This window comes from Lolium rigidum, unplaced genomic scaffold, assembly GCF_022539505.1.
Source record: "Lolium rigidum isolate FL_2022 unplaced genomic scaffold, APGP_CSIRO_Lrig_0.1 contig_11229_1, whole genome shotgun sequence".
NCBI lineage: Eukaryota > Viridiplantae > Streptophyta > Magnoliopsida > Poales > Poaceae > Lolium > Lolium rigidum.
This window is the reverse complement of record NW_025899804.1, coordinates 114945-187033: the sequence shown is the minus strand read 5'-3', so window position 1 is coordinate 187033 and position 72089 is coordinate 114945. Positions and strand designations below refer to the sequence as shown.

At 44.7% G+C, this 72089-nt stretch overlaps 2 protein-coding genes across 2 annotated transcripts; both read right to left on the bottom strand.

Annotated features, from left to right (window-relative positions):
* Positions 1 to 9059: 9059 nt before the first annotated feature.
* Positions 9060 to 11922, bottom strand: LOC124680270 (protein SOSEKI 3-like; the record flags this gene model as incomplete). The annotated part of the gene is made up of 5 exons (XM_047215348.1): positions 11834 to 11922; positions 11658 to 11727; positions 11451 to 11566; positions 10418 to 11354; positions 9060 to 9156 (listed from the first exon to the last, which is right to left on the bottom strand). Coding segments are annotated over exons 2-5 (1182 nt in total), but the record flags the coding sequence as incomplete, so codon positions are not given.
* Positions 11923 to 49936: 38014 nt separating this feature from the next.
* Positions 49937 to 56149, bottom strand: LOC124680269 (hydroxyproline O-galactosyltransferase GALT5-like). Its single transcript, XM_047215347.1, has 7 exons — positions 55465 to 56149; positions 52370 to 52602; positions 51882 to 52163; positions 51669 to 51797; positions 51382 to 51555; positions 50680 to 50787; positions 49937 to 50384 (listed from the first exon to the last, which is right to left on the bottom strand). Exons 1-7 carry the CDS (start codon positions 56147 to 56149, stop codon positions 50172 to 50174), a joined length of 1824 nt encoding a protein of 607 aa, XP_047071303.1. The 3' UTR covers positions 49937 to 50171.
* Between the last annotated feature and the right edge of the window lie 15940 nt (positions 56150 to 72089).

The following is a 72089-nucleotide window of genomic DNA, read 5'->3' as shown; positions in this document are numbered from 1 at the left end:
CAGTAAATAAATCTGGCAGGTTATTTGCAAAGTGTTGCAAATTTGTGAATCGTAGACGTATAGTCCAGATTCTTGAATACGTGGATATAGTGAGGAACGTGGAGTTCCAAATGATTTCCTGACATTCTATTTGGTACTTGAAATCTCACCCTAATGCCTGGAAATATTCATCCTTCAATATTTGCAATCAACGTATAAGGCTATGAACAGATCCCTTATGAGGAGTTGAAGGTACTTAGTGATCGACGGAGGTCTGTACCCCACATAGATCCCTAATTTGTGGGGCTATGACGTACGTTGCGGTGGTGAGATCGGCACACGTGAAGCGATTACGAACTTACGCAGATGGGAAATGGTTGGAGGATTTCCATGTATCAATTGCAGAGGGGAAGTTGTGCAATATGCAGTTAGTTAGTCAAGGGTGTCTAAAGCCGCATGACTCCAACGTGAAGTTGGTAAAATTTCAACTCATTAATAAAGGTCGTGCAATGAGCCCGATCCTCTTGCTCAGATATTTAACCAAACCTTTTGTGTTTGGACATATGTGACAAAGTGCTGAACTCCAATCTTCGAAAACCATGCAATAATTATTAGAGGCACATGAACAAAATTTTGCATAATTGTCCATTCGAATTGATTATAATTCGATTTTAGTCCACACTATGGTTGGAAGAGGCCATAAATATCACCTCGAATGCATTTGATCGAGGGACTATATGAGAACCTCAAAATGAGCTACATAATATCTAATTATTAAGGAAACTTAGCTTCATGCAAATCATGACCTATGGAATTCATTTATAGGCAACATGTGCTACGGGTTGGATGCACGTGTAGTACAATCCAAACAATAGAGAGGGTACCTTTTAAAATACTTGTTCCTCATCCATTGGATTGAATCCCGTAGAAATCTATATATCGAATTAGAGAGTTTCCATTGTGGAAATCTTTATCAAATATATAGAAGACATTCAATATTATTCATACCAGAGTGCTGATAAAATATATTGTGAAATACAATATATATGTTCTATTACAACAACAAAAATGGACATGAATTAATCGTTCACTAAGGAGATAATGGGACTAGTTAAAGTCTCCAAACATGTCGATTGAGGCATACTCAACGATCATGTTCTCCGTGCCCATAGGGTCCCGTGACCGCTAGAGAGTCATGGTGTTGCAATGTCGAAGAGGAACATCTCGCGAACAACCATCTCTATTAGTGCAGTCTGGATGAAGGTTGAAGTGAGCTTCAAACCTTTTCCCTTAAGGTTATTTGCATTCCAGCGATTGTTGATACAGAAAAACCAGATGTTGTGGGGTGTGGCATTCCTCCGTGATATACGTATAGCATCCACACTCGTCGCAAAGCTTAGTTTTTCAAACGTGTGCTCTGACATGCCTTTCACAACCCTTATGATCTGGATGTATGATGTCTTATATTGTAGAAGACAACATACCTTTTCTCTTCCGTTAGCGGCGTGACTCCAGTCAGAGGTGGATCCTTCGGGTCTGGATTGCACGCACTATTTCACAAGATGCATGGCTGGTCTTTATGTCCATGGCCCATGTAGGGTAGTTGTGGCCATTGAGGGTGAATGCCTCAAATTCTTTTTCGACCATCGTTTACTAACATGGGTGAACCAGAGATTATTAATTTATAATTGGTAAATCAAAAACCATCATGGTTATGTTGTAATGAACTTTGCAAAATTAATAAAGATTCATGACGTTGGCTTGAAATCATTAGTGTGCATGAACCTCAAATTGTTAAGTATGACACTTTGCTAATAACCTCCACGAAAATTTTGGAGTCCGTCTCGTAGCACTAGCGGTATAATCTGATAAAATCAGCAGATACTCGCAGTTCTAGCGTCTTATGTCATGACTTAATAAAAGTGTACGGGAGATTACTTGATAAAGCAATCATGGTAGTAAAGATAATCTGCAATGCAATAGATCCGCACACTACCTATGATCCCCAAACATCAATTTGAAGAAGTCACCTAGAATTTTGCGTTTGTCAATTCGTGCTCCTATTAAGCCGAAGGCTTATTTGCAAGAAATTGAAAATCTCAATTGCAAATAAATGGACGTAATTAATTTCATCATGTAAACACATGGAAATATACTGCATCACACATGTATTCTCGAATACATAGTACTCAGAAAACAGTACTGTAGAAAACAATACCAAAAATACATCATCATGTTCATGCTGGATACTAAATCGGTACTATTGTTGGACGACCAATTCACAGTACCCAAAAGAAAATTCAGACTTCATATGCAAACTTAGCATAGGAGATCTGTTTTTAGCATGCTTTGTGAATTCCCGCAAATCTAGGGGTATTCAAGCAAAACGATGAGGACATAAGGGAAAGAAGTCTACATAACCCCCCTAACTATAAGGTTTAGGTCACTAACCCCCCCTAAGTATAAACTGGGTCATTTAACCCCCTCAAGTATCCAAAACCAGGCAAATTACCCCCTCAACGGGTGATAAGTTGTTTTAGTAGCGGTGATGGGTTGTTTTGGTAGTGCCTTAGGCCACGCTGGACAGTTGACTTCTATTCTCCTTCCTCCCACGTCCTCATTTCCGTTGCCTCCTCATCCGTATCAATCAAATCCCATTTTTTTCCACAAAGAACAATCAAATCCATGGGCTCCTTCCTCCGCATCCTCTTGCTCGCCGTCGCGGTCAACGCCGGCATGCTGGCGACGCCGTTGCACGACTGGAACCAGGACGACCTCTACCTGCCTCGACGCCAAGCGCACACTCACCGTTCCCGACCGGCGCGCTCGCGGACTGGAACCCCGGTGATGCCATGCCCTACCGCTGGACGGGCGTCTCCTGCGACGCCGGCGCCATGACAGTGGTCTCCCTCGCGAGCGCCAACCTCGTTGGCCCGTTCCCCTCCGTGCTCTGACGTATCCTGCGCCTCGCGTCCCTCAACCTCAACACGAAATACATCGGCCTTGGAATTGCCCGAGAGAATGAGGATGACAATCAAGGCGATTCAGTTACATGACAGTGTGACATGCGGGCTAGAGGTCAAGAGTAAAATTACAACAAGAACATGAGGTGTGGCAGGACAGAGGGTGCAGAGATTTTAGTCCACAGACTAGCATCAAAGATGGGATTCACGGCAGAAATAACAAGAAGTAGAAATTCTGAAATGCTAACGGAGACAGCAGTAAGTGACATGATTCACCTTCTCCCAGAACCGGAGACAGGCTGGAGGTCGAGAGGATGCCAGCTCGGGAAGCCAAAAAGGATATGATGGAAGAAACCAAAATGGGGAAAATTGTTATAAGGTAAATGCCAAATTTTAACTACCTGAGATGATTTACACAGAGGAAGCAACAATGGCTATTATTAAAACAGGAGTACAATTCCTTCCACCAGGATACGTCAAAGTTTCACTCCTCCCGTAAAACTACTTGAGATGATTTAGACAGGGGAAGCAACATGGTAAAGAGGAGATGTAGTAAAAAAAAGGCTGCGATGATGGGATGGAAGGCTGCGTCACTCCTCGAGTTGCGGCTGTTCGCGAACAGGCTTTGACGAGTGCAGCTGCCCAAGAACAGGATTGAGTGCTTGACGGCGACGTGCCCGACACTGTCTGGGGCCTGCCGCACACTGCGCTACTCGAGCTCACCCGCAACCAGCTCAGCGGAAAGACGACCTGATTAGGGAGGTGTGGAAGGAGGAGTGGGGGCCGGATTTGGTTGGGACGGAGGAGGAGGCGGCCAGAATCGTTGGAGAAGGGGACGGGAACAAGATGAGGGAGGAAGGGGAAGTCAACTAGCCTATGTGGCTGAAACCATTGTCCACCGTGGCCTAAACCACTACTAAAACAACTTATCACCCGCTGAGGGGGTAATTTGCCTGGTTTTGGATACTTGAGGGGGTTAAATGACCCAGTTCATACTTAGGGGGGGTTAGTGACCCAAACCTGATAGATAGGGGGTTATTTGGACTTCTTTCCAAGGTTTGTTGACCTTCTCCCGTGAGGCCGTGAGGTTGCAGACCAGAGGAAAATCCCCATACTGCTGCAACGAGTGTTGCCGGGAGAGAGCTCCAAGCCGCGCCAGCCAAGCGGCCGCCACCGGGAGGGCGTCGCTGCTCTGCGGGAAGCCACGCCGCGTCGAGAGCCGCTAGTCGTGAAGACCAAACCCGCCGCGGCCGCGTGCTTCTTGCTGGGAGCGCCTTAGGCGACCTGATCGCCGGAGTCACGCCGGGAGGCCGCGGGCACGGCCGCGTCGGGTGGCTGCGGGAACGGGCGATGCCGTCGTGCTGCAGGGGGTCACGCCGGAGGGCGCTGCCGCAATCCACGCTGGAGGTGGCCGGCCGCCGCCGCCGAGGGCCGATCGTGAAGACCGAGCGAACTGCCGCCGCCATGGACGCACGCGTAGGTGGTCGAAAGGACACGCGTGGAGGCCGAGGAGATTGTCCATCGTCCGGTGTCATCAAGAGTTGGTAAGAACATCTCAAATCGAAGAGCACTTCGGTGGTTACCTTTGTTGGTTGAGGTCCTCAATTCTCTGTCTCTTAGCAAGTAGTAGCAGATGTATGTCTATGTACTTTTGTTCTTGATGTCCTCCTCGTGGTGGCGTCCCTTTGTGCCGAAGGGCAACCTTCATATGTGTGATCGCCGAGGACGCTGTGCCTAGCCATCACCGGCAGGTATTCTATTCCGATTGTTCCTGTACATGCGTTTAATCAAATGAAACAATTCTTAGATTATTGATTGAACATGAGAAGACAAAATCCAAATAGGCAAAGTGCCGATCGATTCTTCTTCAACGGCTGCATGTATGTCGATGGCTTGATCCATCGCACAACAATCTTCCGACGAGGTATGCGCCTCTACGCATGGAAGATTGAACGGGTGCGGAAACTAGTGTACATGCTAATTGATCCGTTTCGATCAATTTTCTTCTCATGTCTGTGTGGACGCATGTAGTCTTTCTTTACGACCTCTGCCAAACTCAGTAGTTTGAGCGTGCTGATAACGTGTTAAAAGTAGTATCGAGAAGGAAATGAGAGAGACAACAAATGATTCAACTATTCTGTTTCATTGATGATTCGAACTTATATACAAGGGGAAGGGACGTGAATATGGGTCACATCCGTTCGAAGAGGTGTGAGAAAGGGTTGTGTCTGTTGATAAACCAACCAACATAGAAAATTACATGAGGGAGGATTACCCTTTTGATTAACCTATTAATTAAATCCTAACAGTTTGGATGCCCACATGCTTGTTTGGGAAGTGCCGGCCAGAACCTCAAACAGCCCACGAAGCCACACTCATTGCATGCAAACCGGAGATTGCGGCGCACGTGCTCGTGCAACCATGAAGAATTCGTACTTTGCATGATTATTTTGATATATTATATATTGTTTTAACTTCGTACGTAACCAGAAAAATCGTTTTACCAATATATGACGCAATTTTGCAAAGAAAAAACCAAAAATTATTTTTGTTAAATTCTTTTGCAACAAGATGACATAACACATGTACATCTCGAAGGATTTTTTATGTTTTTTTTATCATTTTCTGACATTCAGTTGAAAGTTAAAAATTTCAACCTCTACACCGAGGGTGGCCGTCGGCGTGGTTAAAAAAAAGAGCAGAAGGCTATGCCGAGGGTGGCCGTCAGCAGTAGCCTTGTCGCCGTGATAGCGCTGTCACGGCCTAAGTTTGGTGGGCTGCATGCACAGGCCTACGTCGATGGCTCGCGATGTGCCGAGGGCAGCCATCGGCGTAGCGTTTCCTATGTCAAGGACATCGCTACGCCGATGGTCCTTTGGCAGGCTGGCCTGGAGGCTCATACACCGACGGCCCCGACTTTTGGCCGTCAACGTATGAGAAGGCCGTTGGCACAGCGCGGCATTTCTGTAGTGATAATCAGTGAGTGTCTTAGGCTTTTGATGATTGCCGATTTTGTTTTGCTGCATGGTAAACTGACTCAAATAAAATTGCATTGGTCGTTCTTTGTGGTAGTGCAATTTTGTAGTTGCACACCGAGTGTTCGTAGTTTTGTCCAAGTCAATATATGATGTCCATAGCACTTCTTTCTAGCCTCCTCAAAAACATAATAAGCAACGTAGTATCTGATTCTTTAATAGCGCATGTTCACATGCCATTGACTAAAATAATTATTATTTAGCTGCACACTCAGGAATGAAAAAAATGACGCCTGCTGACTGACAAGGTTACGGAAACCATTCTTTGTTAAAAGACTGCTTATGCGTGTTCTTTCTTTATGTTAGATTACCAGGTATCTAGAACTGAAAATATGAAACCGAAGAATTGTCCAGCAAAAAAAGTCATCTAAATTGGAAGGCTGAGTTCTGTTGGGATATTACAAATGTCTTCAATGTTGATTCCGCATCTTTATCATCATCAAAAGGGAAACAAAAGACATAATAGATGTTTATAACAATCTCTAAGTATTATTCTCAGTTTAACACTATCTCTAAGTATTATTCTCAGTTTGGTCACCGTATAAACAATGATATATTTTTGGTTGTTTGTTCTGATGATGTATAGTAGTTATCGCAGGAGAACTAAATTTTCTACAATGGAAGAAAGTAGTGTTATAAAAATGAGTTCTTCTCCATGCAAGCGTTATCGTGTGATCGCGAAAGATATTTGCAAATGACTCAAGATCAGCGAAAAGTGCATTTACAGAAGAGCCGTGAGTATAAAACATTAATGCAGGATGAGGGAGAGGCCTATTTGCAAAGGAGCCGCGCATATAAAAGATTAAGATAAGTCGAATCTTCTTGTGTAAGTAGTGATACATCAGGTCAATTGAATATCTATCATCCAAGTGCTGGATCTGAGCTCATTACCATCAACTGTTATATACGTGCAAGGCACCTTTTACTAGTACTATAGATAGGTATGTTCCCATTGACATCCTTAGTTACACTTAACAGAATTAATCACATAAATTTGTTAGCTGTTATGTTATTATGTCGTCTATTATACCATTACAATGCCTTTGCCTGAGATATATTTGCACGAAAGTTAAAATGTCAGTTTGTGTCAAATGTTGTGTGGGTTGGTTAAAGTTCGCATCTTCAAAGAATCATTCATTAAATCGTGGTCCAAAGGTTATAGAACTTAAAAATATAGATCGCATGTCTCCACAGATTAATTTATGGAACATAGATGAATCCTAGTACAGATGTATCTAGTCTATTTTAATGGCCATAAAAAGATCGCCAGAAGACTCTAAAATGTAATCCCCCTTTTCTAAATATAGGATGTTTTGGGAGTTTAAAATTAAACTCCCAAATCGTCTTATATTTATGAACAAAGGTGGCGCCATCTAACAAATACAAAGATGTAAGTTTTTAATGTATTATATTATGTATCATAGGTGTAAATAGGTTGACAATTATGGAGTAGATATTGTATATATCCTAGGTTTGTGCAACTAGAAAGATCTAGAGGGGCCTGCAAGGATTTATCCTCCAATCCTTAACATTAATTGTATATTGGTTATTTTATGGTGAAATATTTTTCAACGTTTCGTTACGAATCAAGTGGCAACACATACATGTTATGTACTCCCTCCGTTTCGGCATAAGTGTACCTTTAAAAAAAAAATCTAAGGTTGTACGTTCTTTAATTTGACTAACTTCATACTAATATCACTAGCACATACACATAAGAACAGAGGGAGTACAAAATAGTAGGCTAGTAGCAACATTTATATGCATACACATAAGAGTGGAGGAACCACATTTAGCTTTCTTTAGATTGACTAACACATAAGCATAAGTTTTTACGCCTTAAGCATAGGAAGGGAGGAAGTACAAAATAGTAGTAACATTTATTACATCAAATTAATATCACTAGCTTCATCTTTCAACCTACCTACTCGCTCCGTCCCGGTTCACATGGCCTAATCTGAAAAAACATTTGTCCCATAATACCTTTCCACTAAGGCCTGCATGCATTTAATTAGAAGTAGTAACCCTCTCTAGTTACTCTCTACCTTCTCTTTCTTCTTTTTAAACAACCATTGCATGCATGCGGGGTGGAAACCGAACCAGTTTTTATGTGGGGCTGGGGTGCATGCGTATCCCTATTAATTATGGAGTACAGCTGATTGGAGAGAGATAAGAGCTGAGAAGAGGTTTAGTGTCCAATCAAATGCGTTCTTGGTCGCGGTGCAAATTCATGTGAGCCCTGTGAACCGGGACGGAGGGAGTACAACGTGTATGAAATATTCTCTAATTTCTCTATTCAGTGTCTTTGTGTTTTTCTCTCCCGAACCGTTACAACTCCTTTTGTTCGGGCTTTTGGGGTCTTCCAAAGACCGTCTTTGTTCTTTCGAGGAGCAGAAGCGCTTATGAGCATGGATTTTCGAAAGCATAAACAAACCATAAGTGATACCTTCTAATGGGCACTTACAACTGGCGATGAAAACAAAATTTCAAAGACATGGAAGAAAGGAAAATAAAGAAATTACACCGAGCAGATTGCAGGCCTAACTTACAACTCTTAGGTCGGAAATACAATGCATTTCTACTTTCTTCAGTAACTTGTCTAAAGAAAACCCTACACCACGCGACCATGATATATTAGCTCCAAGCCTGCAACTGCAAGTCAGGCTTCAGAATTTAACATTCGTCACTGTCATCACATGGCATGGTACACTGGATTACAACGCGGGCTCCCGACGACAACCTGCAAGTATGATTCAGAGCGAAAGCCTCAATACCAAGACCCGATAATAGCATTGATTGCGTTGGATCCTCATAATTTGTAGCAAGGGAAAAATTAAAGCATCGAGTGCATACCCAGTCTACTGACAAAAGGTTGGAGCACTTAACTTTCTTCAATCTTGACGAGCTTCTCCTTATTCTCCTTCCTGAAGGAGTCTATCCTCGCTGTTGCCGGTGCAACCGAGGCGTCGGTGAACCTCTTGCTTCCGCCGTCCCCAGAGGCCAAGCTGGAGTCTGGCCCGGCCGAGGAGCTCCTCCGGCAGTCTGAGATCGGGGAATTCTGCACCTCGTTCTTCGGGTGCAGGAACGACGACAGTATTGGCGTCAGCGGTAGGCACCTTGAGCGCGATACAGTATCTTCTTCATCAGGTCTTGCGCAGTCACAGAGGGTGTCACTGCCCCTGCAGGTTTGTCCATGGTTAAGAATATAGTGAAGCAGGAAACTGAAAACTCATACTGCTGAACAGCATGCAACAGGTAAAGCATAACTATTGAGTCAATGGCCGAATTTCCTGTTCAATTCAGACGTACGATATATACACTTTTGGATTTTAACAGGGTGAAACAAAAAACATGGCCCAGTCAGGATCGGGATCTACACATGAACTGCATTTGCAGTAGCAGCCACAGATTGGTCCCTCTATTACAGTGACAACTCTCTAGGATGGCAACAAACTGTTCATGTGTTCAGCAGTATGAAGCAACAGGATATCTGCTAAGTTTTCAGTTGAGCACTGAAGAATCTTGCCAGCTAACCATGTAGTGTAGTCCTATACATCTGACAAGTAGCTCGTGTTGTGGCCATGAAGAAGTGAAGCTACCAGCACAAGATTAAAACTGTAGAATTGGAGTAATGACAAAAAAGAGTAGCAGCAGGGCTGCGGCTGCTCTTTTGGGGCCAAAATCCTCGGGCTTTCAGTAACTCCTGGTTGCAAAAATCTACATATGTTCTTTATCTTTTAACAAACTTTGTGGAAGTATAAATGTATGGCACTGTCAAAACAAAACTACTAACGTGAAATGGGACAAGTAACATTTCCACTCTCTCTTATATGCCTGTTTACTAATTTTGCAATGTCCTGACCTCAGTTTTCTTCAGTAGATTCCCTGTACTTTGTTATTTTGTTTGCTACGCGTATGCCAGGCGCCAGCTGCTTGATGGCAACATAGGACATAACGTGCAGTGTCGTTGGAACAAAGCTAACTGCAAATGGCCTCCTCTAGAGTCTGGACATCACTAAATGATGGAAAGCAATGGTCCATGCAATCATAAAATCTATATGGTACGTGGTTCCTTTCAATCTCTAAATTGCCTGAGCCTAGACCCAACCCCTTTCTATGGATACTAGATTATGTGCAACGGTAATGCTCTTCAATGAACTAGTGCAAAATTTTAGCTTGATTCCTGAGCTAACATTTCACTACTACTAAATACGAATGATTTTATAAAATGCACCATCCAATTAATAAATCCTAAGCTGACATGCTAAAGAGCACAATGACAAAATGCGTCCTAGGCTTCGAGACAAGAAAACGTTGCAGAATTAGCTGGAAATTTACACTGATAAGTGAACAGCGCCATAGCTCGTAACACAAAATACTCCCTATTATTTAGCCGCAAAAGGTAAAATTCCGATTTGTCAGTCAAACACTGAACTATACCTTTCTGCGTTGTAGGAAGAAGACCGCTTAAGGACTGAGTGCTTCTCAGCGGGAACGTCTCTCTGCGTCTTAGTCTCAATAATGCTCCCGCTAAAATACTCCTTATCTTCAAACCGCGTCCCTATGAATCTGGGATTCTCTGATAGGTAATCAAGCTCACCCATCATCATGGAGCGAGAAATTAACGGCGAGGGGAACTTCAGGTTCGGGAACCTTGGCTTGTAAGCCCCCACAAGTCCAATATTGTCATGATCTTTCACTGAAAGTGAACCACAAGTGATGAGCTGCATCAGTACATTTGCTGGCCTCAGCTTCGGGCAGGTCGGCACAACAATGTCATCCTCTTCAACAATTCTGAAGCTGTTTGTCGCGGCATTGTCAGCTCGTATCAACGACTCTAGACTTTCAGACTTGCCATGGGTGGAAGCTATGCTCAGTGGAGTAGGACACTGGGACATGACATCCCTGGAAATGCCCTGGAGCTCTGCTGATCGGCGTGGATAGCTCTGGTTCCGGTACTCGGTAACTTCACGAACCACCGAGTCGTGATCAGTGCTCAGGCTCTTCTTATGCATCTCAGGTACCTTCCGAGCCGATCTTCTCCCAAGGTCATCGGTTTGAGTTGCGGCATCCATCGAGCCGGTGGGCTTGTATACCCTGAATTCTGCCGGAGTGACGGGGCTAGCCCTTGACATGACAGTCCTTTGAGGCTCAGACTCTGGTGACATGTTCTCCGAGGAGTTGCCCCGGCATGGCGAGGGGGAGCCGTCCTCGTCCGGCGAGGGCACTGAAGGCGCACGCCGTGGCTTGGCTTCTCGAACTGTCACACTAGGAGGGGAGGAGGAAAAGGAAGCCTCCCTTGACAATGGCAACCTTGTACTCTCTTTCAGCCTGCTCTGCTGCTTCTGGTTGCCATTACTACCATGGTAAAACTGACCTGTATATTTAAACAGGCAAAAGATGACACCACGGCACTGATTAGCACTGAAGCTCACAATCCATGTTCAGAGACAAATGGAGGAAAATTGTTTACCTGAAGAAGGTTGGTCCAGGAGCTCGGAGCCCTTGAGCACATACTCGCCGTCGGTTGCTGGGAGGACGAGGTCATCCTCGGCGAGGTCGTGCCACACGAACCCGTTCTTGTAGCTCCTGAAAACGTGCACATCATCTTGTCAGGCTCAGCAAAATTCAGAGAACTAAAATTTGCTACAGAAGAAAACAGAGGATAATCTTGGTTTACCTCTTGCAAGACCAGGAGTACATGGCAGCCATTCCCTTGCCGCGCACCGTGTTGAGGTGATTAATCACATCTGCGCATCCAATCATTCAATCAATCATCCATAAACAAGTGTTCAAGCAGATTACAATATACAGTGAGGTGTTGACGTTTCTGTTGGTTGGAAACGACTGACTGACCTCTGAGGTAGAGCCCCTCGGAGGAGGATGACGCCGGCACCTCGACGAAGTGCGGGTGCTCGAGGTGGCGGCTCCGCGTGAGGTAGTACACCACCGGCACCTTCCTGGGAGCCGGCCTCTGCCGCTCCGGGCTCCGCGGCCGCCTCCCTCGGCTCTCCATTCTTGTCCCCACCGAAACTTCTCACCCTCGACAACGGCAGCTCACAGAATGCCGCTGAAACGTACGGCGCCTGCAAGATGGCCGAGCCGGCGTCAATTCCACTCGAAAGCAGAGAGGTAGGAGAAGGAGCGGGGCGAAGAAGAAGAAGACTAGTGGGAGAGCATGCGTCCATCCAAGTAAAGCGGGACTTTTGTGTGCTGTTCCATCAGCCTCAGGTGGCACAAAATACAAGATCAAGGCCAGAATTGGCTGGCCGGGTGGCTCCAAAATCCGGTAAGTTCCCAGCGAGTAAAAAAAAGAGCGGAGGAGAGTACACGGCTACGGTGGCAGCAGACCAGGTTTACCTCTCCGAGACCGAAGCTTTGGAGAAATCACCGGGCCGGCGTGCGCCTCCAGAACCTGCATTTTCTCGGTAATCAGACGAGAGCAGGGAGACGATGATTACATGGAAAGAAATTCAATTCGCTAGGTAGGCGGTAGGAGTACCTGAGAGCGAGGCTCCGGCGGAAATTCAAGCCCGTCTACTCGCTCGCAGCTCCTCACTCCCTGTCAGTCGGCCACGAGAGGGGACTGGAGTGGAGAGGGAGGGAGGGCTGACAACAGGCGCGGCGTGGTGGCTCCAGGAACTGCAAACAGCACGAGAAGCCTTTTGTTATTACGGCCACCACGCTCTGGCAGTGTTGAGCAGGAAGGGCCAAAGGAGGGGTGAGAGAGAGGGAGATAACAATAAGAGGGTACCTCCAAGATTGAAACTTTTCGACAGGCAGCGAGGGTGGGATGGATGATAGGGCGTGGGGCGGGCGGACAGGGAGCAGGAGGATGGGACAGGCAGATGGCTCCAAGCCACCGGAAAAGTTCCTGGCGGGACGGAAGCAGGGGCCAGGGTGGAGGAGCACGAGAAGGGCAACGATTGCCGCTGCTCCGGCCGGCCCAGCAAGATGGAATCTCCGGAGAAAATGTCCGAGGAGGAATGGATGGAGGGGAGTTAAATCGGAGGAGCGCGATGGCGGGCATGGAGGTGCGGCATTGCGAACTTTTATCGAGCAGGGGATGGGCGAGGGCGGGGGAGGACCTTTTTCCGCGGGACAGGTGAGTAACTCTGGCCGTGGGGCGAGGTGGAGGTCGCCGTCCTCGGACGCAGGTCACAGTGCAGTGCAGTGCAGTGCGTGTCAGGGCAGGGCAGGGCAGAGCGAGGAGAGGGACGAGACGGGCGCGAGGTCAAACGGCACGGCCGGGCAGAGGAGGAGGAGGGGAAGAACGGCGGAGTGAGGGATGTACAGTTGAGCTAACGGCGGCAGAGAGGGAGGGACGGACGGCGAGCAGTTGTGGCGGGTGACGAAGGGTACGAGGCGCGCTTTTGGTGGAGTGGGTGGCGAGCATTTAATGCGTCGCGTCGGGGAGGCAACGCAAAGGTGGAGGCGGTGATTAGCGCTTAGCGGGATCGAGGCGGTGCTGCGAGCCGCTCTAGCTAGGTAGTACACCCAGATGGCCAGATTACCCCTACCGTGTTTCTTAAAAAAAAAATCTTCTAGCTACGAACTTATACCAAAACAAAAACCGCTGGATTTATAATTTAAATTTGTATTAGCACTTAGTATGTCTATTAAAAGCTACCGAAAAAATTCCAAAATTTAGATGTATCTAAACATCATTTAGTGTATAGATACATCCAAATTTACATAAATCTCCAACATTTTTTATGGACGAAAGAAAAGTACTCCCTCCGGTTCATATTAATTGACTCTAATATGGATGTATCTAGGCACATTTTAGTTCTAGATACATCCATATTGAAGTCAATTAATATGAATCGGAGGGAGTATATCATTTGTGTTTCGTTTGGCATGAAATTTAATCGTATGTTTTGTTTAGAAGAAAACACTAGATTCATAGTTTGTATAATTCAAGACCGTGAAATGCTACCAGGACTTTGGAGTAGACTCTGGCGGCGCTAGGTAATTTTGACAACTTGATTTTAAAGTATAAACTTACCAATGGAAAATATCAACACATATCACATCAAATCTAAATCACTAGATGTATTACTAAATATGTTTTCATATTATATTTATAGGAAGTTGTAAATAGTGATATTTGTCTAGTCAAACATGAACATATTTTTTTTCGAGAGTACGCCAAAGGCGTACCATATCTTTATAGAAGGCAGAGGTTTGAGTACAAGAACGGCACCACTCGCTACAAGCAACGAGCGTAACCCCACACAACACCGGCTACAGACCAAACAACCACAACACAAAGAACCTGTCCTAAGCAAAAAAAACCAAGCCACATCTCGACCGTCGCCAAGCACCTCCGACAAGGAACAACTCCAAAAGGATCTCCCTTGTCAACGCACCATCCGAAGGAGATCAATGGCGGGACTTGGACGAATCCCAGAAGCTGTACTCCAGAACATGCCAGAAGTGGCGTGCATAGCGCCTTGAAGAACTGCCGTGGACCGTTGCGTCACCAGATAGAACCGCCAAGGACCTCTGCACCGTGTCTTCTAGCACGAAGCCCCCAACAGAGTCACGACGTCGTAGACCCGCCATCGTGCCGATCCGCACCGGATCAAGGCTTTCGCCCGAAGACAACCAAACTCCATCGGGGTAGGGAGAGGTCGACGCTCCACGGCGACACCTCCAAGGAGGGGAACGACACCCACGGGCGCCGTCGCCACCGGCCCGACCCAAGTCGGGCATGACTTTCGTCCGAGTCATCGACCAAATCCGAAACACCTAGAGCATCGGGCAGTCCGCCCTTGAGCCTCGCACCGCTGCCCCCAACAGAGTCACGACGTCGTAGACCCGCCATCGTGCCGATCCGCACCGGATCAAGGCTTTCGCCCGAAGACAACCAAACTCCATCGGGGTAGGGAGAGGTCGACGCTCCACGGCGACGCCTCCAAGGAGGGGAACGACACCCACGGGCGCCGTCGCCACCGGCCCGACCCAAGCCGGGCATGACTTTCGTCCGAGTCATCGACCAAATCCGAAACACCTAGAGCATCGGGCAGTCCGCCCTTGAGCCTCGCACCGCTGCCGCCACAGTGCCTCGTCGATGAAGTCGCAAAAAACTGCAGACCACTCCGACACACCCCGCAAAGCCGAGGATCCGGTCAACCTTCCTCTCCACCCCCAGCCCGACTAGGCTCCGTAGCCACCGCGCTCCCCTCCGGCTCGAGCAAAACTGCACGCAGCGGTCTCGCCCACTCCAGGCACCAGCCCACGTGCAGGTCACCCCAGCCCATCAGACCCAGATCGGGCCTTGAAGCCCAGATCGGGCCCTGATCTCCGGGTTCTGCCCCGGCCGCCGGGCGACGCATGCAGTGTCGTGCTTGAGGCGGAGGACCTCTGCTCGCCCAGGGCTCTCCCTGGCCGAGGTTCTCTGCGCCCCCGCCTCCGGCACCGGCCGCTCCCTCGCCTCCAGATGCCGCCGCCTCTCCACTCCGCCGCCGCACGCCGCTGCAGACCTCGCCGGACTCCACCACCACGCCTCGCCGCTGCAGACCTCGCCGGACTCCACCACCACGCCGCGCCGCCACTCCTCCCGGACCCCAGCCCTGCGTCGCAGAGGCCCTCGATGCCCCGCGCCGCCCATGACGCCCCGCCTCCGCACGCAGGGGACCCGCCGGGGCGCGCCCGCCCTCACCCTCCATCTTCGACGGCCGGGCATGGCCGCCACCGCCGGCACAGGCGGCGGCAGCGGCCGGAGGAAGAAGACCCGGCGGCGGCCTCTAGGGTTTGGAGAGGCGCCTCCGGAGTCGCCCGTGCGTGGCGACCCGGGAGGGGATTTTTTTCTGATTGAAGTTGGGAGTGGGGTACTTGGGTTCCACGGCCAACATGAACATATTTGACTATAAAGAAACTAGACTAGTCTCCTAATCTTGGACAAAGGGAGTATAAGGCCTTCCACAGTGTGGTGGATGCCACAAACACAAAAAGGATGCCACATCAACAGCGATGCCCAGAATTCTTTTTGAGGCACCGGGCTCATAGGGTCATGATTTTGGGCATCGGATCCGCAATCTGCTAAACAAATAGACTGCCAATCTCTACAGTTTTTTCTTCACAGAAATTTCTCCCATCTGTATGCGAGATAGTACAAATATACTAGTATTTTATTAGCCGGAGAGTTGGGGCATCAGAGGACGTAGAAGCATCGGTTCCCAGAATTTTTTTTCAGGCACCACCTGGGCAATGTAGGGAACCGGTGCTCGGTGCCTCAATCTCAGTTCAGACACCAAAAAAAGCACACGCTGTGGAGGGCCTAATGGTTTGGGTGTTGTTGAAAACTCGATCCACGTGCAGCGGTTCAAACATAGAAGGGGATTGACTGTTACCATATAGGCACATCATGTTTCCGTCCCCGTTTCCGTCCCCGTTTCATAGGCATGTTTCCGTGTCCGTCCTTAGTTACACTTAACAGAATTAACCACATAAAATTTGTTACAAATTAAGATAATATGTCATCTATTACACCATCGCAATGCCTCTATTTCATATATACTTGCACTAAAGTCAAAATACTAGTTTGTATCAAATGTTGTGTGGGTTGGTTCCATTTTTATACATCGCATCTTAGATGAATTATTCCCCAAATCGAGTCACATAGGTTAAACTAGAAATGAGAGACCGCATGTCATTAAGTGGAACACCAGAGGAATCATTTTGCATAGAAAACTCTAAAAGGTACATTCTAACAAAAATCGCGATCAAGGTTTTAAAATGTATTGTGATGTATCATAGTTATAAGTAGGTTCAAAATTATGGAGTAGATATTGTCTATCCAAGTTTTGCCTAACTAGAAAGTTCTAGTGGTGCCTATAAGGGTTTGCCCTCGAATCCTAAACATTAATTATATATAGGTTCTTTTATGGTAAAATGTATTTCAGTGTTCCATTAACCATAAAGTGGCAACACATAGATGCTATGTACTCAGTCAAGATAATTAATAAAATCTAAACTAAATAAAATTATAATGTAAAACTCATAACACACGGAAGCTCATATATAGCACACAAAAACACTAATATTTCAGATACAAGTACTTCGCCTCAATCTTAACTACACATTACATCAACCAGACGATATATCCCCAAATAGATTGGTAGAGAGAGGGTGATGATATGTGTAAAAAATGAGAGGCCCTCAACTGAGAAAATTAAGATCTCAAAATAAACCCTCAAATGTGTATGAAATCAAAATTAATAACCTCAAATGTATGTGTGCCCAATCCATCTAGCAGTTGTGCTCTGGATCCTTCACACAAGTCCTAGCCCTCGTATAATGTACGCTACCGCCTACTAAAACTTTCATACAAAGAGAGGGTGACAAGAAAGTGGTGAGAGAGCTGAGGCTGAAGAATACATATGTGTGGGCCAGATATTAATAATCGTGAGGTTAACAACTCCCCTTTCGTGGGGTTCACCAGTCACCCGGAAGCGTTCGGCCAATCTCCCGATCCATCCAGAGCCACTGTAGAGGTCGTGTAGAATTCACAACGGGGTAACATGTGTTTGCGCTGACCTAACCATGACATAAATAACAACGTGTTTGTTTCTTTAATAAATTGTTAAGAGGCAAATATGAATGTAGATGCTATTACCCCTCCCTTTAATTAATTACCTTGTGTTCTAGGTTTACCAAGAGTCAACTATGTAAATTTGTTCAAGTGTGGAAGAAGACATATAAACATCAATGATACAAACTACGTATAATATGACATATGTTTTTTGTTAATTTTGTTATGTTAGTAGTTTTTCTTATATGTCCCCCCGGCAAAAAAAAAACCTTTATAATGTATACTTTTGACTAGACCTAGAGCTCACAGTACGATCATGTGTTACTGCAAAAAATTAATGTAATAGTGCATTGCTACGTGGAAAGGAAGATTTGGTGCGGGAGAACCTGTGTTTAGCTTTTCCCGACCATTCACTTTTTGCACACGCGGCAATAATGCAAAGTTGAACCTAGTACTCAGACACATCAGCATGCATCTCTTTTCTCTGCAAGGACAAAAGTTGCATCGTTTGAACCTTGAGATATTATTTTTTCTAAATCGTAGAGTAGATTAGGCTAAAACGTCTACGCGAGTGATCTTGTTATTTTTGAACAGCATCGAGTCGAGCGCAGAAGACATTCTTGTGGGAGTGTGTCTCACGGCGATTGAATAGTTTTCATTGAGAAACGTTGTTCATGTCGATAGCAAGATGTTTGTGATGATTTCATCAATCTCAAAATTCACTACATCATTTTTCAGACTTAATTTATCGTAGGTGCTCATATATGTAAAATACATATGTTTGTAGAAATAAACGGATATATGTGCATATTTATAAACAGATATAAGTACTGTATATGATTTCTTTCTTCCAGTTACGCAAAGAAGTCTTACATACTACGTATATTGGATTATTTTCGATCAAGATTCTTCCCGCAAGAGGATAATGAGAAGAAAAAAATATCGGTTGTCCAAATGGAGTGTTGTTTGCAGTCCAAAAGATCAAGGTAGACTAGGAGTCTATGATCTTAAAGTTAAAAACAGGGCCTTGCTAGGAAAATGGCTATCTAGATTATTAAATGAGGATGGCCGATGGCAGCAACTATTCCAAAGAAAGTATGTGAGTTCAAAAGCAATATCTCAGGTTATATGGAAACCAGGAGATTCACACTTTTGGGCTGGCATTATGGCAACTAAGAAGTACTTTTCCCGTTTAGTTCGTTCTCCATTAAGAATGGGTCAGAGATAAGGTTCTGGGAGGATAGATGGTTAGGTACAACCCTCTCCGAGAATAATATCTAGCTTTGTATAATATTGTTCGCCATAAGAGTGATACCTTGCAGAAGGTAATGAAAACATTTCCACCCTCTATGACGTTCAGGTGTGATCTTATTGGCTCCGGACTAGCTTCATGGAATGAATTTCTACAGAGGTTAGCTTCACTCCAGTTGGTTCAGGGGGCCGATGAATTTCACTGGAATCTCACCAAGAATGGTAAATTCACGGTTAGCTCCATGTACAAGGCTTTAATTATACCCAGTCAACCGGTTGTTAATAATAAATCCGCCTGGAAGATGAAAATACCTTTGAAAACAAAGATCTTTGCATGGTATCTTCGTCGGGGTGTGATTCTTACTAAGGATAACCTTGCCAAACGCAATTAGCACGGATGCACGAAATGTGTTTTCTATCATGAACAAGAGCCAATAAAACACCTTTTCTTCAGTTGTTGAGTTGCTAGGTCTATATGGTCAAGCATTCAGATAGATTCTACCTTATATCCACCTCGAAGCATTGAAATATTTTTGGCAATTGGCTAAATGAGGTTGACGCTAGGTATAAAACGCTTATCAGGGTGGGTGCGATTGCTGTTGTATGGTCGTTTTGGCTATGTAGAAATGACAAGGTTGTTAATGACAAAAATTCTTCTCTCTTGCAGATTGTTTACCGTGTTATGGTTTTGCTCCGTTCATGGTCGCTGCTCCAATGATTGGAGGATCGCGATCTCTTCACCGAGGTATCTACACGATTGATGAACACGGTGAAGGAGTTTATTTCCCAACATGAGTGACATCATAATAGGCAAATTGAGGCAAATGAAGCTTAGCCGGGATCGTCACCTTATTTTATCTTTCATATAAGAGATAACTTTTTTTGAACCATTTGGACATGTGAATGGCTGTGTACATCTTGTTATGCAGATAGGTTGGGTGTAATGCTTAAAAACTTTTTAACTAATAAAGCATCATTTATCGAAAATTATTTATGAACCTATGCGTTAAGAAATTCTAACATCACTCTGTCTTTCTGGATCATTCCCTCTTGAAAAGAAAAAAAAATGCTAGCACCACCGAATGCTACTAGGTGCCACTGCCATGAATTGTTTTGCGAAGAAGCGTCATACGCCTACGTTTTAGACTAGTGATGACGCGTAGTTCCTAGAGGCGGTGGGTCGGCATAGGTTCCTTGCCGTGCGTGCGGTGAAACTTCTTCGCCGTGGCATTCTCGCCGGACCATCCCATTATTGTTTGATCTGAGAGGAAAAATGACGCGAGTGATCAAACACTGTAGTACGTAGCTCTTTGCGTGTACGCCAACTGCTCGTGTCCTGTGTGTCTTGCCTTTACATCGGACCGTCGAGGACGAAACAGTAACGCCACGTTATTCTTCCACACATTTTTACTACTGTGAAGGTTGTTCGATCAAACCATGTAATGTTTGATCAGTTTTTTTGGAAAAAAAATATCAAGATATCTATAGTTCTCCATCTAGCAACCTAGATCATTTTGATGCGCCGCTCTTCATGCTTTCCGTTCAGCAGCTGCGTGCACAACAGTTTTGAAGAACAAGTTTTTGAAATCCCGTTCGTTGAAATCCTGCACCGAGAAATGGGCAGATTTTCGGGATCATCTCGGCGCAATTGATCGCCCTTGTTTGAGCTCATCCTCACCGGTTTACTTTCTCGTAGACCTACACCGGACAACCTCAGCAACACCGTGTGCGATATCGACAACGAAATCGCGGTAGCGACCTTCTCGGACGCGTGCTTTACATCTCTTCCCTTTCGCTACTACTTGCTCCATATGCAGATCTACTAGGGCTTGTTTGATTCGCAGGATTTTCAGAACGCAATAATAGAAAAAATACAAGATTGGAACGTTTGATTGCACAATGAACGTTTGGGTCCACAAATGTTTGATTGCACAGGAAAGCCAAAGAAATGTAAAAAAAAGTTGGAGTGAAGGAAAATTTTCCTCCAAAACATAGTGCAAATGAATTCTTTGTAGACATTCCAAAGGATTGCAATCCTATGAATAAAATAATGTTTGTAGGAAAAAAATCTATAGAATTAAATCCTACAAAAATCCTACACCATTTCTTTGAATCAAACCAGTCCTAGATATGCTAGATGCACGCCGTTGAATTTTGTAGTACTAATTTTATGTTAATCTTGGTAAATAAACTCAATCGAAATAAATTCTTAATAAGCTAATATTTTGTGGACGGATGAAGTACATATGGTCTACCTATACAGTACACATACAGCTGCCTTCCTCGCGGTATCTGGTACTACAAAGAATCTAATCATACCAGAAGAACAAGGAAATTCACAAGGAGCTCAGCACCTGCGGCTGCGGGCTCCGTTTCTACATTCCATTTCTTGGCGAATTCGAATTCATTGGTAGAAAATTTACATCGAGCACGTACGATGCACTGGTACAGGGGCGTGGCAGCAACCCTTTGGTGGTGTGGCTGGCTGGAGCAGGCAGAGAAACGGCCAGAGAATTTTATATCTGTCAGTGGCCTTCTGCTCTCCATGCATAGGCAAATTCGACAAAAATAACCTAAAAGTAAAACAAATTCGAAAAATAAACCGTCGGCGAAACTAATTCACAAAAATAACCTTTTTATGCCACGCCTGTAGCTGGGGCGTTGCAAGCATCACTGTCGCGCCATACAGAGCGGCGCTGCACCCGCCGCCAGCGTGGACAAGCAGGGCCCACGTGCGCACGTGTGACGCCCTACAGCTCGGCGTTGCACTGCGAATTGCCCAGCTCGGTTAATTTTGAACGGCGCCTGGATTGATCCTCCTCCACATGCAAGTACAGCCGCTAGCTGCAGCAAAGGTGATCGCACATTTGCACTGGACCTAAATGTGGAAAAGCAACACGCAATCACACAAGCGAAATTGTTCCAACGACGCAAAGCCAGCCTAGCTAGGCCTAGGTCTAGGGCAGCTGTGTATGTGCATGCTCCGTCAGAGAGACATCACTCTGATCGGTCTCCTTGCATATGATATACACCACATACATGATCATGATAGCATAGATAGATACGACTTTTTTTAAAAAAAAGCTAGAGGAAACCCCAACGGCAAAAGCCACCCCAACCCTAACCTCCTCTCCCGCACCCCACCATCCGCCGCCGCCGCCAATAGCGCCGCCGGGGCAAAGTCCCTCGGGGTGTGGCGGCGGCGGGGGCCCTTCCTCTTCGCTGCGTGGAGAACGGCAGCCGGATCCCACCTCCTCGATGTATGGCGGAGCAGGCGTGCGTGGGATGGGCGACGACAACGGCGGCCCTCCTCCCGTCGGCTGTCCCCTGGCGGATCGACCGGCGCGGTTGGGATGGGCGGCGCTGCGGTCTCCCTCCTCCCGTCGGCTTCCCGCAGCACTCTGGCAGGGGCTGGAGGTGGGCGGCGGCCATGCCCTCGGTCTGCGCCATGCCATCCACCCCTGCCTCTTGTCGGTGCGTGGAGGCGATCTCGGGTTTCTTCCGCGACACGAGGGCGCCCGAGGCAGCAGCCTTGGGTTGGACGGAGGAGGTGGCCTCTTCTTCGCCGGAGAGGGTCGGCCTGCGGTTGGTGGTGGTGGATCTTTGATCTATCACCGCCATCCGGCGGTGAGATGGAGGAGCTTGGAAGCCAGCGATGGTGTCGCCGGTGGAGGGTTGGGTTGGCCAGCCCGGGATGGTCGCTGACGTGAGGGTCCGACCTGAATAAAGGCAGCAGTCCTAGGGCCTCTCTTGCATGAAGAGGAGGACCTACCGGAGGCCTGGACTCGTGATCTGGCTGGAGGGTTGAGTTCCGGAAGGCTCCGCCGGCGAATGTAACAGTGCTTTGCCTGGTTGCATCCTTTGGCCGATCAAGGCTACGGCTTCATCCGTTCAATGTCAGTCATATGTTGCAAGCTTGTCTGGTGGGCATTACAGAGGACTTCAATGTTGTTAATTTGCGTGATAGAACATACAGGTTCTCAGATCATAGCCAACAAGTGAGTTTTTTCGTTCATAATCTGAGGCATTTCAAGAGCACAAACTTTGTTTTCTATTTCTCCCTATGGGGTAATTGTGGTCCAAATTTTATTCGTGAGTTCCGTCAATGGGAGCTTGAAGAGCAGCAGTCATGGTCTATTAGGTTAAAATATTTTGCTCAAGCTCAGGACCAGATTCTGTCAGGTGCCAATGCGGTTCCCCTAGGCACAGTAAACAGAACGAAACCACCGGAGCCACAGATGGCTATTCAAGGAGAACCGGCCGGTCCCTTGGCCGGATGCGGTCCTACTTAGCGGGGGCTGGTACCTCAACCATAGTCATGTCCCAGTGCCTCTGGTGCCGCACGAGGGACACCAATGCTAGTACGAGGTCCGCCGCCGCCGATTCATCCTGCCGCCAAATCTGCCTGAAGATTCGGCCTTCGCCCTCGACTCCTACAACTTGGCCATGCGGGTTACAAGTAGGACGATGAGGACGCCTTGGAGGAGGAGGAACTCCAACCGTCGAACCACGCGTGGAAGCGATGCAGACGTCTCCTTCTTCACTTCCCTCTTTGCATCGACGTCTCGTCATCGCCTCGGGAACCGTCTCGCCCATTGAAGACGACGACCGGACTTCTTCGCGCGGGCAGTTACTCCGGGCCGTTGAGTAGCTGACGTGCCTGGCTCGCGGGTGCTTTCCTACGTGGCGCGAGGCATCGGCGCGCCCGTTTCCCCGCGCGAACGGACCGGCACGGGGTTGCCGGCCGTTTTATTGAGTTCAAAATGGCCGGTGCTTTATTGGCCGGTGTGAGCCCAATTTTGCCGCCGGCCCCAAAATCTCTATTGGGGACCCTATTGGGCTCCCGGTGAAGATGCTCTAAGTCGTTGATGTTGGTGAGACATTCAGCCTGATGTCTGCATTTAATGTATTTTTACAAATATGTAAATTTTGTTTTCTAAATGGGGAAAAAGATTATGCATCGGGCCGCTGGGACACCCCTAGACGTAAACGAATGCGCGGTCGATTTCGACCATTCAGTTCGACGCAAACGAACATTTCGCGTCCATTTTAGCGTTCGATATACGTCGCCCGTTGAAGATGCCCTCACGCAGCGGACATCTAAAGGTATGATTGTTGCACCCCCATGGGGCTCTCACAGCGTTTTGAGCTTCTCAGCCGTCCGATCTTCCTGACAGGCTAATCTGGGGCGTTGATTTTTGGCTCAATTCTGCTAGCAAACCTCATGCAACGGCCAACTGTTACCCGCCTCCGGCTGCCATGTCGGCCCCACCTTTGCCGGCCCCGCAGGTCAGCGACCGTGGCTGGGATCTCCGTCGGTGCGCATTAGCGTCGGGCAGGGAATCTCCACCCCGCAGGGGTATTTTTGGTATTTCACCGCGGCTCGTATAAAAGTGAGCCCCCAGGGTGAAGAAAACCCTAGCCGCCGCCCACACCCCTGCCCCCGCATTGCGCCCCCGCCCACGCCCCTGCCCCGCGCCCGCCCTCGTCGCCCGCCGCCCGCCGCCCGCCGCCGCCTCCGGCCCGCCGCCCTCGCCCCGTCCCGGCCCCTCGCGCCCGCCCTCGCCGCCCGCCGCCCGCCGCCGCCTCCGGCCCGCCGCCCCGCCCCGGCCCCTCGCGCCGCCCTCGTCGCCCTCCGCCCGCCGCCGCCTCGTGCCCCCGGCCCGCGCCCGCGCCCGCCCTCGTCGCCCGCTTCTCGTCCCCGCTGCCGCGCGTCTCTCCTTCTCCATGGCATGGGTGGCATAGGGGCGTCGCCCGGCGGACCAGCGCGCGGCCGGGCTCGAGCGGATGGCCGGGGCGGAGGGAGATGAGGTGCGGCGCGGGAGGAGGTTGCGCGGACAGGGCGCTCAGGGAGGATCCGGCGACGGGCACGCAGGAGGCAGCCAGGGCGGAGGGCGATAGGTTGCGGGGGGACGTGGAGGCCGAGCTCGGCATTGCGCAGCCGGTGGCGGAGAGACGGCCTAGAGTACCTCGGCGGCGGTGGTGGAGGAGCTCCCTCCGCCTTTCACCGTTGCCAAGGACGATGACCACCATCGTAGGAAAATACCCTCCTTCACCTCTTATTTGAAGGGACCTGCAGGTTTGCCCTCCTCTCACTTTCCCCTGCCTCCTCTTCTCTCTCTCTCCACGGGATCCCCATCTTGATGCAGCAGCTTAGGAAGTAGGACTACTGAGGTGGTTTTCTTGGTAATAATGTGTTGCCTTTTATTTAGGTTCTAATGATGAATTTTTCTTAGATATTACCTAGATTGTTGTGTTTAATTGGTTGCTTTTCCTATGGAAATTGGCAGGGGACTTGAGGACTGGGCTGGTGAGCAAGAACAAGCCCAAGAGCAACCTCGTTCAAATTTGGTGTTTTTCTAGGTATGCTAGAACATAAAGGAATCCATATAAATTACTGGTGGATCAGATATGTGGGCCAATGCATGGAATACATGATATGGTATTGCTTTAGTTGCTGTCATATATGTTCTTTGTACCTTTTTTGCAAGATTTTGATGTTTGGAGATGGATTTCTTGATATGCAGGTTATAATAGAATTTATGAACGTGTTAGAGTGTTGCATCATACTTCTGGGTAAGTGATTTGGTGTTCTTTGGGTCATATGATCACCAAAGTTGGTGGAATATGCCCCTTGATCAAGTGCAAAGATTGCTAATTTGATTGGTCTTGCTTGTGGGTTCTTAAGTAATATGAATGTGTGTTTCTGAAAAGATTTGGCTGGTCTAGATATGTGTTTCAGAACAGATTTGTGCTTAAGAAGATGCAATGGGTTCTGGAGGTCTATATTCATGTTATTATCCATGGCCTCGGGAAAACGTCTTGCACTATCTAGAGATAGTTGGTACACTATTAGATATGCAAAGCATCTCATATTGTCTATAGTCTCAGATGTTCTTTTCGTGATGTCCACAAATATTTACTTCTCTTAAAATCATAATTGCCCAATAGTATATGCACTTCCCAGTAATTAGATATTTTACTCTTAAAATGCAATGTGAGATTTCCATTAAAGGATCATGATGATGGATTTTTTGGTACTTGGCATGGGTATACTCTATTTAACCTTAAAGGTCCGATTCAAGTAAAGGTTCATGGTTTTATTCACCAATATACATAAAATGTTCTTCTAATCTGCTATATATCATTTTAATAATTCTGTTGTTTTGCATCAGGTATTTCATTATATGGAAGGCAACCGGTTTTATTGATGAGATCTGAGTTCTTCTTTTGAGTGGAATGTTCCTCTCACTCACCGGTTGATGGATCTTCATCGGAGTTGAAAAGCAGCTCGTTCATGCTTAAATTGCCTCTCTTCGCGTCTAGATAAATAAGGGGGGGTTATCTTTTGATACAAAACTGATAAACTGTGTGTGCTTCTCATTACTCCAAATTGGGAATCATGGGTGCAATCAGAGATTAAATAATTTTCAGGTACATGCTCACATTGATTGTTTGCTTATATCTAAGCATACACGGCTTCTGGTTATGCATTCCGTAATTAACATTTTCTCTGGAGTTGTCTGACATTGTTCTACCATGTAAGGTTACTGGATTACTTATCACCATTTTCTTATCCATGTTGATATGATAGTGTTGTGGCCCCTCACGGAGCCCTGGCTGCGCATCCACGATAGCCTTCACCCGGAATGATTGGAGTGCCTCAAATATTTTTGAAACTGAATGTCTTTCTACTATGCAATTCATATCAGGTTAGGACAGTTTTTTGTGTGAGTAATTCTCATATGTAGTCTGGTGACAAAATGAAATACATATGGATCAGTTACAGTAGATTAGGTACCACTTGTCACCTCTTCTTAATTCTGTGTAGGTCATTCTACATTGTAATATGATTCACTTTCACGCTGCCACCCTTCAAATATGTTGGTTTACATTGCCAACAGATATTTAAAGGTTCGTTTATGCGGTACTCGCTATGTATTTTTGTCTCTATTCTTGAAGGAGTTTCCTCCGCATAAGCCTAGGTGGGATCAAAGTTGATTACCATTTGTAGATGTAGAGTACTATTATGCATTTTGTATGTAGCTGAAAAGTAAGGTTTGGGAGGTTCACTTGGGTTTTCAAGCCTGAAAATTTTGTCCAGGGAAGGAATTTGACATTTGACATGTTATTATTTAGTCTAGAGCTGCTGATCTATGGTATTTTCCTACACATGTATCATCAATGTTTTACTGCTGGACTAAGACACTAATATGGTGTTCGTAAGCTGTCACCGATAGTACTGTTTCTATACAGTCTGGTTGTAAGTTAGAATTTCTTTGTACCGTCCTCTCCTTATTCCACTTGTTCATAAATTTAATAATTTACAGAACTATTGTGTGTTTGTCAATCTGTTCGTCCTATTATTAATATCTTCAATTCAAATTTAGTTCAGGTTTGTCAACAGTGAGTGCTACTTCCGAATGAAATTGACTAATTCCCTCTATGTCTTTGTTATAGTGTTTGAAACCTCAGAATAATATTGCTATTGGCCTTTTCGTTTTTACTGCAAGAGTATTGCTGATCCTTCGTATATCTGCACTTCCGAGTACAATGCTCATCTTGCTGCAGGTCAGTGGTTGTTGCTTTAATTTCTGTAATTTTTTCCAGCGTTTCTTTACATTGATGATGCATTTATTGCATGAACAAGGACGTTATGCATATGCCCTTATAACGATGTTACTGATCTGCTAACCTAATAAGTAAAACATATTGCTGTAAAAACATAATTTCATTTCTCTTCTAGAAATGCACTCGATGTGTATCGTGCTTTTCAAGCAGTTTATTTGCTATGAGGTTGCTGGATTTTCACTTGGTACCATGAAAGTAATATACTATGTGATTGTTGGCAAGAAAAAATTGTTTGTTCCAAGGAATAGTTACCAAAAAAAGTTGGAGTAAGATTCAGAATATCATCTCTTTTAAGTTAAGTTTTCTCTTGCAGCAAATGATATGCAATGAGTCATAGGGAGAGATCGTGTATAATCCTAGGTGGACCCAGAGAGAAATCGGGCTGTGCCATTGTACCCAACTGATAGAAGTATTCATATTTGAGCTTATTAAAATTAAAATTATTTGCTATTTATTGCATCAATCGCTGAAGGTTAGACTTCTGATCTACAAAAATGTCGACCGAACAAGTCGTCTAGCTGATGGTGCATACACTGTATTTTCAGCTTGGCATCCATATATGCTTCTAAGTTTTATCATGATACTCCAATTCTCCAGGTTTCTCTTTCGGATCTGTAGAGCATAGTTCTATATGCTCCACCTGTTCCTGAAAAGTTCAGTATTCATAAAGCGACATTTGTGATGGTTTGGACATAACGTAGTGAAGGAACTATCCTGAATTTTCTAATGTATCTAAACCTAATGTATGGAAAAGCAATGTGTTTTGCTCTAGACTTAATTGCCATTGATGTGTGTAATATATTTCTTGACATTCTATTTTGCTGCTTGCTTATGAGTGGTTCTATGCATGATTTATATAGCGTGTTGGCAAACTGGTGGTCTGTTAGATCTCATGGATATAGAATTAGTAAATCAATTAAATTGGGTGTTTACGTATCTAAACTAGCACAACCTGTTGATACGGTTTGCAATAGGTTTCTTCGCAAATTTTAAGATATGTGGTGTTTAGGCTTAAACATATAGACGCCTGCTTGGACAAGCATTACTTTGACAAGCAGATACTCTCGGCGCCTTCTTCAATTCTCTTCTTTGTGTGTGGTCAAAGCAAGGCTCCTAAATCTATTCTTTTTTAATTTGTTCTTATGGTTAATGTGTGGCAATTGTTTTGTTTATCTCTTCGATTTTCACTTCTTTGCCATTTTACTTCAGATGGTTTGTGTGTTAGTCACCTCTTTGTTGCAGGTCGTGGTCCTGTTGAAGGTTGCTGCCTAAAGGCTCAGTTGTTTCTCTGGTAGATTTGGGATTCGACTGTATTGCAGGTAAGCTTTAGCATCTAAAAGGGATGTTTTGGAAATCATGTTCTGCTAAATGATTTCTGTTTGCGAGTGCTGCAACCGTTTGCAATCAATCTAGCTCATTTTGTATATTCTCTCCAAGCTATTATATGTTCATTAGATTGGCTATGCCCTAGATTATATAGTTTGGCAGCATGATCATGTATCATATACAGTTTGATATGCTTGTTAAATATGGATGAAATTGGTGTCACTTTGTAACGGCTTTTCTCTAACGTCACAGTTTGATTTCTACAGTTATTAAGAGGCCACCAGTCTTCCTAATATTGCAGTATTTGAATTCTCCACTCTACAAGTTATCTTTTTATTTTTATGTGCATGGATGCATCGTAATTAGTGTGCAGGAAGAGGTACTAAGGTAATGGGGAATTTGGGGCTAATAAACAAATTATCACCTTCCTAGAATATTGCATCTTTCAAGTTGCTTATGTATGATTTAATTTTGTCTCTCCAACGAAATCTATTACAGCAAATGATCCTCAAGGCTTTCTTAGTAATTCAGCTTAGGAACACTTGCATTTTCTGTTTCATGTATGCCTGTCAGCTGCATACAGATTGTAAGGACTTTTTTGACACAGCTTAGGATTACTGGCAGGGACCGCGGATTCAAAGACAAGATTGCATCATTCTTGTGCGTCTAAATCCTATGTTGGCATTAAGTATATATAAGTTTAGTTAGCTTTCCAATTAGTGGGAGGGGAGATTCCGGCATTATAAGTATATAAGTACATAAGTTTAGCTAGCCAAATTCCTGTTACGTGCTCTGTCCTATCATCCCATCAGGTCATGGTGTATGCATACCCATATGTGGTGGCGTGTAGACTGAGCGCTCTTAAGGACAAAGCCGGCGCTAAGAACACTTGGCCATCTACACCATAGCCGTGCCTTCTCCTATCTAATTAATCTTTGTTTTACAAATTGTAACTCTGTGCAAATTTTACGGAATCGTGCGCCAAGGCGCACCTCTACATCTTATGTTTTATACAAGAAAATGTAGATTTTCTCAAGAAAGGGGATGAACGCATCGTCTTGAAGTACGTCTGTTGTTCTCTATTTCTGGAGTAGCAGCATATTCTATTCCTTTCGGCAAGTACTTTGGGTTTGTTATTACCAATGTAAACTTTGCGAATGCTTCAATTTTTGATATCTTTCGAACCAATAACAAAATAGGATGTCGGGACTTTTCTCCTTGGTTTCCTTTCAGTTTTGAGATAGTTCCATAGTTTATTGATTTTTTGGTTATACAGATTTATTGATATTTAACTGAGTTGCAGACTTTAACATTTGGCTTTATGCTTTGTTGCGACAGGAGATTTAGACGGAAAAGGATTGGTACTAGAGGATGTGCTTTCCTAGGGAAATTCGTACATAGTTCTGCAAGTTATTTTTTCGCCCCTGTGTTCTTCGCATTGATTTAAGTTAATCCTTCTTGCGGTAGTCATTCCGATTTGTCTATTCACACCTAATCCATGCACTCTTTGAAAGTTTTACAGTTGTCCGTGTCTACCAGTGCTTATTCAAGATACTATGTTGCTAGAAATATAACTGAGCATCTGGTAAAAGAAAACAAATATAACAGAGCAGCAACGCAAAAAGCCTTGGTGAAAGATCTGTCATCTTGGGGATCTCAATGGAATAATATTGTGTGTGTTTCACGAGTCTATAAGAACAATGATCAAGACATAATGTATATGTCATTGCCATTGACCAACTGGTACTATTAATCTTCTCTTCCCTTTATTTCTCTTTGATTTTTTGTATTTTGAGTTAGCAAGTGTGATTTCTGAAACCTACAACTGAATGTCTTTTCTTTGTTTCTACATTTTGGTGCATGTATCAGTAGAAGCTACCTAACATTTAAAAGTGCATTGGGCAAGAAACTTAGACTTGCATCTTTATGGTCGTCCTGTATAAGAAACATTATGTATAGCATAGATTCATGTGCTTGCTAGGTTGTTTAGAAATTTTGGAGCTTTTGTATTACCAAAAAAATAGAGTTGTGGTAATTCTTATCTGTTGGCCTTAATAAGAAAATATACAAAATATAATAGTTTTTACCACTTGCTTTTGCCACTTCGCCCATCAGGATGCTCCATGTTAAGCAGCAACTTGAATTTTGTACACAGGCTTGCTAGCCTGATGTTTGATATCGTGCAATTCGTAGAAGGTATGACCTAATGTTCATATATTTTATCACTACATTGATGTTCAAAGTCTCCATGATTTTTATTTAGACCCAAAGAGCATCTTACCGGTTATATTAGTTATAAATTGTTTTATTTCAGATCAGCTATAATTATATGTACTGTAGTAGTATCTGATTTTGGTTTGTGCATTAGTGGCTTCTGAAGAGAATTTCCCAATACCAGGATCAAAGGATGGTGGTTCAGATCAAAGGTGATCAAGCAATGTGTGTTCAGTCATTATTTCTCAAGTCCGACAATTAAATCATACTAACAATCAGAGTGATGATTTCTTTTGTATCTTCCGGATACTCAAATAGCTTAGCATTGTGTATTTGAGCATCAGGTATGGTGGTGCTACTGTCAAATCATGAAATACACTCATATACATGCCATTGTTGTTGGTGCGTAATTTAGGCTAGGAGAAGATTTCTTCATTTTTTCTTCTTGAGCTCTCAGAACATTTGCTTCTGTTGGGGTTGTCCTCGGTAGGACCTAGGCATGTCTCTCATCTGTGGTCTATGAATGTACATTCCCTTTTCCATTTTTTTCTCGCATGAGCATTTATCTGAATCTAGGTATAATGTTCCTTTGCGATACCAGTCTATACAAGCAACCAACGAATGTTGTGGTGAACTTTGTGATGGCAATTTGGTTGCCATTGTTCCAGATCCAGCATGGACATTTATTTCACAAGGCCTTCCCATATCCTCCATTCCAAATTATGGGCGGCTCAGTCGGCAGTGAACAATTGGCATTCTTTTACAATTCTTTAAAATTGCAGTAAATAATTTACTCTGACATGTCTCTCTTGCCAAACAATTAAATAAGATATGCATTTTGTTTTGTTCCAGGTCTTTGCAAGATGCCTGAAGCCCAGAATAATGTCTTTGCAAGATGCATAAAGCCCAAAACAGTGTCTATCAAAATGTCAACTCTGTTTTGTACCATGCATCGTACCAGTTTCTGAAAGCAAATATGTAAAATACTCAAGCACTCATGCTCTATTGCTCTCACTTTTAATACAGGAAAATAGCTTGCCAAATTCAGAGGCGAGACGATGTACTCAGCAAACATGCGATGTATTCAATTTTTTTTGTCTCATGACATTCACAAATTACAGCAGCCAATTCACACGACCATGTCAAAATACAACGGCTTTACATCAGAATTTACGATAATTTGCTCATTTGCACTTGATTCTCTAGCGGAGACATTGCAGACTGAGGTATAACTTCAATACTTTAGAGAGAAGACGCTGTAGCAGCTTGCCCTGCTCCCCGTTGCCGTCGCATATGGTTGCTGGTGTCCCACACCCTGCTCGTCTCCTCTCCTTCTAGCTGATATACATGCCCAATGTTCCTCCGCCATGGAATCCCGAAGTCGTAGATAAGAATTAAGCTATGTTTTCTTCTCGATGTGACCAATTAACGGTAAAGCTAATATTTGTTCTTTAAAGTGTTTGATTGTTTATTTCTTAGGTTATCTATAGGTGTTAGTGCTTGATATACTATATGGTTAATTTTCCATTCATTGATTGTGTTGAAATTAATTAGAAGAGAAAAATGTATTATTCTCTAATATAATCTCCCGTGTAACAGGAGAACTATGTTTAGTATGGTTCTTTATTTGATATTGCAAAGACATGTGATTTTTTTATTAAGCTTGAAACAAAGTAAACTTGACCACTGAATTTTTGCCTTTTGCTTATATGTTGGAGATATTATTCCTTCCCTCCGTAAGGGATTTTTGTTGAAAAGACAAACTCCTCGGTGCCCCATCGACTTGGTGCATGTTTTTATTTTAAGGACGCATCAAATTACTATAAGATACTATAGTTCATAGAAGTTACTTTGTAAAAGGCTAACAAATATATTATCATATTAAAAGTTAATTTTCATCATCATTATGCAAACTAAATATCGGCACGAGTTCCACGGGGTCGTGCGCCAAGGCGCACATCTAAATCTAGTGAAGATTAATGAGGCCGAAGCAATTCGTCTAACGCACTACCGAATATTCGCTTGCAATCTGAGCCGGTGCAATCACTTTTCCTGCAGCAGCTATACTTGCATGTGGAGGAGGATCGATCCAGGCGTCGTTCAGAATTAACCGAGCAGGGCGTGCCGCGCCCCAGACCACGGCGCGGCACATCACAGTGCAACACCGAGCTCTAGGGCGTCACACGTGCGCAGGCGGGGCCCTCTCATCCACGCTGGCGGCGATGCAACGCCGTGCTATATGGCGTAACACTTATGTTTGCAACGCCCCAGCTACAGGCGCGGCATAAAAGGGTTATTTTGTGAAATAGTTTCACCGGTGGTTCATTTTTCAAATTTGCTTTGCTTTTGAGTTATTTTTGTCGAATTTGCCCCATGCATAGTATTTCTGACCAGGACTATACTCACGTCAGTGGAGCTTGAGGGCAGAACAGTGGAAAACTTGAATCGAGGAAAAGCCGGACCACCCGGCCCGACAAGGCCGTGACGCTGCCGCCGTGGACCGGCCGGTCGGTCACGCCCAGTAATAATAAAACCGTAGACTGTCGCTCCATGATGAGTTGATGACCTTGGTTCCTTTCCATGGAAGTCAAAGGCTCCAAGCCACAACTGTTAACGATGGCTGCATTTGGGAAGGCCCATCTTTGTAGTTTAGCTATTCCTTTAAGCGCAGCTGTAGTTTAGCTCTTGGCACCACGCTGCTGGCATGCTAAGCCTAGCGAGTGTGTCCATTCTGTTCAGTTTAGCTGATGCTGTGGATGATTTGGTTGTTGTGTGTGTGATTGGGGGGTATGATTGGTGGCGCGTACCCCCACTTTTGCCGACCTAAATCTTCCACTAAATTCTACTAGAGATGTAGGGCGGCTATAGCTCTCGTAGCTCCAGAGAGTATTATTCGAAAAAAAAATAGGTCATATGAATTATGGAATGATGTCAGCAGTCCTTTGAGTACATTCTCGAGTTGCTCTCTCAACACTGGAAGATGGCCTTTTACAGTTTCCTAAGGATTTCGAGCCATTATTGTTGAACTTACAAAGACAAAGCACGAGGCACGGTAATTCATTCGAGGCTTACATGTATGGAACAGGCAAAGATGAGACACATATCAACCAAAGAAAAAAAAAAGATTAGAATCGAAAATCTATTCATTTAGATTCTACTAGGCCACCATCCTATAGCTTGGAAAACGAAATTTTGAGTAACCAAGGTATAAGCCTTTAGGGATACATGATACCGTTATTTTCTGACATTTACTAAAACACATCACTCGATTATGTGCCAGATATCATTACAATTATGTGACACATTTGCCAGAACATACCACCAGCCTAAAAACGAAAAGTTTTGCCAATACCTAAAAAAAATGTGTTCTCTAATCTGCACGATCCACAGCTAACATTTGGCAATACCTAAAAATAAAATGTTGCAAAGCCAACGTGGCAGTACGAGCCTAACTGAATGATTTTACTACCTGCCAAGTTCCACCGAGATTCTGCATTCTAGCATATGGCCACGTCTATGGATAGGTTTGTGGCGTCGTCCACTCTCTTGTCCATACGGCTTATTACAGACAAATACTAGTACTTAGCTACAGGTCCATGTAAACATGATGAGGTGATCAGAGACTCATAACGTCCACTGGCTTTGACAATACATGTCTATGTCAATGGAGAAGGCTGGCAACGATATCAGGTTAACGACTGCCGCTGACATCATTGCAGATGATGAGGCACTACACCAGGTAAAGCAAACCGGGGCATGATGGCAAACATAATGGACATCCTCAATTTTTTGAAATGGACATCCTCAATGTCACTTTGATGTGTTAAAGATTAGAGGACATGATCCCAGTGACCTAGTCCCTTCTCACTACAACTCTATTACTGTACTTGTTTAGTAAGCACTATTCTCACTTTGAGGCGTGTCATTTTTGTTTTTTGAAATGAGAGATCTCCGCAATTGATGCACACTTTTATTACGTAGTTTAAAATATATGATTATTATATTTTATGGATCACATAAGGTCGATACAAAAATTAACCATCTAAATAATAAAAGCATATAGCAGTCAATCTATTAGTGCGACGCCAAACAATTCAGATAAAGATATCCTCAGACACGTCAACAAACGATTGCATTCAATGATCATAAGTTTCCACTAGTTCTCTGAAAGCAAATATAATAAAATGTTTGGTTTTAAGGGGAAGAAACCCAAAGCGCTGTGATTTTACTAGAAGTGATTGTGTGTACGACACCAAATTGCGAGTGCGGAGACTCGAACCTGGGCGGGCGGGGATGCATCAGCCCATCCCAACCACCGGGCTATGCCTCGGTTCACGAAAGCAAATATAATCATAGCTGGATTCAGGCATATCTGTGATTCTAATGATCACAGGACCAGAAGCCCCGGAAGTTCCCGAGAAATCTTAGGGTCATCGGCAGAAGCAATCCAAACCTCCTTGGATGTCATGGATGCGCTCATATTACCAAAGCAACAATGCAGCATCCAACTACCACTTGCCAGGGAAATTATAGTAGGAAACCGAGAAAGTTAACCGTGACTGAAACTGAAGTTAACCCCGAGATTATCTAAATTTATCTGAACGACTAGCGGCAAAAAGAGACCTGTACCAGTACCAAATACAACTGCAGCTTGCGGCAGAGGCACAGACAATACGACTAGCGAACCAGACAGGAAGGCATGTTAGTAGGGTCGTCGACATGGTTTGGGCATCGGAGGGGCAAGCAACAGCCACCACACGGCACAGGCATGTAGCTGGTCGATCATGGCTGGATTCCTAGCTAAATTTACGGACATTCTTTTCCCGAGCTTACTATGGGGTTGATGCCAAAATAAGATCAGTGCTACTTGTGGACTGAATGAGTGTCGTCACAGGGAAGAGCACAAAGACAAAGAGATCACGTGCTGAGAGAGATGTGGATTTGTGATGATAGTATAGAATGCCGACTAATTTATATTAGAATTAACATTTATAATATATGGTATAGCTTACCTTTCGATGTGACGGAGTATGTGTTTACTACTTGTCTATGTACATGTGTTGTGGTGGAAGTAATTAACTTGTCAAAAAAAAACTTATAAAATCATCTCATCGGTGCCTCCCAAATGCCCACAAATGGTTTTTGGAGATTATGGGCCAAAAACGCCTCCCAACGCCCCCAAGCGGTGACGGCGTGAAATGTGGTCCGATAACTCGACCGGCACTCGTGCCGGTCGCATGGAATGGGGGTCGGGAACCGGCAACATGCTGCACGTGGCACGCTCCCCAAACCGCCTCAACCCTCTTCTCCCGTAAGCCGCGGTTCCTCTCCACCCCATGAATCTCACCCGCCACCGTCGTGCATCGATAGAGATAGCTCCCGTCAAGGCTACGTAGCAACGGCTCTCTCCCGCCGTAGCTTCTGCCGTTAATCTCGCCGAGTCTGCCGCGCTCTCCTTGGCCGCCTATCGTTGGTTGTGGCGGTTACGTCGCCACGCGTACCGTCCGTAACCAAGCCTAGCGTTGAGTACCACATCTGCAGCCACTGCGGCATGCTGCCTCACCAGAAGGAGTAGTCGGTCGTTTGTCTGTTTTGTGAGGTCGACGGCACAAGAATCCGGCCGACACCACCACACAGCCGCCACACACACAAGGTGCTTGGCGCATTAACAAGGTGAGTGTTTTTTTCTATTTTTTGTCGGAAAAAATAGTTAGGATTCAAATAATTGATTGCCTCGTTGTGTAATCCGTAGAAATGGATAGCAATGATGAGATGAGATGGTTCGACAGTTGATGCAAGAGAAGATCGAGGCAACAACTGAGAGGAATAAATGCCTCCTTCTCCTTGTCTCTCTTCTTTGCCTACGGGCATAGCTACAACCGCCTCGCATTGACGACTCAGTTAAGATATTGAGGGGGCATTTGGTGTGCTCCAACCTCGTTTTGCTATTGTCAGGTACCCTTCTCTAACATGTTTTACTTCTTAGATGTGGGAGATGATGAATTCATGTGTGATTATCCATAACATGATCACCGAGAGTGAGCGGGCTAATCCAGAGGCCGAGTATGGAGCTTTCATTGCCATGCACCAAGAATTTCGTGACAAACATGTTCATATCCAACTTAACGATGACAGTGGAGCATTTATGGATGAGGAAAGGAAACTGCACTTGATGTGTCTTGCACTATTGAGTTTCTTAATTTTATTTGTTTCAACTATTATAATAAACTATTTGATTTGTTGTGTAAGATACCAAATTTATTTGCTTCAAATTATTGTAATAAAAAACTTATTGGTTTGAATTACGCAATTTAGACTAGAAAAATATTGGGAGGGGGGGGGGGTCTTTTTGAGAGGCGCCGGTGCGGGGCCACCCCAAGCAGCAGTAGTTTCCGCCGGCACCCCCAAATGGCTCTTTCAGGCACAGTTATTGGGCGACGTTTGGGGACACCGACGGGGATGTTGTAACGATCCCCTCTAAAACTGGCCAAACTTACCCAATCTTTAATGGATCACACCAATAGGTACCTAAACAAAGTGCAAAAGGACACAAGTTTCATAGGAAATAGAAAAACTATGATAGATATGTACGATCAATCGTGTTCGTGGGTGGTGGGGTTGCTTCTTCTTGAACCAAACCCTTTGTTCCAGCTCCCTTAGGCTCAAGTCAATGAGCATGATCCAATTCTCCTCTGCGAGTAACTTGGCCTTAGCATCAATGGTTTGAATTTCCATAGATCTCTTTGTGAGGTTGATGAGGGTAGCAGATGTGGCATCTTTCTCCTTGCGTCACTTCTCATCCATGTTGGCTAGTGCCTTCTTCCCCTACATCATGACCTTCAAGGTCTCTCTATGGAAGTGCGGAAACATAACACTTGAGATCGGCTTTTGTGGCTTTGTGGCCTCTTGGACGAGATGGAAGGGCACCATTAGTTGGGCCTTCCACTTCAACATCAATGACCGCCGATGCGGGTCGATCTCCTGCCATTCTCGGGACTCTCTTTGTAGGCCTAATATCATGAGTTCTACTTGGGTCGTTCCTTGAGCTCTCTCCAACAAAGGACCATTGTGTGGTACTTTTTATGAATGGCCTTTAAGTAGTCCAAAGCTTGGGGTGCCTAAACACTTGCAAACCGTTAGAGGAACTAAATGTAAACTAAAACCATATTGAAAGGTCATTGGCCTTACCAGATGGAAATCACTGAGGCTGCTCACGGGGGCGGGTAAGCACGTGATCGATAGTTTCGCAAAACTTGTTGGTGTCTTGTTTGATGTAACCCCATCTCTTTTTGATTGAAATTTGGTTGCGGTCACTATGAATCCGAAAGGGAGCATGGACCTTTTCTCATGGAAATCTTGGGTGAATGTCATCCAATATGATTTCCCCTTTTGCTCGGCAACGCAAATTATATCTTAGCTAATTGCTTTCTAAGACCGACAAAGGCATTGGTGTCCTCCTTGCCCGCATAGCCAGCGGTCCTCTAGCTGACCTTGTTTTTTTTTTCTTCCATCGTTGGCAGGGGCATTCCCCTTGGCACCATCCTCATCCAAGGCCAACTCGCCCTCATTACCGGTATCATCATTCGGAGCGGTTTCTCGTCCCATAGTATGGTCATATTGCCCAAACAATGGCTCCCCGTTGATGTCGTATCCCTCGCCTTGGGGTCTTTTGCTTGGTCCCAATGTCGTCGTCCAGGATGAAGTCGTCACCATTGATCACCTTGTGCATGTAGGCTTCATCGTCCTCGGCATAGTAGGCATACACATAATTGGCCATCGCAAGCCTGGTATAAAATGCAAGTGGACGAGTAAATAGATGGTCGCGGCCATACCTGGTCACTTGGCATCGATGATGGCATTCCATTGTACAACTTGCGAGGTACGAGCATGTTCGCCGGTGGGATCGCACGTGGCCTCTTGCTAGGTGCCAGTCCTGATTTGCTGGGCACATGGGTGCGGTTGAGGTCAAAGCCAAGGGCAGCCATGGAAGAACGGGACCTCCGGCGAAGATGATTGAGACCTACCGAGCCAGGAGGGTGGCTCATGTCTATGAGAAACAGTGCATGGCGTAGCCGGCTACAAATAGGGTGAGTGACCCTACAGAGGCGACTTTGCTACTGGGAAGTAACCGAGCTTGTGGAAGAGATGGCGGCGCCGAGAGCCTGGACCTGTCCGAGTGCCTCCTTGATTATGAGGATGGCATGTGCGACAGCTGTAAAGGTGAAGAACTGGGTGTTGGCGTTGGCCTAAATGGCCATGGTCAGCTCAACAATGTCGTTCGCAGCGGCGTCTGCTGCTAGTTGGTCCTTCTTTGCCCTCGCGATGACTCGCTAGGCACCGCACTTCTTGGTCTCCTTCGCCTGCTCTCCTGGTCCGCTCTTTCTACGCCGGCTTGGCCTTCATCTTGCGTCCGACGGATGGGGGACGGGCATGAGGGGGAGGAGGCACGGCGAGGTCCATGGTGTCGATGGTGTCCTCCATTGCAGGCTAGGGCTTGGCGTCCACAAATTTTTGGAATCCGAGTGTGGCGGGACAACAGGAGAGGAAGTGGCTTGTGTGCCACTGACGGGTGTACCCCGAGAGTAGAAGAGGGGGACACACGCAAATGCGGTTGCCACCCGTGCCTATGCATTTCCAGCCCAAACTTGGGGTTAGAATGGGTCACCACTGATATGTTGGCCCTTTCATGCCGAGTTGCTGGGCTAGTTTTCCCTGTCTTCCTGTCTGCGCGAGCAAAAATGGACCGCGTCGGCACATTTGGGTAGGTCTGGTAGAGATGCCTTAACACTTTACACCTCGGAAAATTCAAATAGAGGTCAAGCTACATGAAAAAAAAATCATATTTTGTTTTTTTTTTGGTTGTAAAAGACGTAGGTACTCAACAATGTATTCTACAAACATGCAAAATCTCAATAAAAACTTATTTAGGCTACATAAAAATGAAAAATGTGAATGTGGATAAGTAAATAGTGCATATTTTAAATCTATATACTATTGTCATATTTATTTCTGTGTAGCGTAGAATCTCAGGAATTTCACATTCAGATGTTACACGCTGGTAGGATATATCATTGACTACATCCAAACTTTTCCTCTATCTTTTTGAAGTTAAACTTGTACATGTGATTTTTTAGTTCAATTTTTTTTAAGTAGAAAGCTATATGTAGCTCAGTTTCCATTTGTGCGCACTCCCCAACACATATACCATACCAAAAGAACAAAGAAACAGTCAGGAAAAAATAAGAGCTCGGCACCTGCGGCCGCGGGCTCCATTTCTATACTCCATTTTTTTGCCAAAATCGAATTCGAATTTAAGTGCAACATGGAGCACGAAGCACTGAGACAAGGAATGGCGGCCCCGTGGTGTTGTGCGCTGGCTGCAGCAGGCAGAGAAACGGCCAGAGAATTTTATATCTGTCAGTGGCCTTTTGCCCTCCATAGTGTTTCTGACCAGGACTATACCACGTCAGTGGAGCTTGAGGGCACAACAGTGGTAAACTTGAATCGAGGAAAAGCCGGGACCAGCGGCGGCCGGCCTCGTCCAGTAATATAATAAAATCAAAGACTGTCGCTCCACGATGCCCTTTTCAATCTAGTTCGAAGTCAAAGGCTCCAACCCGCAACCGCTGCATTTGGGTGAAGGCCTTGAGCCCTTGACCTCATCTTTGTACTTCAGCTATTCCATTAAGCGTATTTGTAATTTAGCTCTTGGCGCCACACGTGCTAATGTCCATTTTGTTCTGTTTAGCTGATGTTGTTCACGATTTGGTTGGGGGGCTTGATTGATGGTGTGCTTACCCAACTTTTGCCGTCCTAAATCTTCCACTAAATTCGAGTAGAGATGTAGGGCTGCTATAGCCTATAGCTCGTATTTTTTAAAAGGATATATTAACACTAAGGTTGATATCAATTACACACCTCTGCAACAACATAATAACCGAAAAAATCTTGTCATTAAGAGCCAAAATGAAAAACAAAAACGCTGCCGAAAAAATCATAATCTCACAGGAGTAGTTGCACTTTCAGTGGTGAGGAATAGCTCAGTATCGAAAATGCTTCTCTAAAAATAACATCTCGAAAAAGAAAACAGTGCACCACCTTCATCGACCGGTCTAGTCAGTAGGTTAGATCCTATGTTTTCATCCTAGAAGAGGTCCAATCACCTCACAATACCCCAACAAGAAAATGACTAGAAAGCCACCACTCTAAGGTACAACCACTAAGAGTTAGATCTAGGATTTTCAGCCCGTAAACTCAGACACGGAGCTCAAGCAGAGCCAAGAACACTACCAAGAACATCACCTCCCCTTCTCGAGAACTCGTGCTCCACATTATTACAGTCATACCTAAATCTAATAAGAATAAAATGTTGCAAAGCGCACGTGCAAGTACAAGGACATATCAGAACAATTTTACTACCTGACAAATTGCACCGAAATTCTGCATTCTGTTATGGCCACGTCTATGGATAGGTTTGTGGCGTCCTCCAGTCTCATGTCCATACCGTTTACTGACAAATACTATATGATAAAATATACCCAGCTCCAGGTCCACGTAAACATGATGAGGTGATCAGAGGTCCAGTGAATTTGGCAAAACATGGTAACGTCAAAAGTTGAAAAGAAATCTGGAGAAGGGTGGTAAAATGTCAGATTAACGACTGCACTTCACTTGATTCGAGATGATGAGAGCAAGTGTGACTGCACCACGTAAAGCAACCGGGACGTGAGGGCAAACATTATGGCCATCTTCAGTGTCGCTTTTATATGTGTTATAAAGATGAGAGGAAACGAGTTCAGTGATTCAGTCCCTGCTCAGCAGTGTAGAGTATGTTTTTAGATTCACAGGGAGACACCTCCCCGGTTCCATTTCATGATAAAATAAAACCACAATGTCAACACACACCTCCGCTCGCAGCGTTTTAACACCAAACTCGGAACATGGGCCAAAACTACTGCCCAACAAACAGCCATAACCATCTCAAAAGCCACCAGATAAAAAACTAGGTTTATCAACTAACCCATACCACCAACAAACTAACACAGCAGCAGCTAGGAAAGCAAACTAGAGCTATTACACATCGCAAGCTGAACCTTTTTATCACAGCACGACATGAACTGAGGCGTCTTCCTCCGGGTTCTCCTTCAGAAACTCCAGCGACGCTCGTCCACCATGAGAGGTTTTGGCGGCAGGAGCCCAGGAAGATATCCAATCGAAGGAAGAACACTTCATGGTGGTTCCAGCTCCAATGGTGCTTTGATCTTGTTTGACAAAAGCTTCATGAACAAGTCCACTTCATCCCACGTTTGGTCCTTGAAAGGGACTTTCCAATTTCTCAGGTAAGAAAGTATAACCCTCCACACCTGTTTCAAATCCAACCAAGTAAGTCTATTAAACACTATACTATTCCTAGAATTCCAAATCCCCCACAAAATAGCTGAGGATATGAAATTAAACTGTAAAAATCTTTTATTGCACAGCCCATCTACCAGACTACATCTATATATTTCTCTACCTTGTGCCTACAGATTTCCTTGACTAAGCCCCACATCTGTTTTGCAACAATACGATCAAAAAACAAAGTCTCGGACACTTTCAAACTCTCTCGCAAAAAGAACATTCCATAGGTTTTGGTATGCCCCTTCTCCTCAAGTTATCTCTAGTCATAATTTTGTTTTGAGACAACAGACCACAGGAAGATCTGAATTCTAGGAGGGATTTTTAAGTCCCGCATGACAGGTAAATAAATTGGAGTTACTCCTCTAAAATTTACTAGAGCGTACATAGATTTTGAAGAGTACACCCCATTTGTATCATAAGTCCAGATAAGTTGATCCTCATCAGCATTGTAAACTATAGTTTCAGCAATAGCTACTAACTCCTGCCATTGTATCATCATATCATCAGAGAAATTTCTCCTAAAATCACATCTCAAGGTTGTTCCATCCCAAACATCCCTAACAGTTCTAGTCTCGTTGATTTGAAACAAAATATATGTCCCAAAACTCGGGTTGCCAAATTAGTGTTGCCAAACCAAACATCCTCCCAAAATCTAACACTCCTACCATTTCCTATTTTCCATCTATACCCAAACCTCACAGCTTCTCGCAAGACTCATCACACCTTTCCAAAAGGTAGATGGGTGTGCATCATGGCAACGAGAGGATATTAGGATCCTTAGTATTATACTTACAATCTATAACTTTCCTCCACAAAGTCCCTTCTCCCCGTATATATCTCTTAACCCAAGATCCTAAGAGACATAGATTTAAATCTTGCAGAGTTAGGAATCCCCATGCCACCAAACTCCTTTCTCATACGGATCGAAGACCAGTTAGCTAAGTGTATTTTATTATTCCCTTCTTCATCATTCCAGAGGCAATTAGCTAGCTTTGTATTAATAAGATTCAAGGCCCATTTGGGGAACTTAAAGAAAGATAACAAATACACTGGGATACTAGCTAAGACTGATCTCACTAACTCCCTTTTGGCTGCAGAAGATAATAACTTCCCTCTCCAGCCAGCTAACCTACTTAAAAGAGAATCAATCAAAGGTTGTAAATCCTCTCTTTTCAACTTATCACGATGGAGAGGAATCCCTAGATATTTAATTGGGAAGGAACCTAGGACACAACCAAAAATATCCAGGAAAGTGGTACATTTCCCTAATTCCACATTAATAGGAATTAACTCACTTTTGTGGTAATTAATTCTCATGCCAGAAATTTGTTCAAAGCAAGTTAAAATCCATTTCATATGGGTGGCTATCTCATTACTTTTCTCAAGGAAAAGTAGTGTATCATCGGCATATTAGAGGCAAATAACACCTCCTGGGACAAAATCTGGGCAGAGGCCCCTAATCAGTCCCACCTCACAACCTTTAAGCAACATTTTAGAAAAAACATCAACTACAAAATTGAAAAGCCCAGGTGACAAGGGATCCCCCTGTCTTAAACCTTTGCCTGTAGTGAAGAAATCACTTTCTACTTCATTTATTTTCACACCCACTGACCCACCAGTGGTCACCTGTTTTATAAGCCTAATCCAGAAGGGGCTAAAACCTCTAAGATGCAATACCTCATAAAGAAAATCTAGATTAACTCTATCATATGCCTTTTCATAATCAATCTTAAACACAAAACCCTCCATCTTCCTTATCTGCACCTCATGAACAATTTCATGTGCAGTAACTACACTCTCCAGTATATATCTACCTTTAATAAAGGCAGATTGATTTGGAGATATTAATCTCCCTATGATTTTGGCCAACCTATTTGTTAACACTTTGCAGAAAATCTTAAAACTACAATTCAAGCAAACTAATAGGTCTAAACTTCTTCATAGTTCTAGCATCATCCTCCTTTGGGATCGGAGTAATCATAGCAAAATTTAACCTAAAAATATCTAGCTTATCATCAAACCAAGCTTCAAAGAGATGCAATAAATCTAAAGCAATAATATCCCAATACTTTTGATAAAAGAAAAAGACGAGACCATCCGGCCCGTGTGCTCCATCAGCATAGGAACCAAACACAGCCTCGTTTATCTCTTCTAAAGTAAATCTACTTTCCAACATTACATTCTCTTCTACTGTTACTTTCTCCTCAGGTAAGAAAAAATTATCTAACAATCTAATATCAGGTCTATTTTCTACACCAAACAGCTCTTTATAGAAATCCATAGCTATCTTTAATATCTTTTTAGTCTCAGTTACAGGCCCATCAGGGCCTTCTAACACAGGAATCATTTTCTTCCTTCTTCTCTGATTAGCTAAAGCATGAAAATAAGCAGTATTTCTATCACCCTCGCAAACATCTCTATCTCTAGATCTTTGCTTGGCTTTAATTTCCTCAATTATCCAAAAGGAACTTAGCTCTTCCAGAATTTGTTTAAATCTACCAGCTTCATCCTCAGAAAGTTCCTGAGTTTCTGCTCTTACATCTAACACATCATATTCCTCCATAAGTGATTTTTTTCTTTTTCCTAATCTCAACATCTATATTAGCACTCCAACCTTCAGCAGATCTTCTAAAATTCCTCACCCTAGCCTGCCAAATATCTAAAGGATTATTACTATTAACTGGAATAGACCAGGCTTTAGTAACCACATCTAAAAAATCTACCCTAGTGCTCCACCATTTCTCAAATTTAAAACTACTTTTCTTAGGTAGATTCACCTCACCAGAGTCCCAAACTATGGGAGTATGATCACTCCCCAGTCTGGGTAAAGCCCTAGCACTCCCTAAAGGAAACAAAGCCTCAAAACTAGTATTACAAAAAATCCTATCAATCCTACTCATAATCCTATTGCTTTGATTATTACTCCAAGTAAAAGATCTACCTGCCAAACCTATCTCTACCAAAGCCCACATATCAATCCAAGCATTAAACTTGTCAGCCCATTTAAAATCTATGTCTCCATTACTTTTATCACTCTGAAACCTAACCAAGTTAAAATCACCTCCAATCATAGCAGGGCCATCCCAATTTAAAAGCAGTTCATGTAATTCTGAAATAAAAGAATCTTTACATTCCTCATAAGGTGAGCCATACACTGTAGTTAACCTAACCACCACACCAGAACTTTTAATCCTAACAACTGTGCTAACAGAGAAAGACTTAATGTCCCAAGACATCACCTCAAAAACATCCTTATTAAGACCAACTAGGATACCTCCAGCAGTCCCAGCTGCAGGCATATAATTCCACTCAAAATCTCTATTTCCTAGAATAGATTTTAAAAAAGATCTAGAGAAATTCTCTTTTTTTGTCTCCTGAAAACCAATATAATCCACCTTTAAAGGGATAACAGTGTCCTCTAGGCATTTTTTCCTACCAGGAGCAGTAATCCCTCTAATGTTAAAAAAGGACACTAACATTGTAATCTCTTCTTGGGGTGCTTGCCCCGAGATTTCCTAATGACTTATATCCATTTATCCCCTTCATCCTCATAATTCTCATCATTTTTCCTATTGTTTTTCTCAGGAGTAACATCTATAGCATCACTATCAGTAACAAAAGCTGTCTTCTGAGATTCAAGAGGCAAGCTCTCACTAGGAATCTCAGTATCTACTAAATCACTCCTAGGTGATTTTGAACTATGATTCTTATATCCTACTCTGTCATTAGCACTAATAGCAGAAATATCAACACCCACATTTCTAGCCAAAGATTCAAGATAATCTACATCAAGAGAATGAAAAGCATTAGATTGCATTATACCTTTCATCTTCTTGTTAGGCTCCTCCAGATTGCTCCTCTTCTTGTACTCAATTGCTTTCTTCATGACATTAATGGAAGTGTCCACCCTGGAGCTCTGCCTAGTAGCTTGCACAGGTCCCCAAACTTTCTTCCTCCTTCCTTTGTCCTTGTTCACCTTATCCAGAGTCACTTCCTTGTCAGGTTTCTCCAGAGTGGGAAGGAATTCTTCTGGTAGAGCAGCTTCAAGGTCATCCACCTTCATCTCAACAGTCTCCAAGGCCCCATCATGATCAGCAAAAGTCCCCTGTTCCTCCAGAAGGAAGTTCTGAGCTTCTTCTCCCACTTCACCCTGAGAACAGCTACCTCCACTTTTCCAGATGAACCTACCATCCTCACCAACACACCCATTCTTGATCAGCATGTCATACACTTCTGCACCACTGATATATTCCTTGATCTCTTCCCCATCAGCCACAAGTCTTCTCACCACTGACCCAGAACTAGAGGCACCAGGAGTCATCACAGTAGAATTAGCACTAGCATTTCCTGTTGCATTAGACCTATCAGTCTCCATGCCATCTTGCCTCTCATCAGTTTGTCCTTCATTTCCATGTTCATCATTTCCATCTGAAGGAGGAGGAGGTGGATGAGGAGGATCCTCAGCTACCCCAACTACAGGTTCTCCTTCTGCTTCAAACAGTAATTGGTGAAACTTCCCTTGAAAATGAAACAGCCTGCCAGCAGGAATCCTGGTTGCATCTCTACATTTTATCCTGACCCTAACCACCTCAGCGACAATCTCTAAACACACTCATCCAGTCTATCTCCTCCAAGATGCCACATACAGAAACTGCCTGAGCAATACAGTTCCATTCACACCAAGGAGGTTGTAAACCATGGATTTTCATCCATGTTTCTTGCATCACATCCACAGGATCAGGGTCATCATCCCAAGCCTCCACTTTCACCCAAACACCAGGTTTTGTCAAGCCAAATCTAGGATACCCAATCACCTGATCCACTGGGAGATGTGGTGGAAACTTGACCAGATAGGACCATTGGGTAAGTTCCCTGATCTGCCAAGGCCAATTTGTTCTATAGATCCCAGCAAACTCTTTAGCTAGCTCGCTTTGGTTATGTTCCCCTCCTCTATCAACACCAAACCACAGTTTTTGGTAGTAGCAACAGGATTCATCACAACCTCAGGGATCTCAATGTGGAAGAATCCCAGGCCATTTACTGCACTTCCAATGTACTTAGCTACCTGAGGAGGCCTCTTGACCACTGGACACCCCTCAACAGCATGATTAGTTGCCTTGCAGATAAAACAGAAGGCTTTCTTATCACATGACTGCTTGAAATGTCCAGGCTCTCCACAGCCAAGGCAGATGGTACGGTGTCCACATAAGACATTTGATTTGGAATCACTTGAGCAGATTCCCCACTCCCTCCACTTTTCTTCTTCTGCATCTGCTTAGGTTCTCCACTCTTCCCCTTAGCAGCATTCACTCCCTCTGCACTCTGATTGTTCTGAGAGAAATCATCAGGATTTGGAGCAATCCATTGATTGGATGGATACCCAAACTGCTGTGGAGGGAATTGGGGGTATGCACCCTGGAAAGCCCAAGGAGGAGGCATCCCTCCAGGCACAAACCCATATGGTTGAGGAGGGAAAGGAAAACCACCTTGGTTCTGGAAATCCTGGAAAGGTTGCTGCTGCTGCTGTTGTTGTGAATTTAGTTGAACTGGTTGCCCTGCTGCTGCCGATTCCAGTTGTCACCTCTTCCTCCACCAGGACCCCTTCCCCTGTTTCTCCCACCACGGCCACGATCAGCCATGGCTCTCTCCTCCACCTCTAGATCTACAAACTCACACTCTTCAGCACCCAAATAGCATAGAGCTGGCCTCTCGCGGTAGCAATGGCGGCGGGGAGGAGAGCTGCGAACCCTAGAGCAGAGAGAGGGATTTATATATGCCTCTCCCCTTTTTTGTGACTTGGCCAGATGCTGTGGCATATTCCAGAGTTGCTCAAAAAGCAGCTCGATCTCTTTTTCCTCCATGTCCATGCCTTTTGACCCGGTCCACCGCGCCATGGACAAGCTTCTGGAACCCACCACCATGTCCTCTTTCTCCCCTTTCCCGCCAAAACTCAGAGCAGCAGTCCCTATCAAGCTTCGGACGCCTCGCAATCTTCTTCTAGCAGACTCAGCGAGTCGCGCATGTTGATTGAGAATCGGCGAGTGCATGCGCCGCCTTCACCTCCGATCTCGCCGGCCCCGGCGGCCGAGGCCTCTTGTTCCGGTGCGGGGGAAGCCGTGATCGAGCTCGTCTGGACCGCTAATTCGAAGGGGACGGTTGCTTCACCGGCACAATCCTCTCCTCCGAGCGCCGCCTGTTCCCCGGCACGCTCCGTGTCATGTCCTTGAACTCCGGATCCCTCTCGCATCGCTTCCGAATCACCACGAACCTCGGACCGAGGCTACGCACACGCGGCGCTGCGGCGCCAGAACCACATCCGCGACGTCTGACGCCACCTGCGCCGCTTGGAGCTCCGGACCTCGCCGTTGTCCCGAGGAAGGTGAGGTCGGAATCAACGGCGATTGGCCCAAACGAGCCCACGCGAAGGCCGAAGCCCCGCGCCGAGGCGATTGAACTCCATCCTCACCTTGCAATCCGCACGGCGACCTCTGCCTCGCCATTGTCGATCTAGCTTGCGCACCCGCAGCGCCCTCGCGAGATCCCACCTCCTCTTCCCTGCCTCCGATACCACACTCCCACCACCACGGCTGCTCCCCCGCCTCTTCTCCCCCCTCATCCGCGCAGATCGCCAGCGTCAGCCTTCGATTTGCCCTGGATTTTGGTAGGAATCTAGCTATCGGCGGTGAGCTCGAAGTGGAAGAGACAGGTGATGTTGTGGAGGCAAGTGGCAAGGGCAGATGCTCGCGTGACGCGTGTAGAGGCGCCCTCCCCCGCCCTGGCCCGCCATGGACGCGGATCGAGGTGGTCCCGCCATGAACAGGACCTCGGGTCGGGTTCGGGACGGAGTCGCCCCTGAGTCGCGAGAGCATTTTCACTTCAGTGTAGAGTATGTTTACAGGGGCAAACACTATTTTCACTTTCAGGCTTAACTATGGTTCTTATGATCGCCAGCCCAGCAAGTACTGCTGGAAGTAACACTGAGATTCTTAAGGTTCTCATCGGACCTGAGCAATCTAAACATCATAATGCGCTCATGTCAACAAAGAAGCGTTCAGTTTACCTGGCGAAACAATAGGAAATCGGCATCCAGTTTCACGGGCGGAACTGAAGTAAACCCCGAGATTATGTTAGTTTATCTGAATGAGACCTGCACTAAATACAACTGCAGCTTGCAGCAGAGAGGAAGGCAGAGTCGCAGACAAAACGCCTAGCGAAACAGACAGGAACGCATGTTAGTAGGGTCGTCGACATGGTTTGGCCATCGGCAGAGGCAAGCAACAGTAGGCGTGCTCTCTTCCCTTCTGCCACCACCACACGGCACATGCATCGATTATGGCTGCATCCCTAGTTTAAATTTTACAGACATTCTCTTCCCGAGTTTATTACTATGGGCTTGATGGCAAAATATGATCAGTGCTACTCCCTCTGTTCTTTTTTAATTGACTCGGATTTAGTACAACTTTGTACTAAATTCGAGTCAATTAAAAGAGAACGGAGGGAGTACTTGTGGACTGAAGGAGTGTCGTCACAGGGAGGGACATAAAAGACAAAGAGATCACGTGCAAGAGAGGTGTGGATTTGAGATGACGGTATATATAGAATACCGATTAGTTTATAATACTAGCATTAACATGTATAATTTGGTATAGGTTACCTTTCGATCTGACAGGGTATGTGTTTACTACTTGTCTATGTTCACTAGTTCTGGTGGTGGAAGTAGCTTGTCAGGTTCCCCTCTGAAACTGGCTTAGCTTACCCAATCTCCACTGAAAAATGAGCTTGGATTTGTCACGGCGGTAGCAAGGGTTTCACTGAAGCGATCTTCGCTCTGTGTCATCTGGCATTGCAGCACTGCGGCCTCCCTTGCTCCAGCTTCTCCCAGAGGCAGAGCATCTGCCCCGGCGACTGGTAGTGGGCGGTGAGGTAGTCGTCGACGCAGCCAAACTGGCAGAACCTCGCGCTGTGGACGTACTCCACGCCGGCCTTCGCCGTGCCGTTGAACTGCCCCACCCACATGCCCACGCTCACGTCCTCCATCTTGAACAGCTGTGACAAAAGCAAACATTGCAATGCAATCATTAGCTAAAACCACCCCGTGCACAAACGAATACAAGGTGATGGATACAACTTTCTTGGCTTTTCTGATATGGGCCATCTTTTCAGCCCGGCCATGATTGGGCCCGTGCCCTTTTTCATGTTTTCAATCAAAAGTTGCATCATCCAAGAGCACCAGCACGGGTAAACCAGTTGGTGCTTCACTCTCGAATACTTTTGTGGAATGTAAAATGCCGCCACTGTACACGGAATGAACAGAAAGAATGTTAAAGTGCAGAGAGCTTACATTCAGTCTGCCCTTCTCCATTTCGGACACGACGAAGTTGGCGATGTCAGAAGAAACAATGTAGCCAGGACCATCCGCGTAGGGTGGGTACGCAGCTCTGGGCCACTCCTGTAATTTGAGTGGAGAATGTTAGAAGAGTTCAGCAGGATAGCACAGGGCAAACTCAATAATGGTGCACTGAGGAATGCGCTAACGACGTATAGTCGGCCAACATGATTGCATGAGACAATAACATATTCATGTGGACAACAGATACCAATTGCTCATGTGGTTCTAAGGAAGTGATAGCAAGTCATGTGTTTAAATAATGTCTTGTTTTGCACATCAAGGACAAGAACAAGATGTCTGTTCTGCTAAATCCAGGAAACTGTACTAAGACTGATGGCACAACAGGCTGTTGGCGAAACCGGTGAACTGTTGAAATTGACTCGGTCAACAAAAGTTAATACTGCTAGTTTACTATCTTCTTTCAGATAGATTTAATTTTTTTTAATGCAGCTCTTATGTGCTCTCTTCACAAAAAAGTACTCCTGATTTGTCTCTCTGACAGATACACTGTCAGTATGAATGCCAAAAGAGCATTTAATTACTTTTGGTCATTTAAGATACAAGTCAACAAAGAGCCAATCTGTGTAACTTCAAGATAACATTTGGTTAAACATCTGCAAAAACAGGAATTTTTTTTGCAGTGGTTCACTTCACCTCATAAGAGACAGCCCATTTTCCTTCTCGCAGTGGCCTGTGGTAGTAGTTCATGTTCCCCACATAGAAGCTTTTATCATCTGGGATTTTCTTGACTTCAGCCATAACTGTATCTAGTCTAACGAAGGTGTCATCATCGCACTTCATGATGTACTTCGCAGAAACAACACGAGCCTTCCAAGGACAAAATAAAACATAAAAGATTAAGAGGTGACATTGCATAAGAACTGTCAAAAGATACTACAAATACAATGTGGCTATGTTATATCCATCCTTGTGCTACATACCGCGTATTCGCAAATGGCAACAGTCTTCAGAACAACCAGATCGTAGCTATCGACAAAAGGCACAATGATAATGTCCCTGAAGAAATCAGCTTCTTTCTTCAAATCTTCATTAACCTCCTTTTTACCATTCTGCCCTGAAACATGGTTCAGTTATAAATCTCTTCGGGAGAATAAGCGAAAGAAAACTACCAAAACTAAATGGATAGGCATTACCAAGGCAACAAAAAAACGAGCCATGGTATTGGATGAATTTCGTACTGCAGACATCCATGATCTCCTCACAGCCATGCGCTCAGTGAAGTGGCTTCCTGCTGAAAGAATGCCTATGAACAGCTCTACAGGTTCTTCAGGAGGAGGGGCTTTCAGTTCAGCCAGCAATTCCAGATTTCTTTGTACAATTTTAGGATGAGCCGTGGGTAATGCACCAGAAACCATTGACTCAACCTCAATATCACCATTTACTTGCACCGTAGTGGCATCCTCAAGAATAAAGCCCTGAAAAGAACAAATTTAATGCATGGGCACATCAGATAACCTCTCCAAAATTACAGTGGGAAGGAGATGATGTTCTTATTGAAGTAAAAAACATATATTAAATCGAAGCTAATCTACACCCAAACAACAGCAAGGATGTGGACAGTTTCCAGTTAAGAAGTATAGAAGCACTCATCATGAGACATTTCAGAAGGAGCACTACTTACAATGCGATAAGGAAAAGATGCTACATGCCTTCCATCAACTTGAACATTATAACCTTCCAAACCAGCACTTATTGTTAGAATAAATAATTCACCCTCCACAAAAGGATAAGGCCAATCCATCAAATCTCTGCTTCTGTGTCCAGCAACACGGTTACGCAACCCCATCCTCTTCAACTCCTCAAATGTACCACCAGTGTTCCAGGCCCATTGCTCACATTTCACCAATCCATCAACTGCACCAGGAAACCAACATAAGAAATTCTGGCAACAATCAGCAGATAAACTATCGCCATGTTAAACATTTTTGCAGCTCTATTTAGGAAAAACATTACCATTAGCCCTATAACATTTCAAAATAATTTACCATCAAATTGGCAAATTGAATCTCATACTACATATGGAGAGGTCGAGTAGCAGTACCATATATGATTCTCTTCTAGCCCTACTAGACTTAACCAAGTATACTAGAAAATGGGTGCATTTTGCCATGAAATCTTGTTGATCGAAGAAATGACATGCAATGGAGGATCTAGTAATGGAACAGTATCCAGTGCCGATCACCAATCTAGTTAGGTTTTTTAGATGATTAATGCACTAAGTTAGCCTTGGTTAAACTGGTGAGCTCTCCAATTGTCACTTGTCAACCCTGAACTATTGCAAAACTTCACTTCTGAAACTGTTTGTTTTTAACCTTGAGTTCTTGAGTCCAATTACTTAGCCCCTTGGACCTATCCCAAGCGGTTTTGAGCTGACTTCTCAGCATGTGGATAAAATATGGCATCACTTGCACATATTAGCACCTTTATTGACAACAGCTTAAGTATAAAACTCAGGGATTAAAACGCATGAAGTTGTAGAAAGATCCAAAAACACTGAAACTTTTTAGGGATTTCAAAAAGTATCAAAAAAAGGAGGAAATTGGACATCTCGGTACAACATCAGGTATCACACAGATAATTCACAAACATTCATAAATTATTGAGTATGATGGAGAGGATATGTGTGGGATAATATGCCTCATCTCTACCTAATTATGTAAGTCTTTATAATTAAATATCATATTGATGAATTTTACAATTGATTTATGATCATACAAATTCAACCATTTTTTACAGTTTGAGCACACATGATGATGTTATTTCCATATTAAGCCCTGAGGAATATTACTTTAGTTGACTTCTATATTTCTCTTTTCTCTATCTTTTCTATTTGTTTTATTTTTATTATTCAGATTCTTAGCTATGCTAGTTGTCAGCCACGTGTGGTATGAGTCACAGCAATGCTTAAAAACAACAGTTGACAAGTTCAGAATAAAAAACAACTGTTTAAAATTGAACTTATGCAATAGTCAGGGTTGGAAAGGGACTCCCCCACAAAAAAAGGGGGGACTGGAAAGTGGACATTCTTCTTGAACAAATGCTGGAATGGGAAGTTTCATCTATGCCTAGTCTAGTCTTCCTATCTATTCTCGCCAGGGAGAAACAGAAGGAACAGCGGAATAGGACAGCATGAAGATTGCCATTAGAAGAACAAAGAAACAATCGAAGGAAAACCTATACCAAATGTGTTGTTATATTTGAGATGCACAATAAACGAAGAACGAAAAGTAAAACACTGCAGGGGACACGAGATTTTAACGTGGAAAACCCTTGCAACACACAAGGGAAAAAACCACGGGCGCCAGCCAGCAAAACTTCACTATTTCGGTGGTGTTTACAAACGCCGTGGGTGTACAATGATGCGATGATAACCCTAGCGGCGGCTTACAGGGAATATAAATACGCTTCGGCCCAAGCCTCCGGCGACGGGCCTCGCTCCGCTCGTCAGAAGTTAGCCTCCCTTTAGTATATGAATATGTGTCAACGTCACAGAAGTTCATTTTTCGTATGTATTAATTATGATGCAATAATAGCACCTCAGCAAAATATAAGGTATGTACATGGGTCATCAACAGAAATGAGGCAAGGTGGCAAGTCTAAGTTTTATCAAAATAAAGAATTATCTGGAGAAAGGGAAACGTGCCATCTAAAGTCAAGAACCACATATGTGTGCTGAACCTAACTCATTTAGGTGGGGGACTGTATATGCAATCCAACTACACAGGTACATGTGTTCGTGGATCTTCCAAAGAAATTACCTAATAGCTCCCAGGTATTCAACAAGGTAAAATATATGGGTGAATGGTCATTCTAATATCCGTGCATGAATCAACTGAAGGATCTTGCTTCACACTTGGAAAAAACATCAAGCAAAGAATCACCAAAATACTCTTAAGAACTTGAAGACATCCATATCTCTTCTGTTATGGTGCTGCTAGAGGGATGGCGCGAGAGAGCCGGCCGGGGGCCTTGCCCACGGCTGGTGGCAAGCGGGAAGGGATTTCCTTCTTAATTCTTGCTTGATTAGATTGATACGTCTTCTCTCCTTATATAGAGAGGTTTACTTGACAACCCCTAAGCAAGCGACCCTTATCTCTAATTAACCCTAAGACTAACGGGCTATACCGCCAGCCCAAGCCCATTACGTACTCTAACATCTTCCCTCCTGTTAAGCTTGGAAATGTTGGAATGGCATCGCATACATGCCAAGGGACATGGATAAAGATCAGTAGTTCTAGCCAAGTTAGTACAGTTATCAAACATGGAGAGTGATGATAATGCACTTTTTGGACAGTCCATTTCTCTCCCCACACATGAACACCATGGTAGGCATCATATTTGAAACATTAGCGGCACAGGACAAAGGCTACGAATCATTGAAAATTACCAAAAGGAATCCGTGGCCTTTTCACCAAACCTAGTGCTACGATCTAACCATAATTCAGGTTAAACACCAACCCCGAAACATGACACTGAATGCAAATCATCACCACCGACGCACAAGGCACTTGGTTAATTACCAGCACGTAAGTACTAGCGGTAGCAGTAGCACTATTGAACTGCTAAAAGCCTAGAGCAACCAATAGATTGGTTGGTACTAACGACTGCACTGATCCTCCTGTCTGTGTACTAACGTCAGGGTGGAATCACCAGGTGAATTCTGAAGGTGAAAAGTGAAAGGTACACGAAGGGAAAGCAAGTGAGGAAGGTACGCACCGGTCTCCTCGTCGGAGCGGCGCCAGCCCTCGCACCGTTGCGCGGGGCCCCACTGGCCGCGGAAGCGGGTGTTGAGCTCGATCACCGGGCGGCCGCTCCAGTCGCCGCGCAGGCGCGGGTTGAAGTGGAGGATCGTGGACGCGGCCTCCCCGTCCCCCGCGCCGCGCAGGTCGACCGCGAACTGCGCGAGGCCGCCGCCGGGCACCCGGCGCGGCGAGGCGACCACCGTGACGTGGGACCCCAGCGCGAGCCCGCAGGGCAGGGCGAGGACGCCGCCCGCGGCGCGGAGCGCCTCGCCGGAGCGCGCGACGGAGGGCGGGCACCGGGGCGGCGGCGCGGCGGTGGCGGTGGCGGTGGCGGAGACGGAGAGGGCGTCGCGGAGGAGGCGCGCGCCGTCGCGGAACGCGCGCGCGGCGACCGCGTGGAGCGGCGGGGTGGCGTCGAGCGCGCGGAAGTCGAGGCGGGAGATTTCGAGGCGGAGGCGCGGGGAGGAGAGGTGGTGCGGGCGCGCGTCCTCCTCGGCGTGGGTGGCGGTGACGGTGACGGTGACGGTGGTGGGGCCGAGGCGGTCCGGGTGGTGGAGGGAGAAGGTGGCGGCGCAGAGCAGCGCGGCGAAGGGGAGGAGCAGGAGCAGCGGCCGGAGCCTGCGGGCGGCGGCGGCGGCGCGGCGCGGCGGCCGGCGCATGGCTGGCTTGGTGTGGCGGGCGGGGTGGGAGCTGGGTCCGAGGATGGAAAGGTGCGCGAGTCTTGGAATTTTCGTGGGGTTTAAGAAGATGCTGCAATGCTATGCTCTGTCTCTCGCTAATTCTACGGAGAGGTGTCATTTCTTTCCTCTTCCGCGTGCGCTGTTATTGCCGCCGCTCTTCCTCTTCTTGCCTTGCTTGTCTACACACTCAAAATGTTTGGGTTTGCTTAGGGCTTTGCATACACCGGTACCAGAGAGTACTTTCATCTCTAAAGAAAATTGAGATGTCATGTACCGGTAGCTTTATAAAACAGTGAAGTTTGAGGTACTGCAACTTTAGGCTAAGGACTAGTTTTGTATAATTGTACAGTACCTTGATTAATTTGGAGTACAAGAAATCTCAGTGAGACTTTGTACAAAAACATGAGAGTTATGCCCCGCAAAGCAACCTTTTACATCGTCGTAATCACCGCTCCCTACGCAACACAGATAGACGACCTTTTGGAAATTGACATGGTCTTCAAGATTCACACAAGGAACAACATCTATTTTGCGATATGGAGTGAGAAGTGATTAGAGGGCAGTTAAATGGATAATCTGGAAAGAGATCAATAATGAATGTAAAGATTAAATTTTACTAGAAATATGACTACAAACTAGACCTACCATCCATCCTTAGATATTGGTGCTAATATCGACAGATGTTCATGTTGTATAGGTTGTTTTGAAATGTTGCGAGCTATACCTAGCCATACCTCATGTTGGGCTAGGCTTCGTGCCAGGCCGAAAATATCCCGTCGCTGAAAACTCGACCTCCCCGGCTCGGTCCAAACAAATCGGTAGGCAAAAAAATTAGGGCCGGACCCTATCAAAGCAGACTAGAACCCGAGGTCCTAGAACCGGGCCATAGTTGTATCCCACTCATCTGCCAGGCCCGAGCTCTGCCCGGCCCTACATGCCTAACCCAGTAGTAAGATGTGACCCAACCCAATAATTTTGGTCTAAGTTGGGTCGTTGGTGCTTCCGAGCGAGGCTGCCCATAGCTAGGCATACTACAGGCACATATTGTCAAATGCGTACACACAAGGCAATATGTTTGCGTCTTTTGCAACTTGTTGCTTTCATGATGCCGAATTGTTATTCAATATTGCGTGTATCATTTGTGTACATTAGATAAGTTTTTGTATATTGCATCTATGTTGCAACGCATTCCTTAGAAGTTTGTTGTAACCAACATAGATTCGTTACATGCGTGGACTTTTCCTTATATGAGCCTGTTTGAGACGTTACATAGTTTCTTCATATTATTTATTTCAAACCACCGATAAACAAAGAAATGCGATAGCCCGTACGGGCATATACAATTGCGTGGTTCAACTTCAGATAGGGTAGTTAATTAGTGATGCTAGGACAGAGAGAATAAAACCAAGTCTTCCTTAGAAGTCAGACTCTTCGTACAGGAGTTGGGCTGATAGTGTTACTATCAGCTCATTGTAGATGGCGTTAAGATCTTACAAGAAAAATAGTAATCCCTCTGTACGGAATTGTTAGGCCGGAGGACCAAATCGCATGGATTAAGGGAAGTTTTAAATGCCCGGAAAATTTCTAGTTTCCATATTTAAGTGCTCTGGTTTTCTCTCTGATGCATGCTACTGTACTATGCATTGGCCGTTGGACTCGAGCCATTAATTTTGGTAAGAATAATTCCAATAGTATAGCTGGTAGTTGATTATAAGCAAGATGTCATGTCATCTAAAATCAACTTGTAGCCAACAAGTACAATAGTTGACTATAAAAATGTACTACTTTCTCAATGGATCACCCACATTTCATTTACATAACTTGCCTAGAAGCACGTGATAAAGCTAGCTCTTGCATTCTCTCATCTTCTCTCTCCTCCAACTAAACATAAATACTAAGTAGGATATATTGTACTTGCTCTAACAAATTGGAAATTGGGAAGGCGCATGTATAGGTTGGAAGGAAAAGCACACGATGATTAAGACTACATAATGCGAGTAACACAGATAGTAACATCACATATCTCGAAACATTTTGGTGACATCGTATGGCAACAAATAAATCAAAAATTGATGTGGTACCTAGCTATGATATCATAACTCACATTTCCCAAGACAAGATGGATTTATAACATAATAAATATGACTTACATGATACTACACACATGGTACTCTCCACTACGAAGGTAGTAGCATAGATGAGTAACATATGCATGTTATTACACTATAAGAGCAAGTACAATACTACCACTACAAGAGATGGGGGATTTGTTGACGAAAACCCTGGTGACAAAAATGCATACCGTCATGGATGTGTCCTTATAGGTGACGAATTCATCTTTCGTCAAGCATTTAAGGTAATGCTTGACGGTATGATTTGTCGTCAAGAAAAATCGTCACCCATTACCCAAGCGGGAAGGGCTTCCATCGTGTATCGTTAATAGGTGACGAAATCAAAGATCGAGGTGACGAAATATTACTAAGTTACTTTATTAAATGTTATTAGTTTTATATATCATGCGTGACCCGGTTGTCGGGAACATATTTAATTAAGTAAAAATTGTGGTTTGGAAGAATCGAACAAGGGCTTCGGCGTGACCGACGCGGAGTCTTACCGCTAAGGTAGATATGGAATTTTGATCTCGGATCCGTAAGTAGTCTATTCTACATATTTATTTCAATGGTGTGATCTAGATGTTACGACATAATAATTCCCTTATTAATATTTATGTCGGCCGAGGGTGCCTCGTTTAAGTCGCGCCGCTAGCGGACACGGCCTATATAGGTGCTCTTGCTAACGATCGAATCGACTAGGGTTCTCGTCGAGGTGAGAAGAATTCCGTGAAGGCTCCATTGTGGTGGCGGCGAGACGCATCATCGGTGAGTTGTCCTGATTGTTCGTTAGGTCTAGATTTTTTAATCGGTTGTCAAGATATGTTCGAAGAACGTTGGCATGTTCTTAACTGAATTGTAGGCAATGGATCGAAGTTGGATAACTGATGGCACCCAGAAGTTCACAACAAAGTACATGGCAGGTGTTAGGGATTTCATCAAGTTTGCGCGAGAACACTTGGACAATACGGATGAACCAATCTTGTGCCCTTGCAAGGACTGCCTAAATCTGATACGTCGGGATATAAAAACGATCGAGGATCACTGCAATTGTTCAGGTATGTCCATGACGTATACAAGATGGACTAGACATGGGGAAGATTTTAGTGATGACGAAGGGCGGGATAGAAATGATGATGGTGCGTATGATAGTGACAACGATGAAGAGGAAGACAATGGTGTTTGTTATGTTGATGATTCGTCTAGTATGATCGATGAACTGCGAAGTCCGGAAATAAAGGTCCGACCTGCCAAATCTGTATGCTAATCTAATTGAGTCGGCGAAAAAGAACTTTATGAGGGATGCACCTCTTTCACTAGGTTGTCGTTCATCATTAAGCTCCTTCATGTCAAATCATACAGCCGGATAACAAACGAGAGGATTTGATCTCTTACTTCGGCTTTTACGTACAGCTTTGCCGGATGTGGACTTTCCCAAATCATATGCTGATGCTAAGAGTGTTCTTTACGATGTTGGGCTTGGTTATGAGACAATTCATGCATGCAAGTTTGATTGTTCTTTATTTTGGGGAGATCACAAGGACGATACGAACTGCCATGTTTGTGGATTATCAAGATATAGAGACCCTACTTGGAAAAAAGAAAATCCCTCACAAGGTGTTAAGGTACTTTCCTATAATTAAAAGGTTGCGAGAGACTATTTGTTAAAAAGGAAATGTCGACACATACAAGATGGCACAAAGAGAAGAGGGTTGTTGAGCCCAATGTACCGAGGCACCCTGGCGATGGTGAGGCATGGAAGCACTTTGATGGCAAGTTTGATTGGTTTGCTAAAGATCCTCGTAACATAAGACTAGGTTTTGCCACGGACGGCTTCAGTCCTTTTGGAAGTATGAGTAATCCTTACGAGTATGTGGCCTGTTTTTGTGATTCCTTACAACTTCCCACCATGGATGTGCATGGATCAATCGAATTACATGATGGCATTGCTAATCCCCGGAAAGTATTCCCCGGGGAAAGATTTTCATGTATTTATGCAGCCAGCGATAAAAGATATGATGCAGCTATGGAGTGGTGTGGAGACATTTGATGCATGCACAGAGGAATATTTCCCATTGCATGCTGCGTTTCTTTGGTCTATTCATGATTATCCTGGATATGCCACTATGTTAGGCCGAAGCACAAGAGGATTTCATGCGTGTGTGCATTGCGATGAGAATCCTTGCGCTGAACCTTTGAAAAACAAAATTGGATATATTGGGCATCGGCGATTTCTTGATAAAAAACACCCATACAGGAGAAGCGAGACTTTTCAATGGTACAAGCTGAGATTAGAGATCCACCAAGGAAGTACACACCCAAAGAGGTAGGCTGCGAAGGTAGAAATGGTTAAGGATTTTGAACATGGGAAAAATCCAATAAATAGAAAGCGGAAGCGTGCAAGCATGCCGGTGAACCAACATGGCACTCGAAAGTCAGCTTACATCATCTACCGTACTGGCAGAACTTAAGATAGCTCACAACTTAGATGTGATGCATATTGAGAAGAACATATGTGACAATATTGTTGGTACACTACTTGAACTTGAGGGCAAGAATAAGGACACTGTTAGTGCTAGAATTGATTTGAGGAAATTCAAAATGTGGAAGAAGTATTGGTTGGAGAAAATTGAGAAGGATGATGATGATGCAGTAGTAAGTTATGCGAAGCCCCCTGCACCATGGACGCTTTCGAAGGAACAAAAGAGACATTTGTGTAGGTATTTGGCAAACACTAGGTTCCCAGATGGTTATTGCGCAAACTGGGGAAGATGTGTGAATATTGATGGTTGTAAGGTTACCGGTATGAAGACGCATGATTGCCACATACTTCGCGGCGAGTGTTGCCGAGCTGGGCTCAAGGGAATTGCATCTAAGGAAATGTATGTGGCTATTGCGAGCTAGGAAGATTTTTTAGGGAGCTGTGTGCCAAAACCACGAAAGTTGATGTGCTTGAATCGATTGAAGGTTGAAATTGTTGTGATCCTATGCAAACTTGAGAAGCTCTTCCCCCGGCTTTTTTGATGTAATGGTGCACTTAGCTATTCATCTTCCTGAGGAGGCTCTTTTGAGGGGTCCTGTTCATTATGGTTGGATGTATCCGGTTGAGAGAAGATTAGGTTATCTAAAGTCTACGGTCCAGTAACAAAGCAAGGCCGAGAAGGTTCTATCGCGAGAGAGCTACATTGTTGATGAGTGTTTGATTTTTGCTCTAGATTTTTCAAGGATGGCACAGAAACAAGATTTAACAAAGATGATAGGAACCAAGACATTCGGAGAAAACCTGATCTGACGAGATGGAAGTATTTTCGGTTGGAGCTAAAGGTCTTGGGAAATCCATTTTGAAACATTTTGACAAGGAATTTGACAAAATGGTTTGGTATGTGCTGAACAAGCTGTGACGATGTAGAACGTTATATCAAGTAAGTAGTTAGCTTCACTTTAATAACTACTTCTCAATGTTGCGGACATAATTGTCACTGTATTTCATATGTGTTTTTTCTATGTTTCGGTGAATTCCGACAAGAATTGGGAGGTAGGGGTGTGCGTGACATCGAGGAGACGGTTCGAGAGAGAGTTTGCGGGTTGGTTTGCAAACCATGTGAGACAGATTGGACAATGCATCGGAAGATTTGAAGTCTCGGCTGCTTGGGCCGGACCGGCGTGTAGTAGTATACGCTGGTTGCAACGTAAAGGGTGCGAGGTTTCGCACGCTTACTCGGGATAAAGACACGAAGACTCAAAATTCGGGCGTAGCGACTAAGGGATCTTTTGGTGATGCGGATGAGACCGACTACTATGGTGTTCGCAAGAAGTTCTTGAGCTGCGATACGGGACTAACAAACACGGTGACAGGTCCGTGTACTTGTTTCGTTGCGACTGGTTCGACCTTGCGAGCAAGGGTTCGAAGATAAAAGATGATGGTTTTTTTAAAAGCGTTAACACTTCTATCCTATGGTTCAAGAATTCACCATTCATATTGGCCGAGTCAAGCTGAAACATGCTTCTATTTGGAGGATACAAAGTTTGGTGATCCGTGGAAAGTGGTGCGAAGTTCAGCCATAGACATGTGTACGACGTTCCAGAATTAGAAGATGGTAACGATGATGCATTTGTACGGAATGAAGACGCATACCGGGAGGATGAAGGTTCGGTCGACCATACATTTCATGATGTTGTCGACCTAGACGAGGAAGCGAGATGTGGAAGCGAGAGGAGGATGATCATCGTCTTGCTTGAAGTTGTACGTATTCATGATGCTCGTACAATCCGTGAACTAGAGAATGCGGAAGATAGTCCCAATGTTGACATGGATATGAGCGAAGATGAACTAGAGAATCGGGAAGATAGTCTCATTTTGGAAGAGAACATACATGATGACGAGGGAAAAAATTCAGAAGAAGATAGTGATTTAGATTGATAGAAACATGTAATGCATACAACTATATGTTTTGTTCCAAACATTTGAAATGTTCTTATTTAGATGTTTACGATCTCGAACTTGTCATTGAATTATCCAGAAGGTTTTAAGAGCAAATTAATATAAGCAAAAATATGGACAAATATAAGAAAGCCAACATGTCGGTAACATAACTTTGACAATGGTTTTAATTAATCGACACTTGACACGATTACAACCAGCGGCACGATATGACTAACTATTGTTTTAACACAAGCAAAATCGACAATCGCATAAAGAGTCTTACAACTTAATTTAAACCTAAAGGGGCTGCATAGTTGGACACACCGGCACCATGAATCACGGACTAGCTACTCCAGATCGATTTCAGGCACATGGGTAGCAAACAAGTAAACCCCTGCATTTCCCAGGTAAAGCAAGAACGGCATCTTGTCACCCATCTGAAGGTGCTTTTCCTTGTCCATGAACTCCTTCCACCCACTGACGCACATACGACCATCGTGTGAAGAAATTGCGTAGGACGAATGCACCAAAGTACTTGGGATGGCACACAATGCGATTGCACCATATTGTTCCATATCTTTAGGAACCAAACGGCTAGGGATTTTCTGTTCCAACGGTAGGGACATAGTTTAGTTAACACTTGTACGTAATGTAGGTCGCAAACTTAATGAAATGATATGATCTCTCGCTTACCACGTGTTTGTTGTAATTTTCATTTGTTTGTCCAATTCGAGTATGCGGCATTGGGACAAGTAGTGCTCCTTGATCATAATCTCCGGCATTGTGGTACTCAACAAGGTAGTCCAAGTTGTCCACTGAAGAATGACGGTATGCATCATCCTCCAATTTATCATTGTTCCATCGGTACTGCGAGCGAGTCAACAATGTCACGCTTCGTACGGGACAAGCTGGTAGTAAGCTGCATAATTAAAATAAGCTGACATAAGATGGAATAATTAATATGATCAATCATTGTGTCCAAAGGTGGAAAATTACCTGGATGGATTAGTGGTTCGAGTTCCGGTTATTACAAGAGTATCCGACCGAGATGAGTTAACTCCGAAAATTAACTCCATGCCAACCTTAAAATTGTACACTCTAGCAAATTCGTTCCAAAATCTTCCGTTGATATAGGTTACGCCGGCTCTGTTGGTAACATTAACAACAAATGCATGGCCATCTTTGGTTTTGAGTGCGGCTTCAAAAGTTGTCCTGTGGGAGGTCTGGACACCATACTTCTTAAGGAAATACGGTCTATAGTAGCAAGGGATGACCTAAATTCAGTAGAGTTAATACAAAAGTAAGTTAAATATGCGTCTACTCGGATAATCACCGAGTCTCGGATCTTGGACTTCTATCAGCACATATCTGAACTTCTATCAGCACATATCGAACTTCTATCAGCACATATCGAACTTCTATCGGCATAGGACTGAACTACCGATACCTCTATCTCTAACGGCTACAACTATCGTAAAACTGGTATGAACGTAAAAGTTATCACAACTATCGTAAAACTCAACCATAAATAAGCGGTTAATACATATGGTGACCAACAATTATTACACACATCGGAATAATAGTACTAAACTAGCAATAACTACTAGGATCACGTGTTAAACTTTGATGTGGCGGCGAATTAATGAAACATCTGAATGAATTTTAAACTTATAAGTGCATGTACCGTCTTCTCCTCAAAACCCTCTTGTAGTGTTTGCACGAAAAAACCTAACGCGACTCCCCCTCCGCCGCACATCCCCTTCTTGTCAAAGCAAGCTGGACACTGCAAAAAATATGAAGAAAGATTACCAATCGGAAACAACGATCGATCGCGAGACGTACATGTTATTTACGTACTCCACTAGTAGGCGCCATCCTTGGTCTCGACGCGGAGCGAGAGTCTTACAAGTCTCGCCGGCGAGAGACGTGGCGAGCTGTGGCGGCGAGAGACGTGGCGAGATCGCGGCGAGAGACGTGGCGAGATCGGCGGCGGCTGAAGGAGGTCGTGAAATGATGGCAAGTTATATCGTGGAGTAAATTTCGGTAGGTCAATAGGAGTGCAAATGGGCGGTGCTTGGGTTTAGACGTGACAACACGGTCGAATGCGCGTCAGTTGGACTAGACCCGCGTCAGTTTTCTCTTCGTCTGCCGTGTCAATATTTATCCCCTTCCCCCTCCCCTACCGTCTCAATATTCGCACCGCATCCTGGTTTCCACTTTCCACACTTCTCGTCGTCTCCTCTCCCTCATTATCTTCGTCTTCCGCCGCTGCGTCGCCATGGACATGGATGAGCAGCAAATCTACAACTGGACTAGCAAGCGCGCAGTCCACATCCACGACGACGAGGACCTGGATGTGGTCTACACCAACGACCAATGGGAAGTGCGCCGCGTCCTCGACATGTACACGGAGTGGCTCATGGAGGAGGAGCACAAGTTCGTCGGCCTCGACTTCGAGTACACCAACCATCGAGCCGAGGACGAGAAGAAGATCGCCGTGGTTCAACTCTGCATGCGTCGACATGTGCTTGGTGTTCCACTACGCAGCGTAAGAACTAATCCCCTTTTTTAATCTTTCGTTTGGGGTTTTTTACTTGCCGCCGTTCTGTCTCTCTTTGATTTTCGTTTGACATTGTTCCCGAAAATCAGTACATTCCCGATCTAAATCTGCTACACATTGTTCCAGAAAAGCAGTACATTCCCGATCTAAATCTGCTACACATTGTTCCCGATTTATTAATTTGTTTCATCTTCGTCTCCTCTGTAGGTTCTTGCATATTTGTAACTGATCTGTGACTAGTACATTACTTTGTTTACTTGCGGTGCTAAGCTGGTGGGAGTCTCCGGCAATCTGCGATTTCTTTCGAGAAGGCGCTACGTTTGCGAGTGTTGACATCCGTGGTGACAAGAGAGTTCGCGGAGGACATGGCACATGGAGATTCCTTCGAGTACTACGTCGATCTCCGGGACGAGTACTTCAAGTACACTTGGTCATGCGAGGGCTGGCATGGCTACCATGGCAGCAAGACTCATTGATTCATGGTTCGGTGATATGAAGAAGAAGTTCCACCACCATCGGCACGGACGTGGGGGGACTTCCCACTTCCAAATATGAACATCGAGTATGCAGCCATTGATGCTTGGGTCTCGTACGAGCTCTACCGCAAGATCGTGGTCGACGAGTCCTGGCGATGGTGGATTGATCATCTCTTCTGCTGCATGACCCCATGATCTTTTGGTTTGGTCTCCCTCCTGCGTGAGGTGCTTTTGGCTAGTAGTCCATTCTTTTGAAACTGTAAATATTTTGCCATGCTATGTTAACAATTGTCTTGGGAGGTTTCAATTTTATGTTAACAATTGTTCTTTTGAAACTAAATGTTCGGAGCGGTAGAGTTCTTCAAAATCAAAACATAGCAGACGTAAAAATCACCAAAAATTGTGATTAAAATTTTCTTTATGACTTTTACTCATTTATCTGAAATTTTTCATCGAAAAAATCTCAAAGTGGTGAACAATAACATAATATGGTGTCCCCATGGTGCACATGTGTCGAACGAGGGGTTTTCGGACGAAAAGAGGGGAAATCGCCAAAAGCTGACCAAACCACCATGGATTTGGGGCATGATTTGGCACCCTTGTGCACATTGTGATATCACACCTTGCTTGCTATGGGTTTTGATTTTTGGAGTTGGTGGCATGGTGTCCCCATGGTGGACATGTGTCGAACGAGGGGTTTTCGGACGAAAAGAGGGAAATCGCCAAAAGCTGACCAAACCACCATGGATTTGGGGCATGATTTGGCACCCTTGTGCACATTGTGATATCACACCTTGCTTGCTATGGGTTTTGATTTTTGGAGTTGGTGGCATGGTGTCCCCATGGTGGACATGTGTCGAACGAGGGGTTTTCGGACGAAAAGAGGGCGAAATCGCCAAAAGCGACCAAACCACCATGGATTTGGGGCATGATTTGGCACCCTTGTGCACATTGTGATATCACACCTTGCTTGCTATGGGTTTTGATTTTTGGAGTTGGTGGCTTGGTGTCCCCATGGTGGACATGTGTCGAACGAGGGGTTTTCGGACGAAAAGAGGGAAATCGCCAAAAGCGACCAAACCACCATGGATTTGGGGCATGATTTGGCACACTTGTGCACATTGTGATATCACACCTTGCTTGCTATGGGTTTTGATTTTTTGGAGTTGGTGGCTTGGTGTCCCCATGGTGGACATGTGTCGAACGAGGGGTTTTCGGACGAAAAGAGGGAAATCGCCAAAGCTGACCAAACCACCATGGATTTGGGGCATGATTTGGCACCCTTGTGCACATTGTGATATCACACCTTGCTTGCTATGGGTTTTGATTTTTGGAGTTGGTGGCATGGTGTCCCCATGGTGGACATGTGTCGAACGAGGGGTTTTCGGACGAAAAGAGGGGAAATCGCCAAAAGCGACCAAACCACCATGGATTTGGGGCATGATTTGGCACACTTGTGCACATTGTGATATCACACCTTGCTTGCTATGGGTTTTGATTTTTGGAGTTGGTGGCATGGTGTCCCCATGGTGGACATGTGTCGAACGAGGGGTTTTCGGACGAAAAGAGGGCGAAATCGCCAAAAGCTGACCAAACCACCATGGATTTGGGGCATGATTTGGCACCCTTGTGCACATTGTGATATCACACCTTGCTTGCTATGGGTTTTGATTTTTGGAGTTGGTGGCTTGGTGTCCCCATGGTGGACATGTGTCGAACGAGGGGTTTTCGGACGAAAAGAGGGAAATCGCCAAAAGCTGACCAAACCACCATGGATTTGGGGCATGATTTGGCACCCTTGTGCACATTGTGATATCACACCTTGCTTGCTATGGGTTTTGATTTTTGGAGTTGGTGGCATGGTGTCCCCATGGTGGACATGTGTCGAACGAGGGGTTTTCGGACGAAAAGAGGGGAAATCGCCAAAAGCTGACCAAACCACCATGGATTTGGGGCATGATTTGGCACACTTGTGCACATTGTGATATCACACCTTGCTTGCTATGGGTTTTGATTTTTGGAGTTGGTGGCTTGGTGTCCCCATGGTGGACATGTGTCGAACGAGGGGTTTTCGGACGAAAAGGGGGGAAATCGCCAAAAGGGACCAGGCGACCATGGATTTGGGGCATGATTTGGCACCCTTGTGCACATTGTGATATCACACCTTGGTTGCTATGGGTTTTGATTTTTGGAGTTGGTGGCTTGGTGTCCCCATGGTGGACATGTGTCGAACGAGGGGTTTTCGGACGAAAAGAGGGAAATCGCCAAAAGCTGACCAAACCACCATGGATTTGGGGCATGATTTGGCACACTTGTGCACATTGTGATATCACACCTTGCTTGCTATGGGTTTTGATTTTTGGAGTTGGTGGCTTGGTGTCCCCATGGTGGACATGTGTCGAACGAGGGGTTTTCGGACGAAAAGAGGCGAAATCGCCAAAAGCTGACCAAACCACCATGGATTTGGGGCATGATTTGGCACACTTGTGCACATTGTGATATCACACCTTGCTTGCTATGGGTTTTGATTTTTGGAGTTGGTGGCATGGTGTCCCCATGGTGGACATGTGTCGAACGAGGGGTTTTCGGACGAAAAGAGGGAAATCGCCAAAAGCTGACCAAACCACCTTGGATTTGGGGCATTTAACGTCACCACATTACCCTACAACAGAAGTTTCACTTGGAAAAAGGTTTGACAACCTCTTAGTGCAATTAGGTCAACCTAGGTTTCACCAAACACTCAAACTTTCATATAAAATTGAAAATTTGTTGAAATCTTTCCAAACCTTGTGTATTGGCCAATGTGTGGCTAACACTTTCCATGGAAAATAACAAACTAGAAAAAAATTTGGCATAAGGGTGCATCAACATGTGGGTAATGACGCTAGCATGCTATCTTGGCAGTTTGGTTTGAAAATTTTCAAAAATTCATCCCTAAACTCAAGAAGAGGCTATGTGTGATCACTAATTCGTATTTCAAATATTTTAGAGTTTTTAATACCCATACTGAAAATTCTGTGCCGGCCCATCCGTCATGCGTGGGACCCATGTCAAAGTAATGGGAAAGTGGACTGACTACATGCGGCAATCCACGTTTTCACACCCACGCGTCGGACGAGAGGAACCCAAACGGCGGCACCTACTTGTATATCCATCGGCCCCATCGTCTCTCCCACCCGCAACTTCTATTCCCCAATCTACGGCGAAAAACCACTGCTTGCACCTCCACCGGCGCAACACCGACCTCCCCTTCCACCGAAGATCCCGAAGATGAAGCGTGTTCGCGGAGACGAGCCGGAGGCGAGTGCGGTCGTCAACGTCGACGAGGCGACGGCGATGGTCCGGTAGTAGTCGACGTCGCGGAGGCGGGATCTTCTTCCGCAGCTGGAGCCGCTCTTCGCCGCGCCGTGACCGTGGAGGGCTCCGCCCAACCGGCCGTGGTCGCCGTCGGCTGATGAGGCCACGGGAGACGTCCTCGCTCCCGCGGCACAAGCGGATGACCGGGGCTTCGATCCGAATGACCCGTTCTACCGCCACTCCGAGGCGGTACCGCGAGCTATATGGCCCCGGAGAGTGCGACGAGTTCGAAGAGGAGGCCTCAGACAAGCTGCAGCGAGGTACTCTACTATTCCGATCGATCCCTGTTTTTCTTGATCTTCTTGTTCACCATAGGGTTTGCTCATAGGGTAGATTGATTTGCCCTGTCAACGACTTCTTGTACAAATTGATGATTACGGGGTTCTTGCTCATCTGATTTATGGTTTGTAGTTACTAGATCTGTAATATTTGATGCACATCTTGATTCAAGCTGTAATGATTCCTTTTGTGTGATGAATGATACCTGCTTAGTGTAACGCTCATTGCATTTCAAACTTAAATTCATCCGAATATGAATCATACCGAGTGATTATGATTACAAGAATTATATTATAGGTACTATTAATTGATCTGATACATGGGTTTTATAATCACCATTTGTCTTAAGCTGGTGCTTATTTATACGATGAAAGCATAGTGTGTACATCATTTTAATTTGGGGAACAAGTGAATTATCAGTTGCATGTAATTTATGACCATAATTTTTGTTCAATTCCTGCTTATTGACGTCATGAATCCATATTGTTTTATGAATCGGTACATCTTCGGGGAACAAATGATTGATCCACTGATCCATGAAATTTATAATCACCATTTTCTCTTAAATTGGTGCTTACTTATAATACTGAAATAATGATTGGACTACCCATGAACAAGTTGTGACAACGGTTTAAATTGGTGGTTATTTATATTAGTGAAGTAATTATGTATGGTTGGATACTGGATCATAAATGTTGATTCTACATGATTAATTCTTAATAATGTTCATACAAAAATATTTAATGCTTCAATTGTATTTCGGTTAATTTCCTTCTCTCACTTCTTCTTTACTTTCAAAATCGCGGGAAGACTACGAGGACGTTGACGGCGACAAGGAGGACCGGGACCGGAAGAGCCGCTTCGTTCGAAGAAGGCGAAGGCGGCCGAGATCCCTTTCCGTCGTAACGGAAAGCCACATTGCCCGATACAGCGGCGGGGTTTTCCCGAACGATCTCGTGTGTACGATCCAGCACGCGACGGGAGTTGGAAAAGGTAGCAAGCAGAAGCACAATCCTGCTAGCAAGGCGAAGCACGCTGCCTTTGGCAAGTTCCTCAGGGACTACGTCAGGACTGGCCTCATCCCGCTCGTCGGTCCAGCTGTTGGCCCTCATGTTCTCCACTAAATTTAGTTTCTGTTTAGTTGTTCCCCTGGAGGTTCATGGTTAAACTATGTCATGTTTCAAAGACTATGTTCTACTTTTGTTATTTGGAACACTGGGCAATCATACCCAGTTGTTTAACTTCCGGCCTAGTGGGCTTGTTACTGTTTTCCCAAGGCCCGGGGAAGTACATATTAATTTGCAAAAAATGAACAATTAAAATCGGTGAAAATTGAGCTGGCGGTAGAAAAAATGCGGGACCAAATAGTCAATCGTAAAGTTTACCCCCTACATAATCCCACTATACAATCCCTTCACACAAGAGCGGCCGGGGTAGCGATATGACATAAACACACAATGGGCACACACAAATTGTAGACTAAAACAATTATATCATATGATAAAGATTATATCATAGGATATCAGCTGAAACTTCAATACCACCACGGCCGCCCTGGTTGAAAAGAATGAGAACAACATTCCCAGATTCAAAGTTGTACTCCTTAGTAAACTCCGACCAGCAGGAATCGAACTTCATCCTTCCATCAGTAGTAGTGTAGTATGCACCATGAGGGTGGTAGCCATAGTCATCAACAAAAAAACATGCCTCCCCGCTTTCAGAGATATTCAAGGACCTAACAACTTCCTTCGGTATACGCTGAATAATAAAAATTAAATTATATATGGGAAGGATATAAAGGATAACTAAGATTACATAAAGAAAACGAGAATTATACCAGTCCATTGCCCTTCAAATCGGTATTCGTCAAGGTGTGCACAAAAACAACACCAAGACCAAGACCACGCTCACGGAGAAGTTGTTCCTTCTTCAATGTTTGAGCGAGTAGTAAGCATAACACCTTTAGTGTGGACAAGCTGCAGTTGGAATTTCTGCATACAAATTTAAAATTAATAAAAGAATAAAAAAAGAGGAGATATAACATCGGTTATATTAAAAAAATGGGCAACACATGGTAAAAGATAAAACAGAATTACCATCGACACGATGCTTTTCGGTGCCATCGGGACCCTACGCAAAAATCCCAAACGGTTCAGGAGCACTATCAAACCCAAACATGATACGGTCACCAACTTTCGAGTTCGTAGTCATGAAGAAATTTTTGGTATCCGGTACCAAAAACACGTGTCTTGAGCTGCCTTTCTTAACATGAAATTTGTACTTCACTTCATCCGATGTAACGACAAAGAAGATATTACCAACAAGGTTGTTGAACTGCCTCCTCACAAAACAAGGCACAGTCTGAAAAAACAGTAGAACAAAAATGCGAGAAAATAAGGATATAGTCTAGAATCTGTCAACAAAAAAGATACATTCTAAAAAAGGATATATACCATAAAGTCATCAAATCTGCTTCCAAGATAACAACGAAATGAGCGAGAGTCTCCCGCCTCTGCTGACAATGATTGCCCATCGAACCACAAACAACACGGTTCATCCTGTGTATATTTAGCAATTACCAAAGCTAGTAAAAAATACGGGTAGGTAGGGCATATTCATAGAAATCTATCCATAGATGCTGAAACCATACACACATATATCCATAGATGCTGAACAAACAAGATTATTCGAGAGGACAAAAAGGATTTTCAAC

Coding starts and splice junctions, on each gene's coding strand:
- LOC124680269 (XM_047215347.1), bottom strand. CDS start 56,149: ATGCGCCGGCCGCCGCGCCGCGCCGCCGCCGCCGCCCGCAGGCTCCGG. Junction 52,164..52,369: donor CATCTTTTCCTTATCGCATT/GTAAGTAGTGCT, acceptor TGTTCTTTTCAG/GGCTTTATTCTTGAGGATGC. Junction 51,798..51,881: donor CTCGTTTTTTTGTTGCCTTG/GTAATGCCTATC, acceptor GTTTCAGGGCAG/AATGGTAAAAAGGAGGTTAA.